Source organism: Salmo salar, chromosome ssa01, assembly GCF_905237065.1.
Source record: "Salmo salar chromosome ssa01, Ssal_v3.1, whole genome shotgun sequence".
Classification (NCBI taxonomy): Eukaryota; Metazoa; Chordata; class Actinopteri; order Salmoniformes; family Salmonidae; genus Salmo; species Salmo salar.
The window spans coordinates 25,425,902-25,497,990 of NC_059442.1; the positions used below are offsets into that span (position 1 = coordinate 25,425,902).

General features: G+C 43.3%; 1 protein-coding gene across 1 annotated transcript; it reads left to right on the forward strand.

Annotated features, from left to right (window-relative positions):
• The first annotated feature begins 38,243 nt into the window (after positions 1-38,243).
• On the forward strand, positions 38,244-58,627 carry LOC106583292 (bcl-2-modifying factor). Its single transcript, XM_014167329.2, has 4 exons — positions 38,244-38,363; positions 46,017-46,213; positions 46,632-46,822; positions 58,146-58,627. The coding sequence occupies exons 2-4, from the start codon at positions 46,042-46,044 to the stop codon at positions 58,260-58,262; spliced, it is 480 nt and encodes a 159-aa protein (XP_014022804.1). The 5' UTR covers positions 38,244-38,363; positions 46,017-46,041; the 3' UTR covers positions 58,263-58,627.
• Positions 58,628-72,089: the final 13,462 nt, after the last annotated feature.

Consider the following 72,089-nt stretch of genomic DNA (forward strand, 5'->3'; position numbering starts at 1 on the left):
CCTTTGCCAAATACATTTAAACTCAGTTTTTCACAATTCCTGACATTTAATCCGAATAAAAATTCCCTGTCTTAGGTCACTTAGGATCACCAATTTATTTTAAGAATGTGAAATGTCAGAATAATAGTAGAGAGAATTATGTATTTCAGCTATTATTTCTTTCATCACATTCCCAATGGGTCAGAAGTTTACATACACTCAAATTCGTATTTGGTAGCATTGCCTTTAAATTGTTTAACTTGGGTCAAACATTTTGGATAACCTTCCACAAGCTTCCCACAATAAGTTGGGGGAATTTTGGCCCATTCCTCCTGACAGAGCTGGTGTAACTGAGTCAGGTTTGTAGGCCTCCTTGTTCGTACACGCTTTTTCAGTTCTGCTCACAAATTTTCTATAGGATTAAGGTCAGGGCTTTGTGATGGCCACTCCAATACCTTGACTTTGTTGTCCTTAAGCCATTTTGCCACAACTTTGGAAGTATGCTGGGGGTCATTGTCCATTTGGAAGACCCATTTGTGACCAAGCTTTAACTTCCTGACTGATGTCTTGAGATGTTGCTTCAATATATCCACATAATTGTCCTCCCTCATCATGCCATCTGTTTTGTTAAGTGCACCAGTCCCTCCTGCAGCAAAGCACCCCCACAACATGATGCTGCCAGCCCCGTGCTTCACGGTTGGGATGGTGTTCTTCAGCTTGCAAGCCTCACCCTTTTTCCTCCAAACATAATGATGGTCATTATGGCAAAACAGTTCCATTCTTGTTTTATCAGACCAAAGGACATTTCTCCAAAAAGTGCGATCTTTGTCCCCATGTGCAGTTGCAAACCGTAGTCTGGCTTTTTTATGGCGGTTTAGGAGAAGTGGCTTCTTCCTTGCTGAGCGGCCTTTCAGGTTATGTTGATATAGGACTCGTTTTACTGTGGATATAGATATTTTTGTACCTGTTTCCTCCAGAATCTTCACAAGGTCCTTTGCTGTTGTTCTGGGATTGACTTGCACTTTTCGCACCAAAGTACGTTCATCTCTAGCAGACAGAACACGTCTCCTTCCTGAGTGGTATAACGGCTGCGTGGTCCCATGGTGTTTATACTTGCGTGCTATTGAACGTGGTACCTTCAGGCGTTTGGAAATTGCTCCCAAGGATGAACCAGACTTGTGGAGGTCTAAAAAAATGTTTCTTAGATCTTGGCTGATTTCTTTAGATTTTCCCATGATGACAAACAAAGAGGCACCGAGTTTGAAGGTAGGCCTTGAAATACATCCACAGGTACACCTCCAATTGACTCGAATTATGTCAATTAGCCTATCAGATGCTTCTAAAGCCATGACATCATTTTATGGAATTTTCCAAGCTGTTTATTAAAGGCACAGTCAACTTAGTGTATGTAAACTTCTGACCTACTGGAATTGTGACACGGTAAATTATAAGTGAAATAATCTGTCTGTAAACAATTGTTGGAAAAATTACTTGTGTCATGTACAAAGTAGATGTCCTAACCGACTTGCCCAAAATATAGTTTGTTAACAAGAAATTTGTTGAGTGGTTGAAAAACGAGTTTTAATGACTCTAACCTAAGTGTATGTAAACTTCCGACTTCAACTGTATATACAATACAAAATGTACAATACAAAATGTATAATACCACCATACAACAATATTACAATGTATGCGTATGCGTGTGTCTGTACCTTTGTGTGTGTCTCTCCACAGTCTCGGTTGTTCCAAAAGTAGTATTTTTAACTGTTTTTTAAATCTGATTCTAATGCTTGCATCAGTCACTTGATGTGGAATAGAGTTCCATGTAGTCGTGGCTCCATGTAGTACTGTGCGCCTCCCATAGTCTGTTCTGGACTTGGGGGATTGTGAAGAGACATGGTGGCATGTTTTGTGGGGTATACAAGGGTGTCCGAGCTGTATGCTAGTAGTTTAAAAAGACAGCTCGGTACATTCAGCTTGTCAATACTTCTTACAAAAACAAGGTGTGATGACGTCAGTCTCTCTTCCACTTTGAGCCATGAGAGATTGACATGAAAATAATTAATGTTAGTTCTCCATGTACTTTTAAGGACCAGCCATCCTGCCCTGTTCTGAGCCAACTGCAATTTTCCTAAGTCCCTCTTTGTGGCACCTGACCACACTACTCAACAGTAGTCTAGGTGCGACAAAACTAGGGCCTGTAGGACCTGCCTTGTTGATAGTGTTGTTAAGAAGGCAGAGTAACACTTTATTATGTACAGACTTCTCCCCATCTTAGCTACTGTTGTATCAATATGTTTTAACCATGACAGTTTACAATCCAGGGTTACTGCAAGCAGTTTAGTCACCTCAACTTGCTCAGTTTACACATTACTCATTACTAGATGTAGTTGAGGTTTAGGGTTTAGTGAATGATTTGTCCCAAATACAATGCTTTTAGTTTAGGAAATATTTATGGCTAACTTATTCCTTGCCACCCATTCTGAAACTAACTGCAGCTCTTTGTTAAGTGTTGCAGTCATTTCAGTTGCTGTAGTAGCTGACGTGTATAGTGTTGAGTGATCCGCATACATAGACACACTGGCTTTACTCAAAGTCAGTGGCATGTCTTCAGTAAAAATTGAAAAAAGTAAGGGGCCTAAAGAGCTACCCTGAGAAATTCCTGATTCTACCAGGAATATGTTGGAGAGGCTTCCATTAAAGAACACCCTCTGTGTTCTGTTAGACAAGTAACTCATTATCCACAATATAGCACAGGGTGTAAAGCCAGAACACATATGTTTTTCCAGCAGCAGACTATGATTGATAATGTGAAAAGCCGCACTGAAGTCTAACAAAACAGCACCCAAAATCTTTTTATCATACATTTCAGCCAATCATCAGTCAGTTGTGTAAGTGCTGTGCTTGTTGAAAGTCCTTCCTTATTAGCGTGCTGAAAGTCTTTTGTCTATTTGTTTACTGTAAAATAACATTGTACTGTATCTTGTCAAAAAAAAAAATTCTAGAAGTTTCCAAAGGATTGGTAAAAGGCTGATTTTTCGGCTATTTCAGACAGTACAGGGGGCTTTACTATTCTTGGAATGACTTTTGCTTCCCTCCAGGCCTGAGGGCACAAACATTCTAGTAGGCTCAAATTGAAGATATGGCGAATAGGAGTGGCAATATTGTCAGCTACTATCCTCAGTAATCAAATGGCCACCAGATTATTTACATTGACCCCACCCTGTCACGACTTCCGCCGAAGTCGGTCCCTCTCCTTGTTTGGGCGGTGTTCGGCGGTCGACGTCACCGACCTTCTAGCCATCACTGATCCATTTTTCATTTTCCATTGGTTTTGTCTTGTCTTCCTTCACACCTGGTTCCAATCCCATCAACTACATGTTGTGTATTTAACCCTCTGTTTCCCCTCATGTCCTTGTCGGAGATTGTTTTATTGTATGTTTGTGCAAGTCACGTGTCGGTGCGCGACGGATTTTGTACCCACTTATATGATTTTTTGTATATTTTGGTTTTGGAGTTTTATGAGCACTTATTAAATGACTCTGTTGATATCAAGTTCGTTTTCCTACGTCTGACTTCCCTGCCACCGACACGCACCCATTACAAAATCTCCAACCTTAACTATGGAGTCAGCAGGAGAGGGTACCCCGGCCATTGAGGTGGAGGAGCGCGTCCAGGAGCATGCAGTTATGCTCTACCATCTTGGCGCCGCCATGGATCGCGTTGTCCAGAAAATGGATGGCTGGGAGAGACAGGGAGTTCTTCCAGCGCCTCCACCAGCATAACCGGGGTCTCCCCTGAGCGCCCCTTTCCCGCCTGAACCCAGTGGGATCCGTCTCTCCTTGCCCCAGGAATACGACGGGAGGGCTGCAAACTGCCAGGGGTTCTTGTTGCAGTTAGACCTCTATCTGGCCACCGTCCACCCGGCTCCATTGGACCATGAGAGGGTGTCCGCCCTCGTCTCGTGCCTCACCGGGAGAGCCCTGGAGTGGGCCAACGCCATGTGGAGAGAGGGAGATGCGGCGTTGGACCAGTTTGAGGAGTTCACCCGCCGTTTCTGGGCAGTCTTCGAACACCCGCCCGAGGGTAGAGCGGCGGGTGAGCTCCTCTACCATCTGAGGCAGGAGACGAGGAGCACCCAGGAGTTTGCCCTGGAGTTTAGGACCCTGGCTGCCGGCACGGGATGGAAGAACAGGGCCCTGATCAACCATTACCACTGCAGTCTGCGCGAGGACGTCCATCGGGAGCTGGCCTGCAGAGACACCACCCTCACGTTTGACCAGCATGTAGACCTGTCCATCCGGCTGGACAACCTGCTGGCTACTCGCAGACGTTCAGATCGGGGTCTGTGGTTCCATCCTCCCACACTCCCTCTTCGGTACCTATGGAGCAGGGAGGGGCGGTGCGCAGGGAGACCGGAGGGGTTCACGCTCGTGTACCATCTGTGGCTGCAGAGGTCACACTGCTGGTCGGTGCCGGGTTGGTTCCTCTGGGAAGCGAGACAGCAGGGAGGGCGCTCTGGCGTCACCCCAGGTGAGCCGGCACCACTCTCACCCAGAGTCCTCTGTTGTTCATATGTTTGTGTCTGTCACGTTCCCTGAGTTTTCCCCTCATTCCCAGCATAAGGCGCTTGTCGATTCAGGCGCGGCTGGGAATTTTATTGATAGAGCTTTAGCCTATAGTTTAGAGATCCCCATCGTTCCTGTGGATGTGCCCTTCCCCGTTCATGCCTTAGATAGTCGACCATTAGGGTCAGGGTTGATTAGGGAGGTCACCGCGCCTTTGGGCATGGTGACGCAGGGGGGTCATACGGAGAGAATTAGTCTCTTCCTCATTGACTCTCCTGTGTTTCCCGTGGTGCTGGGCCTACCCTGGTTAGCTTGTCATAACCCCACTGTTTCTTAGCCACAGATGGCTCTCACGGGGTGGTCCCGAGAGTGCTCAGGTAGGTGTTTAGGGGTTTCCGTTGGTGCTACTACGGTGGAAAGTCCAGACCAGGTCTCCACCGTGCGCATTTCCCCTGAATATGCCGATTTGGCTCTCGCCTTCTCCAAAAAGAAGGCGACTCAATTACCACTTCATCGACCGGGCGATTGTGCTATAGACCTCCTGGTAGACGCTGCACTTCCCAGGAGTCACGTGTATCCCCTCTCACAGAATCCCTGCGTCAGGGGTACATTCGGTCCTCCACTTCATCCGCCTCCTCGAGTTTCTTTTTTTGTGAAGAAGAAGGAGGGAGGTCTGCGCCCATGTATTGACTATCGGGGTCTGAATCAGATCACTGTGAGGTATAGTTACCTGCTACTGCTCATAGCCACAGCGATAGAGTCAGTGCACGGGGCACGCTTCTTCACCAAACTAGATCTCTGGAGCGCTTACAACCTGGGGGACACGAGTGGAAGACGGCTTTCAGTACCACCTCTGGGCACTATGAGTACCTCGTCATGCCGTACGGGTTGATGAATGCGCCATCAGTCTTCCAAGCCTTTGTAGACGAGATTTTCAGGGACCTGCACGGGCAGGGTGTAGTGGTGTACATTGATGACATTTTGATATACTCCGCTACACGCGCTGAGCATGTGTTCCTGGTGCGCATCGTGCTTGGTCGCCTGTTGGAGCATGACCTGTACATCAAGGCTGAGAATGCCTGTTCTTCCAACAGTCCGTCTCCTTCCTAGGGTATCGCATTTCCACTTCAGGGGTGGAGATGGAGAGTGACCGCATTGCAGCCGTACATAATTGGCCGACTCCCACCACGGTAAAGGAGGTGCAGTGGTTCTTAGGGTTTGCCAACTACTACCGGAGGTTTATCCGGGGTTTTGGTCAGGTGGCGGCTCCCATTACCTCACTGCTGAAGGGGGGCCTTGCAGTGGTCAGCTGAGGTGGACAGGGCTTTTAGTCACCTGAGGGCTCTGTTTAACTCGGCTCCCGTGTTGGCCCATCCGGATCCCACTTTGGCGTTCATAGTGGAGGTGGACGTGTCCGAGGCTGGGATAGAAGCGGTGCTCTCTCAGCGTTTGGGTACGCCACCGAAGCTCCGCCCCTGTGCCTTTTTCTCTAAGAAGCTCAGCCCGGCGGAGCGAAACTATGATGTGGGGGACCGGGAGCTATTGGCTGTCGTCAAGGCCTTGAAGGCGTGGAGACATTGGCTTGAGGGGGCTAAAAACCCTTTTCTGATCTGGACTGACCACCGCAATCTGGAATACATCCAGGTGGCGAGGAGACTGAACCCTCGCCAGGCAAGGTGGGCCATGTTTTTCACCCGTTTTGTATTTACCCTTTGCTACAGACCAGGCTCTCAGAACGTTAAGGCAGACGCATTGTCCCGGCTGTAAGACAGAGGAACGGCCCATGGATCCCACCCCATACTCCCAGTCTCTTGCCTGGTGGCACTGGTAGTATGGGAGCTGGACGTGGACATTGAGCAGGCGTTGCGTACAGAGCCCGCTCCCTTTCAGTGTCCGGCTGGGCGTCTGTACGTTCCGTCTGCTGTCCGCGACCGGCTAATCTATTGGGCCCACACGTCACCCTCCTCTGGTCATCCTGATATTGGTCGGACGGTACGCTATCCTAGTGGGAAGTATTGGTGGCCCACTTTAGCTAAGGACGTGAGGGTTTATGTTACCTCATGCTCGGTGAGCGCCCGGTGCAAGGCTGCTAGACACCTGCCCAGAGGTAAGTTACAACCCTTACCCGTTCCACAACGGCCATGGTCGCACCTGTCGGTGGATTTCCTGACTGATCTTCCTCCTTCACAGGGTAACACCACGATCCAAGTCCTGTCGTCTCCTCCTTTTGTCCGGTCTCCCTATGGCCCTACAGACTGCGGAGGCTCTGTTTACACACGTCTTCCGGCATTACGAGGTGCCGGAAGACACCAAGATATAGTGTCTGATCGGGGTCCCCAATTTACGTCGAGGGTCTGGAGGGCGTTCATGGAACCTCTGGGGGTCTCGGTCAGCCTTACCTTAGGTTTTCACCCCAAGAGTAATGGGCAGGTGGAGAGAGTTAACCAGGATGTGGGTAGGTTTCTGAGGTCTTATTGCCAGGACCGGCCGGGGGAGTGGGCAGTGTTCGTGCCCTGGGCAGAGATGGCCCAGAACTCGCTCCGCCACTCCTCCACTAACCTTTCTCCCTTCCAGTGTGTATTGGGGTATCAACCGGTTCTGGCTCCTTGGCATCAGAGTCAGACCGAGGCTCCTGTGGTGGACGACTGGTTCCGGCGCGTGGAGGAAACATGGGACGCCACCCATGCCGTACTGCGCCAGAAAGTTGGCGCAGACCGTCACCGCAGTGAGGCCCCGGTGTTCGCACCGGGGGACCGGGTCTGGCTCTCGACCCGAAACCTTCCCCGAAACCTGCCCTGTCGGAAGCTGGGTCCTCGGTTTGTGGGGCCATTTAAAGTCCTGAGGAGAGTGAATGAGGTATGTTACAGGTTACAGCTTCCCCCGATTACCGCGTTAACGCCTCGTTCCATGTGTCTCTCCTCAGGCCGGTGATGGCTGGCCCTCTCCAGGAGTCTGAGGTGCGGGAGGTTCCTCTGCCCTCTCTGGACATCGAGGGGGCCCCGGCGTACTCCGTTCGTTCCATACTGGATTCGAGACATCGGGCGAGGGGCCTTCAGTTCCTTGTGGACTGGGAGGGGTATGGTCCGGAGGAGAGATGCTGGGTTCCGGTGGAGGACGTGTTGGATCCTTCTATGCTGCGAGATTTCCACCGTCTCCATCCGGATCACCCTGCGCCTCGCGCTCCGGGTCATCCCCGAGGTTGGTGCTGACGCGCTACTGTACTGTCATGACTTCCGCCGAAGTCGGTATTGTATGTTTGTGCAAGTCATTTGTCGGTGCACGACGGGTTTTGTATGTATTTTTTGTATGTAATTTTCTTAAAACTGCTTTGTTGGTTAAGGGCTTGTAAGTAAGCATTTCACGGTAAGGTCTACACCTGTTGTGTTCGGCGCATGTGACAAATAACATTTGATTTGATATGGTTAAATTCCTTTGAAGGATGGGGATAAATTTTTTGAAGGGAAAGGTCACGGCGATAATGTTGGGATCCTCACAGAAGGTAAGAAAACAAAGGTTTTAGATTCTAATTGATCTGACCAGTTAGATGAAAACAAAGAAACGTGACCCCCGCTGAGCCTGTCCAGCACACAGCGCTCAGAGCTAGCTGAGGTGGGGGGTAGTGGTGGTGGGAGTAGAGACACAAGAACCCTTCAGAGCATATTTGCCTGGTTTGATAAATCAATAAAGCTGCTTTCATTTGAACTTCTCAAGGAAGAGTGACCCAGAAACGGTGTCTAGCTCATTAGCAGCAGATCTGCTATGCCTGTGTTCATGTGTTCCCTGCTATAGCTACAGTGGAGAGCTATTGCCTATGGGAAAAGTGAAAGGGCAAATTGAGAGGATTGGAGTGACGTTATTATTGTGAAGGTAATTGGCACAGTAAAGAGAAGTTAGTTTGCCATATGGCCTCCCATCATCAAATATTTAGGTTAATCCATATGTTGTAGAGGTTTAACGCATTAATATTTAACATTCCAGCAGCAGAGATGCATATGATGTGAACTCCATACATTCTCTGACTGACACCCATGCTCATGAGAGGTTGTAAGTGCACTCTTTTCTGCTTGATTATAGCATACATTGATATTAATAAATTATGTTTTGAGAAGATAAATCGAAATTCATAGATTTCAAAACTGAGCAGCACTACAGAAATCAAAACTATTAAACATAACTTTGTTGGCCACCTGACACAATGCAATCCAAGCATCAAAGGCAAAGCTGGTTGTCTATGGGGAAAGGTCTACAGTTCAGGTACACAGTGGGGGATCCATATATACATCCACAGCTGTATGTGACAGATGTGGGGAGCATCCAGGGGTGCGCTTCACAGGTTCAACCCCAAGGCTACCATGAACGTAGGTTGTATGACGGTTATGTATATTGGCCTTTCCACAGAATTGTTACAGATCCTACAGTGCTTATTACATCTGCTGCTTACTGTATTAGGTTTGTCTGTAAAGTAATATAGAGCATATCACTACAATTTATGTGCACAAAAGATAAAATGTGCAACTGTGTCTATAGGAGATTAATTGTGTTGGTTCAATGTTCTCAACTAAATGTTGTCCTACTTTCTCTGAGAGGAGCGACTGTCCCTCTCTATTAATAATAGACATGTACTACTGATTCAACTCATCAGGCAGCACTATCATGCTTTGATGTTTTTTTTAACAACCTACCGGCACTATTGATCGTAGAGCACATAGAACTGTCATCAAAGGGATTCCTCTCAGGGCGGTCGACACCAGGTCACTTCATACACCAGGAATGTGGTAAAGCACTGGTCAAATATTCTCTTTCTATCTTATTTATCAATCTAGCTCTTCTGTCTTTGGTCCATCCTGTTTTACAATGCTGCTGGTATGGGTGAAAAGTTCAGAAGGATAAACAAAGAACCCACAGGCATGGAAATGACATCACCTGACCTCCAGGCATAGGATGAGTTAAACAGCAAGGCATGCTGCTGAAGGGGATTCCACCAAAATAAGTAATTACTTGTGGAGCTTTTCTAAAGTAAACATGGCATTTTCCCTGTTATGTGCATGATCACATACCCTAACTGCACATGGCACTGGATGATGACTTCATTAAAACGCTCATTATGGCTCGCCTAGTTAAATAAAGGTTAAATAAAAATATGGTTCACTTTTTTTCCCGCAAACAAACAAAACATATCCATTAAGTAATGTTTTTCCTTCCTGGTAGTTGTTCATTTTATGTATGGCCTTGATCCATGTGCCAAACAATTATGGACATATATACAGTATACAGTATTAGTGCAGTAATGTACTTTGTCATCAAAGGATTATGCACAATACATACCATAACATCACAAACCTTCAATGATGCCCAGAGGTTATTGTATAGCCTTATAGCAGAGATCAACTAGATTCAGCTGCGGGCCGATTTTATCAAGAGCGGCTGGTCAGGGGCCGGAACATAATTACAAAGAATTTGTAGACTGCAAATTGGCCGCAAGAAGCCCGAACAGATATAATATTTGACTAAAACATAATTTCTAATCTTGATTACATTTGTATACGATCACGTGTCTCTATATTATGCGTGGGAATAGTTTGGAACAGATTTCCAAAAATAAAAAAACTTGGGCCAAATAAAACTGCCAACGGGCCGCCAGTTGGGGAACCATGCTATACAGGTTACCATACACATGAGGAGTGGGAAATAGTTAAGGCTATTTCTATAATCCATATTGATATTCAAGACGTCACACACGTTCCATAACCAACGTGGAATAGACGTTGAATTGACGTCTGTGCACAGTGGGTCCATATATTAGTACATTCATCTCATGAAAATGTCATAAGTAGTTCTTGATTTGATTTTCAGGATTTTTCTTTAATTGTGATACAGCAAAACTTCCAATTGATGAAAGCACTTGCAGTGTGTTGACAAGAATTATGATGTGCATATCCAATTAACTGAAGACATAATGGTATCTAAGTACCTGTGTAAAAACACACATGGCAATATACAGTGCATTTTCCTTCGACAACACTTAAAGTCACAAGCATTACTGTAAAAGCCATGCATTTTTCCATTATCAATATCACATGAGTGCAGACTTGGGGCCATGTGCTCAGAGCCTGCCTGGCCAAGTGGAATTCTCCTGTGTTGCTGTTGCTGATGTCCAGTCCAGAATGACTGACAGCACTTTTGTTTTCCGTCTATTAGTGAATCTGACTTCATCATTATCCACGAGGGGGTTCACGTAACCCAGGTTAGAGGTCACTACACCCTCCCTCCCATCTACCATGCCAACAGTCTGCTGGGCGGGCCTCTAAACCCAGTGGACGGAGTGACCCCACCCCTGCAACCACACACACATACATACACACACACAGGCACGCGCAGAAACACACACACACACACACACACACACACACACACACACACACACACACACACACACACACACACACACACACACACACACACACACACACACACACACACACACACACACACACACACACACACACAGCAGACCTAGTGTATGAGGTCAATGCACCCGGAGAACTGTACATCTCGGGACTGTCTGGGGACCTAGGGGTGGTGGGGAGCTCTTCTTGGCGTTGGTGTACATTTTTAATGGAATATACATTAAAAGCATTCATGGACTAATATATGATGTTGTCCACCAGCTAATATTTCAGTTGGCAGTGTATCAGATCAGGCTTGATTTTCTATCTCTGGTGCTCCTCTTCAATGAATAATTCAGCTTTAAACCTTGTGACAACTCAAGCGTATTCCATTACAGTATCTCACCATGTTTTCATCACCGGCTCATTTAGATTTTGGCCACGATAATGATAACCATTATTTGAAACTGATAGAGATTAATAATGAAGAGGCTAAGATCACATTGAAGATGACAAGGTATTTTCTATCATTGTGTGTATGTGCCTGCATGTGTGTCTGTGTGTGTGTTTATGAGATCTTGGTGAAGACTTTCTCTGTTGGTGTGACTGTTGCCTGTTTGTGGCGATGAGGAGAAATGGGAGCTGGCTGTGTCTGAGGTCACTCTCTGATTACCTGTCCCTACTCAGGGTCAAATTACTCTTAAATGTGTTGTTTACACTTCTACTGCTATGTTTGGGCTGATACCAACTTCAGATGACAGATCTTAATTTGACCAGTTTCTCACAGCAGGAAAATAATCCTGCAGCAACAGTAAATGTGAATTATAAATAATGGACATGTTTTTTTTGTTTTTATTTTTTTACTTTTACCCCTTTTTCATGGTATCCAATTGGAAATTACAGTCTTGTCTCATCGCTGCAACACCCGTACGGACTGGGGAGAGGCGAAGGTCGAGAGCCGTGCGTCCACACCGCACTGACATTTCCTGCAACAACAGGGTGATCAAATTAAGATCCTACACTTGTATGCTGAGCCTAAAAGACGACATAAAGCAGTAGACAACGACTACGCAGATTTCATTATGTTTTATAATAGATGGCACCAATGTGACCGGGACAACATTCAATGACTGGAAAAACTGGTAAAATTGGTAAAAGTGAAAACTGTATTAGGGCATTACCTCAAACAATATATATATTGTCTATGTGTTTTTCTATTAAACTATTTCAATTGACACACAGGAAATGATTGAAATATCCATGTCATATCCATGACATCATCCTTGTGCATTACAGGGGCTGAGTATGCCAGCCGTTTGGGTGATTGAAAATATAAGCCATTCTATGAATAGCTCAACAAGCATATTTAGATAATCCACTCTTATTCAATCAATTATTTCTCCTGAGTGAACTGATTTACCTCATAAACAGAGAAATCAGCCTAATAAGATCATGTCTAATTGTTGAGTCACAGCTTGAAGAAAGGAGATATTGGAGTTTTTTGTTAATACTGTATCTCCTGCACCTTTCAGGAGTGGCTAAAGTTACTGCTGGCTGGAGTCCTAGAGCTGGAATGACAAGCGGAGGATAATTATCCAGGCCGGTGTAAGTACAAATTGCTGGGACCGGGGCTTGAAAGGGCCTGCTGAAGCATGTCACTGAGGTTTTGGCAGAGTACTGGAGCTCTCCAGGTGGCCCTCAGCTAACTCTCACTGATCACCCTGTATGTGTGCACCAACACTTACACACATTTACACAAAAGCCCACAAGAGTGCAGACGTGCACACACACATGCAGATGCTCTTATACACAAACAAGACCCATTTAATCATCCTATTGTTTTGTGATGGTAAAATAAGTCTCGCCAGCTTGTAGTCCTAAAAAACTGAAGATTAAATGGGATTTAAATCCTTTGCACTGGCATATTTTGCCAGATACTCTACTTATAATAGGGCCCATCAAGCCCAAGGTGGCCTGACCAAAATCATATTTCATGTTCAATATTAGACTACTTACCCTGAGAGTGAATGACATCATGCTGACTCTAACCTGATAACCAACCAACAACAAAACCTGCCGCTGTTGTTGTGTGGATAAAAGATTAAGCAAGTTTATATTCTTCTGCTCTTTGAACCAGAAACTCTGAGGCCAGGGTATCTGGGATAAAATAACTAATTTGCTGAGAAAGCAAAAACTTTGTGGACTTCTACACATCAAAGGCTTGAGTCACTTTTGGCTGTACTTTTGAGTTTTCTGTCTGGTGGAATAGTAAAAAAGTGTGTGTGTGTGTGTGTGTGTCTTTGTGCTATTTCTGTTGGCAGGGGATGGTGTGATTTTCTTTTTCAGTGTGGGTGTTGACCATGTCTGGTGTCAGGTAAGGGTCTGTCTGCTTCCTACATTGTGTGAGATAATAAAGTGTGATTAAATATGAATCCTAGGTGTTTAGTAGCAGAAACTGGATCCACACAGCCCAGGCGGTAGAATTAGGAACTGATGACAGATGCCATCAACGATCCTTTTCCATACAGAGGCTCTTTACTTTACCTGGACCTCCACATGGGCCCACTTTCAGACAGACACAGGTAATTAACCTCCTATAAACAAACACTGATCTACTTACAGGACCATGGTGTTGGTCTGTCTCTGTCTCTACTGTAAATTCAAATGGACATATTTTGTATATAGTAGGTCTGTACTGCCCATTGACTGTCAAATCATATTTGAGATGTTTTGTTTGATCATTAACAGATTTTAGTAACTGCCTCTGGCAACTGATGTTATGAGTGAGATTTGTAAAATAAAAAAAAATAAAAAAGACAAAAAAAGTTATAATAACAAAATAAAAAAAACTGGAGAGAAATATCAGCATATCTAAAGGTTCCTAAGAGCAGTATGATGCCTTATTATTGGTGGAGATGTGTGAGAGAACAGCCCTTTGTGTAAAAGTCTGTGGCTCAGTTTCTGTGGCTCAGTTGGTAGAGCATGGTGTTTGCAATGGTGTTTGCAACGCCAGGGTTGTGGGTTCGATTCCCACGGGGGGCCAGTACGGAAGAAAAAAAATGTATGAAATGAATTGAAATGTATGCATTCGCTACTGTAAGTTGCTCTGGATAAGAGCGTCTGCTAAATGACTAAAATGTAAAAATAAGTGCTTTGTTGGTTTGAGGGCTCATTGTATTGTCATAAGCCTAGTGTCAGATTGACTCATTCACAGGGAGTGGTCTCCATGCTGTTCATCCTCTGTTCCATCCTCTCCTCCACCACAGCCACCACTGGGCTGTCTTCCCTCTACTCCCTCACTTCAGAGAGACAGTCATGTCCACAGCTGTTTGGACATGCCGCCTTGTGGGGGAATTACTTTAATGTGTGCCTCACATCGGACAGGGTGTCTTTGTTAAGGCAGGGTAACAGGTCAGCTCTCCCACAGTCATCCTCTGTGTGTGTGTGTGTGTGTGTGTGTGTGTGCCGATGCCAGATGACTATGTGTGTGTATGTCTCAGATCTTCACAGGACTAAGCAGATCACAACAGCTCCCCACACCACTCAGGGTCTCACTAAGCCATTATTCAATCACTCTCCACACACTGGGTAACCAATGGCCCCAATATCCGAAAACTCTATCAACTGTTTGGGAGATAGAGAAGGCATTCCAATTGATTCTGGCATCACCCGAGTTAGGAGAATCTTTGGATTTGACGTGGGTCGAACAGGGTCTGGCATTGACCCTTTAGGGGACAAGACTCAAACTGGGAAAGAATGACCTCCAAAACAGAACAAGGCCCTTTGTATAAAACAACTGCTGCGAAGAGCTAGGGATGGATGTATGTTTACCAGACAGAGTGAAAAGCTGTCCTATTTGTGTCTGGCCTCTCAGTTACCTGGCCAGATCATGTGTCATTGCTTCATAACCAGGCAGTCCGTCCTCCTCACCTTCATGATTTCTCTTTCGCTCTGTCTGAAGAGGCTGGGGTCATACACACATTACCCCCTACCCCCCACTGCCTGTTACATTATTCAACCTGTCTTCACCTGAGAACACCTGCAAAGGGTTGCAGTGCAGACAGACAAGCACCTTGTCATTTCTGTCTCCAGCTAAAGAAAACCAACCTGGAAATAAATACCATGACTATAGGCTAACAATAGTTTTGCTGGGCTGTAACATTTGATATCCGGTTTCTGATACAGTATGTCTGATATGATGCCATGGGCCTAACTAAAAGCAGCAGTGAGTTGGAATAATAATAGTGGTGCATTACAAAGCAATATGATCTTTGAAAATCCTTATCACAGGTTTTTATTAAACCTTTGGCATGTGAAATCACAGTAACTGCAGTAAAGCTTTAGATGTTGCATTTAAATGTCTCCCGGTCATTCAGCTCTCAACAAAAACAACAGATCACTTTGATGGTATGACCACAGAGTGATCCAGCAGAAGGCTTATTCAGTCAGAGCAGTGTGTGTGTGTGTGTGTGTGTGTGTGTGTGTGTGTGTGTGTGTGTGTGTGTGTGTGTGTGTGTGTGTGTGTGTGTGTGTGTGTGTGTGTGCGTGTGCGTGCGTGTGCGTGCGCGTGCGTGTGCGTGCGTGTGCGTGTGTGTGCGTGTGTGTGTGTGTGTTTGTGTTTGCATGTGCTTTTGCACCATACTGCTCTATCTTGTTGTGTTATCCCTGATTCTGCTCCAGGTCCTTCAAGCTTGAGCCTCCGGTCCTTCACACCTGATCTTAAATTGTCGACATTGAGTGTTCTTGACCCTGTCACGCAGTCGTGAGACACCCCTCAGCACAAACCCTACCTGTTTTGATGAATTCTGGAGGAATCCTGAAATAAGGGGGATGGCAGTACACTTAGAGAAAGGACAGAGTGCTCTGGGTGTTTCCTAGAGCCAATGACACAAGGGCAAGTCACTGGGGGAACAGCCTCTGAGGACAAGTTTAAAGCCCCCTCGGTTACCGGGGCTTCTTGAATGTGATCTCTGCCATTGGGTCAGTTTACCTTACTTGCCTCTTCTAACTGGCTGGCCATGCAGATGCAGTTGCTATGGAACATGTCCAGTTTCTGGGCAGGATGCACATGCTGGAGATGTTTTGGTGAGCAACGGAATCTGTGTGTGAGAAAGAGTGAGATAGATAGATAGATAGATAGATAGATAGATAGATAGATAGATAGATAGATAGATAGATAGATAGATAGATAGATAGATAGATAGATAGATAGATAGATAGATAGATAGATAGATAGATAGATAGATAGATAGATAGATAGATAGATAGATAGATAGATAGATAGATAGATAGATAGATAGATAGATAGATAGATAGATAGATAGATAGATAGATAGATAGATAGATAGATAGATAGATAGATAGATAGATAGGGACGAGGAAGTGGAGCATTTGATTTTACAGCACACACAGTGTGTGTGTGTGTCTGCCTTTATGCAACATAGCTTGTATCAATAAACAGACAAAATAAAGATTGTGAAGGAAATATGCCCATAAACAGGTGCCACTAGTGATTTAAAATGTTTTGTTGAATGCAATATTTATGCTCCTAGATAGCGTAGCCGGAGAGATGCAGCTCTATTAAAGCAAAATGCCTATATTTATGCCTGTTGGGAGTAGCTTGGTGACAAAATGAACCTCTGATGGCTCTTCATGTCTGATACATCACACTGAACAACCCCTATTATCATTCATTACTGCTTGTTTAATCATTCAACATTTTATTTTATTTTTCTCCATTGAACTGGTTAACAGGGGACTTAAACCATGAGATTAACCATTAATGTGAAGGCAGATATTTATCCATCACCTCAGTGAGGAGATACATATTGGTGGCTGCCTCGTGAGCCTGGTGATAGCTTGATGAATTGGCAGAGGGCCAGCAAACTCAGCATTAACTCTGGATGGAGTTGTCCCTGCCTCTGGGGTTCAAGACAGAGAGCACGACTCTGGGTTCAGCTCAGGCCTTCTGTGGACCATCATAATCATACATCAGCTTTAGAAAATAAATCAAATTAATCCCAGGCAAAAATATAAACACTTCATCTGGCAACAAAAGTATAAACACAGGCTATAAAATGTAATGGCAGACTAAGCCACACTGCTTCCTAAAATTACATGGTGTTGTAGACAAAAACAGGAGGCTATTTAAGGATCTGACAAAATACAGTACTGTTGTCAAAGCTGTCAAATAGTGTGCTGTTTGGTTTCCAGAGAACAAGACATTTAAATAAATGAAATTAACCGTTTGCAAGGCATGACTCATTTCCCTCAAAGAGAGTTTGCTGACTCAATTAGAAAGGTGCCGGTATAAACACCTCTCATGACAGCTGCACTGTCAAAAGGTTACTTCTCAAATGACAACGGGCAGGCAAGAATAAAAAGACAGTTTTAAACCCCTGTGTGTTTATGTTTTCTTATGGCACAATATTCTACTTCCACTGGTTTTGTCACGACTTCCGCCAAAGTCGGTCCCTCTCCTTGTTCGGGCGGCGTTCGGCGGTCAACGTCACCGGTCTTCTAGCCATCGCCGATCCACTTTTCATTTTCCATTTGTTTTGTCTTGTCTTCCCACACACCTGGTTTCAATTCCATCATTACATGTTGTGTATTTAACCCTCTGTTCCCCCCATGTCCTTGTCCAGAATTGTTTATTGTATTGCTTGTGCACGTTATGCTGGTGTGTGACGGGTTTTGTTACCCATTGATTTATTGTACTGTTAACGGTGGTTTTATTTATTAAACTGCACCATTGTTAATCAGTTTTTGCTCTCCTGCGCCTGACTTCTCTGTCGCCAGTACGCACCCCTTACAGGTTTGGCAGGGGCCAATGATGACCTATTATGTCATAATTACTACGTGTATGTACTAGATTCTTTTTGCTCTCCAACAAACTTGAAAGTGATTAATTGAAAGCTCCTGTTTTGTTTTGTTGATGCACAAAGCATGTTGCCATCATCAAAGCTTCATCTCCTCTCAGCTTTGTTAGTTTCAGTGGTCGCTCATGCAAGAGTGATCAAATTTTCATTATAAACTGGGTGGTTTGAGCCCTGAATGCTGATTGGATGAAAGCCGTGGTGTATCAGACCGTATACCATGGGTATGACAAAACATTTATTTTTACTGCTCTAATTGCGTTGGTAACCAGTTTATAATAGCAATAAGGCACCTCAGGGGTTTGTGATATATGGCCAATATACCACAGCTAAGGGCTGTATCCAGGCACTCGACGTTGCGTTGTGTTTAAGAACAGTCCTTAGCCATGGTGTATTGGCCATATACCACACCCTCCCAAGCCTTATTGCTTGAATATCACACTGGGAAAAAAGCCAACTTCTTTTCCACGGAACATCTCCACCTCCCTGAATACACTGCAGGTGGGACAAAGACCAGGCAGAAAGTCCAACTCATTCGAAGTGGACAGAGCGAACCGCGACTTCTCACACAGCCCCCTTCCTGGGACATCACAGTTGATAGAGTTGGGAGCTAGAGGAGTTGGGGGCAGGGTGATTGTCTTGTTCTGTGAGAGAATTCTGGGTCACGCTCTGCCCCAGCTGTCCAAGTGTTTATTGATCAGTGATACCTCTGAGGGGAGGAGGGGAAGCAGATCATAACAACCAGCACCTGCCCTGGTCAGCTCTGCCCTGGTCAGCCCTGCCCTGGTCAGCCCTACAAACTGAGCTGAGCCCAGGACTCAATGCTCACTGCATCCAAATTGGCCATAATAGTGGATGTCAAATAAAGGTAACATGACAGGCTGGGCTGATATGTTTTGTCAGGATCCCAGTCCCAGCGAGTTCTGTTAGAGAGATGAGGACTCTAAAATCATTGCCAAATTCAATGGCAGGCTTTTGGGTAAAATGATAATCGCAAACAACCATAGTTTATGTGTGAAACAAATTAAAGAAGACATTATTATCTCTATGCTGGTTTCATAAGGGATGGAGGCAGTGCCATCTCTGCCTATACGCAGAATGGTGCTGCATGTAGGGCCCTGGCCACTAAAGGCGTCCGCATGCTTCCCAGACGAAAACAATACGGAAGAGTTTCTGTATATATTATGACAGCATTTCATTATGTTTTTGTTCGTTTTGGACTTTTGGACTGTCTGGGCACACAATATTTTTTATGGAGGCAAGCCCGAAGTTGGTAGCTGAAGTCTACACCACTTCGCCAGTGATTGGTCAACAGTAGGGAGTCTTCAATAAAGTCTTTGTTGTCATTCAACAAGAGACAACAAATTTTCATGCACATTTTTTCATTGAGAAATACTGCACCAAACATCTTAGTTAGATGTAAAATTGCTCAACTAAGATGTGCTCTGCAAAAACGTAAAAATTAATTATAGATTTTGTAATATTATTATATTTTTTACCCCTTTGTCATGATATCCAATTGGTAGTTACAGTCTTATCCCATCGCTGCAACTCCCGTACGGACTCAGGAAAGGTGAGGGTCGAGAGCCATGCATCCTCCGAAACATGACCCTGCCAAGCCACACTGCTTCTTGACACACTGCTTGCTTAACCCAGAAGCCAATGTGTCGGAGGAAACACCGTACAACTGGCGACCGAAGTCAGCGTGCATGTGCCCAGCCTGCCACAAGGAGTTGCTAGAGCGCGATGGGACAAGGACATCCCGGCCGGCCAAACCCTCCCCTAACCCGGACGACGCTGGGCCAGTTGTGTGCCGCCTCATTTTTCAAGCGATCTGCCAACTCTCACGCATTGGATGTGAGACATACGCATTTGACCCTCTTCTGACACTCTCACAGCACATCTCTTATATCTCACGCATTGAAAAGTACTGCTTTATTTTTCTAATTAGTCCATTGTATAGTCAGCACATTGACCTTTCAACTGTGCTCCAAATCATATTGAAATCGGAGCATCTCTGCCTTCAATTTAACATCATCACGAGCAGAACTTCTATCATTGTCCTGTCTTGACACAGCACTGTGAACTGCGGCACATTGAAGAATATGATTGGTTTAGTTATATAAGGCATCAAGGGGACTAGACGCATGTTTTATAGAAACTCCCCTCAAGATTAGAGTAAAAAGAGCAGCATGGTAGTGCTGTTTTATGTACAATCTGGTCAACAAAATTAGGTTGCTGTTACTCCCGTCCCTATTGCAGAATGCAGCCTTTTGACAGCATGTACTGAAGTCGATTTGATCCACACTTGCATTAGTTCCCTCATTTGGTGATTGGAAATTAGGCTAAAAGCCAATTTATGCTTGATTCAAAATGTGTTCGGAGGCTCCGTATGGAGTGTGTGACACAATTGCGGAGCCTCCAAATTGAGCTCCATACAGCATTGCAATGCTCTTTCCAAATTTTGTAACACTGCAGATGGCTCCTTATACAGTGGCAAGAAAAAGTATGTGAACCCTTTGGAATTACCAGGATTTCTGCTTAACTTGATCAAGAAATGTGATCTGATCTTCCTCTAAGTCACAACAATATACAAACAGTGTGCTTAAACTAACAGCCCACATATTATTGTATTTTTCTTGTCTATATTGAATACATCATTTAAACATTCACAGTGCAGGTTGGATAAAGAATGTGAACCCCTAGGCTAATGACTTCTCCAAAAGCTAATTGGAGTCAGGAGTCAGCTAACCTGGAGTCCAGTCAATGAGACGAGATTGGAGATGTTGTTTAGAGCTGCCCTGCAATATAAAAAACACTCACAAAATTTGAGTTTGCTATTCACATGAAGCATTGCCTGATGTGAACCATGCCTCGAACAAAAGAGATCTTAGAAGACCCAAGATTAAGAATGGTTGACTTTCATAAAACTGGAAAGGGTTACAAAAGTATCTCTAAAAGCCTTGATATTCATCAGTCCATTGTAAGACAAATTGTCTATAAATGGAGAAAGTTCAGCACTGTTGCTACTCTCCCTAGGAGTGGCCGTCCTGCAAAGATGATTGCAAGAGCACAGTGCAGGAAGGCTCAATGAGGTTAAGAAGAATCCTAGAGTGTCAGCTAAAGGCTTACAGAAATCTCTGGAACATGCTAACATCTCTGTTGACAAGTCTAGGATACGTAAAACACTAAACAAGAATGGTGTTCATGGGAGGAAACCACGTAAGAAGTCACTGCTGTCCAACAAGAACTTGCACGTCTGAAGTTCGCAAAAGAGCACCTGGATGTTCCACAGCGCTACTGGCAAAATATTCTGTGGACAGATGAAACTAAAGTTGAGTTGTTTGGAAGGAACACACAACACTATGTCTGGAGAAAAAAAGGCACAGCACACCAACATCAAAACCTCATCCCAACTGTAAAGTATGGTGGAGGAAGCATCATGGTTTAGGCTGCTTTCCTGCCTCAAGGCCTGGACAACTTGCTATCATCGACAAAAAAATGAATTCCCATGTTTATCAAGACATTTTGCTGGAGAATGTAAGGCTATCTGTCTGCCAATTGAAGCTCAACAGAAGTTGGGTGATGCAACAGGATAACAACCCAAAACACAGAAGTAAATCAACAACAGAATGGCTTCAACAGAAGAAAATACGCCTTCTGGAGTGGCTCAGTCAGAGTCCTGAGCTCAACCCGATTGAGATGCTGTGGCATGTCCTCGAGAGCGGTTCACACCAGACATCCCAAGAATATTGTGGAACTGAAACAGTTTTGTAAAGAAGAATGGTCCAAAATTCCTCCTGACCATTGTGCAGGCCTGATCCGCAACTACAGAAAACGTTTGGCTGAGGTTATTGCTGCCAAAGGAGGGTCAACCAATTATTAAATACAAGGGTTCACATACATTTCGCACCCTGCACTGTGAATGTTTACACGGTGTGTTCAATAAAGACAAAAACGTATACTTGTTTGTGTGTTATTAGATTAAGCAGACTGTGTTTGTCTATTGTTGTGACTTAGACGAAGATCAGATCAAATCTGATGACCAATTTATGCAGAAATCCAGGTAATTCCAAAGGGTTCACATACTTTTTCTTGCCACCGTAGCTCAGTATATCACCACATTAACATGATTGGTTGAAGGTAGGTGGGGGCGGGAGGTCCTGTATAAACACAAACTCACTTCCTTGACAACTTCCTTCACAAGAGCTCTGCTCAACAGCTCTGCATGAATGCCCTGATTTCTGCAGAGGCCGTATCACCATAAATGATGAACACGACCAATACAGACGGCAGATTGCCCATGCAGCACCTTTTAGGATGTGACAACGAAAAGGGAGCAGACAGACCTAAACAGTATGTTTTAGTAGGGAAGTTTTGTAGGGTGACCTCATTTGGAACTACGAAAGTAATTTTCTCAAACAGACAAATCAGAATCTGATAGGACAATTTCTGTCTTTTGAAAATTAATTATATGAGGCTATGTATTATTGCAACCAATCATGTACAGTTTTTAATAAATCATACAAATTAGAGTATTGTGTACATGATGGTGGGGTTTAGGCAGAGATGGACTCACAACTCAAATGCATCATATTTTGTCTATGTAGAGTAGAATGATGGCAAGGATCTTCAACTAGTAGTCACAAACCACCTGAATATTGATATTCATTATACAGTGCCTTCGGAAAGTATTCAGACCCCTTGACTTTTTCCACATTTTGTTACTTTACAGCCTTATTCTAAAATGGATTAAATGCATAAAAATCCTCAGCAATCTACACACAATACCCCATAATGACAAAGCGAAAACAGGTTTTTAGACATTTTTGCAAATGTATTACAATTAAAAAACAGAAATACCTTATTTACATAAGTATTCAGACCCTTTGCTATGAGACTCGATATTGAGCTCAGGTGCATCCGGTTTTCATTGATCATCCTTGAGATGTTTCTACAACTAGATTTAAGTCCACCTGTGACAAATTCAATTGTCAGAGCAAAAACCAAGCCATGAGGTCGAAGGAATTGTCTGTAGAACTCCGAGACAAGATTGTGTCGAGGCACAGATCTGGGGAGGGATAGCAAAAAATGTCTGCAGCATTGAAGGACCCCAAGAACATAGTGCCTCCATCACTCTTAAATGGAAGAAGTTTAGAACCACCAAGACTCTTCCTAGAGCTGACCGCCTGGCCAAACTGAGCAATCGGGGGAGAAGGGCCTTTGTCAGGGAGGACAACCATCTCTGTAGCACTCCACCAATCAGGCCATTAAGGTAGAGCGGCCAGATGGGAGCCACTCCTCAGTAAAAGGCACATGACATCCCGTTTGGAGTTTGCCAAAAGGCACCTAAAAGTCTCTCAGACCATAAGAAGCAAGATTCTTTGGTCTGATGAAACCAAGATTAAACTCTTTGGCCTGAATGCCAAGCGTCATGTCTGGAGAAAACCTAGCACCATCCCTACGGTGAAGCATGGTGGTGGTAGCATCATGCTGTGGGGATGTTTTTCAGTGGCAAGGACTGAGAGACTAGTCATGATCGAGGGAAAGATGAACGGAGCAAAGTACTGAGAGATCCTTGATGAAAACCTGCTCCAGAGCACTCAGGACCTCAGACTGGGGCGAAGGTTCACCTTCCAATAGGACAACGACCCTAAGCATACACCCAAGACAAAGCAGGAGTGGCTTCGGGACAAGTCTCTGAATGTCATTTAATGGCCCAGCCAGAGCCCGGACTTGAACCCAATCCAACATCTCTGGAGAGACCTGAAAATAGCTGTGTAGCAACGCTCCCCAGCCAACCTGACAGAGCTCGAGAGGATGTGCAGAGAAGAATGGGAGAAACTCCCCAAATACAGGTGTGCCAAGCTTGTAGCGTCATCCCATCGAAGACTCAAGGCTGTAATTGCTGCCAAAGGTTCTGAATACATATTTAAATGTGATATTTCTGGTTTTTATTTTTAATAATTTTGCTACATTTTCTAAAAACTTGTTTTTGCTTTGTCATGATGGTGTATTGTGTGTAGATTGATGAGGAACATTTTAGAATAAGGCTGTAACCTTACGAAATGTGGAGAAATTCAAGGGGTCTGTGTACTTTCTAAAGGCACTTATTGTTTCTCGAAGGTTGGGTGATTGAGAAATGAATTGTTATAACAACATTTTCAAACACCCAGCACTTGGGAAACATAGACTATGGGTGGCCAACCCTCCTGGAGAGCATGCAGGATTTTCTTCTAGCCCTATTTTAAATGGAGTTCACCCAAATGACAAAATACAAAATGTTTGTGTCCTTACCTTGAAAGCAATCTATGGACAAGGAGACAGCATTCTATGATTTGGTTACCCACTGCAATCAACCATTAATATTAACATTACCTGTGCAGAGTCTTGGTGTAGTGGTAACACTTCAACGTTCCACCTGAGAACGGGAGAGCAATCCCTTCTTCCAACCTTCCCACTGTTTATCCCTAAGTAATTTTATTACTGTCTGAATAAAGTGTCAAACCACCTAAAAAAATATGTTTCAAAAATAATATATTTATTTATTATTTATTTTAAAAAAACACAAGGAAGGGGTAACATTAAAGTATTAGAACATGAAGGACAAGCAATACAGCATCAAGACACTATCAAACATGTATCAGTCTTTCCACAACAGAGCCATCCTTATGTGTGAGGGTGCGTGTGTGTGTGCATGATAGTGATATAAAATATGTCATAGTTTCCTTTTTCATGATCACAGTCTTGTGAAGCCCGAACCCTCCAAGATCCCCCCCACAGTTCCCCAATAGCTGTCCCTCAACCAGTCCCCCCCCAACCCAGAAGAAAAAGAAAATACAATTATTTCCATTCCCCATCCCCAAGAACCCCCCAATGCACCAACAACCAAGAGAATGAACTAAAGAGAAAAAAAGAAAAGACAGAAGAAAACAGCAAACAAATATGCAATTTTTTTTTTAAACATAATAAATTTAAAACAAAGGACATCAAGGACAACTGAAATCATAACAGCAATGCCTACTTTATATGTTTGTGTGCATCACATTTTTTTTAACATTTTCGTCATTTAGCAGACGCTCTTATCCAGAGCGACTTACAGTAGTGAATGCATACATTTCATTTCATTTCATGCATTTTTTTTTTTTGTACTGCATGTCTGGCACTATTACATGTGTTCTTGTATGTGTTTATTTGAATGAGAGTGTGTGTGTATATGCATGTCTACAAACACCTGCACGGTATCGGCATTAGTTGTAAAAACACTGCCACTTAGTGTCATTCAAATGTACTTTTATTATGTTTTATTTTGACTTTTTTTCCCTTTACCTTTTGACCATCATTCTCTCTCACACACAGCAACTCCACTCCCACTTGTCTCCAATTCCACATACCAACCCTCAGCTTCCCTCAGCCCATCCCATCTATCTCTGCTGGCCACCCACTTCGTGTTTCTACGCAACACATATCTTTCAACTATGCTATGATGTTTAACGTACAATTTCAATCTATCTAATCGAATAGAATCTACAGATTGCGTGTTGAAGATAAATACTTTTACTAAGAGTATTAATATATTAGTAATTGACTGACCCAGTCTCTCCAGATCTCCTAACAGTACTTTTTCTAGGGTCCATTTTAGATCAATGCTATGCATTTTCAGCCATTCCTGAACCTGAGACCAGAAACAGGCTACCTGAGGGCAATACCAAAATAAATGGTCTATTGATTCTGTATCCTCACAACAAAATCTGCAGAGATTCGATGATTTTATGCCCCAAATATTCAACATTTTGTTGGTGGCAAGAATTCTATATAATAATTTTAGCTGAAAAGCACGAAGTCTTGAATCTTGCGTTGTTATCTATATCAACACATACACCCTGTACCATGGAATCGGTACATCAAAAATCTCTTCCCAACTATTTTGCAATCTGTATGGCACAGTTGTCAACATCCTGGTCCTCAAAGGAAACTGGTATACTTTCCTATTTATGCTATTTTTATTCCTCCGCCAGTTTGATCCTTTATATTGGGCAGACAGACCAGTTCCCTACCTCCTCAAGTTGCCACCCGCCTCCTCCATTTTTGGGTAAATGCTGTAATCAATTGGTTGTACTCTTGGATTGAGCAGACCTTCCTGTACAATTCTGATAACTCCATGAAGGACATAATTCTACCATTACAATTTACAATATCATTTAAGAACAAAATACCCCTTTCAAACATCTTTCCCATGAATACAGGTATTTTATCAACCAGCACATTTGAGTTCAGCCATAATATTTGTTGTAATATTTGTTCTATCTTTTCAGGGGGATGAAATTGAAATTGTAGCCAGCTCTGCAATGCTTGTTTGAAAAAGGCAGATACATTGAAAAAAGTATAATTTTCAATTAATCGAAAATGAGACATGGCAATCTGCACAAAGGCAAAAAGGCCATTTTTAAACAATGGATGAGCTTTTCTTATTGATCTACTTGAGAACCATTTAGGGTTCAAATAAAACTTTTGAATGAGTGAAGCTTTTAGAGAGAGGTTTAGTGCTTTTATATTTAATCATCTCAACCCACTCAATACATATTCATTATATAGATAGGCTTGTTTTATTTTGTCTGGTTTCCCAAATAAATCGAAATATTTTTTGCTCAAATGATTTGAAAAAACGAATCATCAGGAGTCGGCAGCGCCATAAGTAAGTGACTAAACTGAGATATGACTAAGGAGCTAATCAGGGCAATTTTTCCATAAATAGACAGGTATTTACCTCTCCATGGTTGGAGGATCTTGTCTATTTTTACAGGTTTTCTATTGAAATTCAATGTGGAGAGCTTATTTATATCTTTTGAGATATGAATACCGAGTATGTCTACTTCACCATCAGCCCATTTTATAGGTAAGCTGCAAGGTAATGTAAAAGTTGTATTTTTTAAGGATCCAATACGTAATATTGTACACTTATCATAATTAGGTTTTAGTCCAGAGAGAACAGAAAAGTTATCTAGATCTTTAATGAGACATTGCAGGGATCTAGCTTGCGGACTTAACATAAAACTTGAGTCATCGGCATACTTGGACATCTTTGTTTTTAAGCCTTGGATTTCTAATCCTCTAATGTTGTTATTGGATCTGATTTTAATCACTAGCATTTCGATGGACATAACGAATAGATATGGTGACAGCGGACACCCTTGTTTTACTCCTCTTGACAATTCAAAACTCTTTGAGAAGTAGCTGTTATTTACTATTTTACACCTGGGGTTGCTATACATTATTTTTACCCATTTTATAAGAGAATTACCGAAATTGAAAAAATCCAGGCATTTATAAATAAAATCCTGTCTTACTTTATCAAATGCCTTTTCAAAATCCGTTATAAATACCATTCCTGGCTTCTTATATGTTTCATGATGTTCTATTATTTCTAGTAGTTGTCGTATATTATCTCCAATGTATTGTCCATGTAAAAAACTTGTCTGATCAGGATGAACAATACCTGGTAAAACCCTTTTAATTCTGAGCGCTATGCATTTTGCATCATAACATTGAAGTGTAAGGGGCCTCCAGTTTTTTAGATAGACCGGGTCTTTATATTTGCCATCTGGTTCTTGTTTTAATAATAGAGAAATCAGACCTTCCTGCTGAGTACCTGACAGACTACCATTTCTATAGGAGTAGTTAAAACAATCTAACAATGGAGCTTTTAGAATATCAAAAAATACTTCATATACCTCTACCGGTATGCCATCAAGCCCTGGGGTTTTTCCAGACTGATAGGATTTAATAGCCTCAAAAAGTTCTTCCTCTGTAATTTCTCCTTCGCACTGATCTTTCTGTACATTTGTTAATTTTCCATTTCTTATATTATTTGGAAAGAATTCCTTACCGTAATCATCATTCAATGGGAGAGGATGAGACAGAAAAGAGAACATCTGCCTAAAATAATTAGCTTCCTCTTTTAAAATATCATTCAGAGAATCATAGATCACTCCGTCTTCAGTAACGAGTTTCTGCAATTTCTTTTTGTTAGCATTCCTGTATTGGATATTCAGGAAGAATTTTGTGCATTTTTCTCCATATTCCATCCAGTTTGCTTTATTTTTGTAATAGATTACATTAGATTGTTCTTGAATAAGTTCCTCAAGTTCTTTTTGTTTTTCCTCTAACTTATTTTGTATCTCTGTAGTATCGTTTTTATTGCTATCTACCTGTACTATTAGTTCACGGATTTCCCTTGTTAGTCTTGTTTCTTTAGCCAGAAACTGCTTTTTTATTATTGATGAATATTGAATTGAATGACCCCTGAAGGTAAATTTAAAGGTATCCCAAACAATAGGGGGATTTGCTGAAACTATATTATACTGGAAAAATTCAGTTATAAATTATTTTGTCTTAGTTAAAAAATAAGCTGTCCTCCAGTAAACTTTGATTAAATTTCCAATATCCCCGTCCACGTGGAAAATCTATAAGAGTTATGTGAATGCCAATTAGATGATGATCCGATTGCATTCTGTCTCCTATTAAAACTTTTTTGACCTTTGATGCATGAGAGAAAGAGACAAGAAAGTAGTCAAGATGACTAGCTTGATTAAGTCTCCTCCATGTATATCTCACTAGGTAGGGGTTTTTTAGTCTCCAAATATCCACTATTTCTAATGTGTCCATAATATTTGTGATTTCCTTAAGGGCACGGTGATGATAGTTTGTAGAGTGATTACCTTTACGGTCCATTGAGGTACTTAACACTGTGTTATAGTCTCCTACCATAATGATTAGATCATTTGTTGCCTGTAAGTTCAATAAATTGGTATAAATGTTTTCGAAGAAGTGTTGATCATCCTGATTTGGACCATATAGATTAATGAGCCAAATCTCTTTTTCATCCACTTTCATATTCAAAAGGATCCAGCTTCCTTGCGAATCATTCCTGATTATTTGCGCCTTCAGATCAAATTTTTTGTTAATTAATATCATCACACCCTTTGAGTTCCTTTGTCCATGACAGAAAATAATTTCACCACCCCATTCCTTTTTCCACGCAACTTCATCTAAGGATGTAGAGTGAGTTTCCTGTAAACAGTATATGTTATATTCCTTTTCTTTTAGCCATGTAAAGACTGATCTTTTTTTATAATCTGCCAAACCGTTACAATTATAACTAGCTATACTTATTTCACCTCTTACCATAACTAGATACTATTCTCAGGCTAAATTGACCATAATTAGTGCTTGTAAAGTTACTGCCATCAGAGGTATTATGAAGGTCAAAACTAGAGCTTTCAAATGTCTGATATTTAGAATTCAAGAAATAGGTTCTAGCAATATTTTTTTATTCCCTTGCCTGTTTGCCTGTGAGCCAATGCCACAGATGTAAGAAAATTGAGACAATGATGTGTGTAACAAATCTGAGTAAGTTGATGTGTATGATATTGGATATGATATAATGAGAGTGTGTATGATGTCTGTATAAGAGTAAGACTATAATGTGTGATGTCCAAATAAATAATAACTGCCAATTTGCATGTTTGAGTGTCTATGTGTGTTACATGTAGTGCGTATAGCCTTAATAGTCATAATTGTAATCCATATTGTATCACCATCATAGTTGCATCAAAATTACCTTTAACATAATTGAAAAACACATCCCAGCATTTCCATAGCAATTGACGTTTCACATGATCATGAAAGAGACCTTGCATTACTGTAGAGACGGCTTCACTACAGTACAGATGTATTCCGTACAATATGTTATTATTCCCCTATTTTGATATCTTCCCCTTGCTTGTTGTAAACATATAAAAACTTGTAGACAAATACATAAAAAAGATAGACAAACAATAAACACATTAAATTATAAAACAGTTCTCGACAATAGAGAGAGAGGGAGAGAAAAGAGAGAGAGAGTGAGAGAAGAGAGCGAGATCGGGTGTGTGTGTGTATGTATAAGTCCGTATGTCTAAGCAAGCATGTAGTTGAGTACGTGTGTGTTCATATCCACTTCATAATGTTCAGATATTTTAAACAGTTCCCATATCTTCTTTTTTTCGTAACCTGAAGTCCCTGTAGAATTTAGTACAGCCACGGTGTTATGGAGCTGTCTCGGAATAGCTGTCCATCTATAAAGAGTTTGTCCATAATGATAAAGGCACGCCTACCATCCATCCTTTGTTGTCTTTGTACCGGATACAGTCTCTTACGACGTTCGTTTATCTCCTTTGGAAATTGGTCATTGAGACCGAATTTGGTCCCTTTAAGCTCCCTTCCTCTGCTTTTGATCAGCTACTTTTGTTGGTAGTGTTCAAATTTTGTGATGATCGGTCGGGGACCATTGGTCTTGTCGCTCCGAGCTCCAAGTCTGTGTACTCGGTGGAAAGCCACCTTGTTTACAGTCTCTATAGGAAGTTTCAATGCGGATTTCATGAATTCTCTGATGGCGCCCTCCGGATTATTGGATGCGTCCTCAGGAATACCAGAAAAAATGTGATTTTCACACATGCTGCGACTTTGTATGTCTAGTAGCGTCTCCTTCATCACCCTGTTTTCCCTGAGTAGACAATCCATGTTGGAATCGTGTATTTTTACCTTGGCTGTGAGTGTCTTGTTTTCTCTTTGGAGCTTGAGAATTTCACTCTGGCTGAACTCCAAACTCCCCCTCAGCCCTGCTACCTCCTCACACAACTTTTCCATTGTTGCATGGATTCCAGCCAGAGCACTAGCCTCTACCTCAATGGTAAGTAAATCGTCCGTGTCTGTAGATTAATCTGTTTTTCTTTTTTTTTGTCAGGTAAAGGTATTTTGTGAGGTGGTCGGATCTTTCCACGAAGGAGTATGTTGTTCCTCCATAGCGTAAAGCTGTTGGTACTCGTCGATTTCCCTCAGGATCTGCTTGGTATCCTGATTGGCTCTATACTGCAACCAGTTGTTTTACGAAAAGATAACAATGAGTCTTTCCCACGACGACGACAGGTGTCTGTAGTACAGCCAGCTAGCACTCACGGAATCCACGCAAAAAAAAGGAATACAAGCTTGCAGTCCCAGCCGTAAAGGCTAACCGCGTTGTGGAATCCTTAGTAACAAAACTTTAGTTCGGATTAAAATCGATTTAACCTCTCTGGGATTTCAGCCAGGGGCGGCAGGGTAACGTAGTGGTTAGAGCATTGGCCTAGTAACCGAAAGGTTGCAAGTTCGAATCCCCGAGCTGACAAGGTACAAATCTGTCGTTCTACCCATGAACAAGGAAATTAACCCACTGTTCCTAGGCCGTCATTGAAAATAAGAATTTGTTCTTAACTTCTCTGGGCTAGGTGGGACGCTACCGTCCCACCTGCGGGACACTATTCAACAGCCAGTGAAATAACATGGCACGAAATAAAAAAAAGCAAAAATCTCATCATTTAATTTTCTCAAACAATCAACTATTTTACAGCATTTTAAAGATAAGACTCTCATTAATCTAACCACATTGTCCGATTTCAAAAAGGCTTTACGGCGAAAGCATAAAATTAGATTATGTTAGGACATAAACTTCACAAGAAAAACCACACAGCCATTTTCCAAGCAAGGACATGCATCACAAAAACCAAAAGTACAGCTAAAATATTCACTAACCTTTGATGATCTTCATCAGATGGCACTCATAGGACTTCATGTTATACAATACATGTATGTTTTACTCGATAAAGTTCATATTTATATCCAAAAACAGCATTTTACATTGGCGCATGATGTTCAGAAAATGTATTCCCACCAAAACGTCCGGTGAATGTGCACATCAATTTACAAAAATACTCATCATAAACGTTGATAAAATTTACAACAGTTATTGAAAGAATTTGAGATACACTACTCCTTGACGCAACCGCTTTGTCAGATTTCAAAATAACTTTACGGAGAAAGCACATTGTTCAATATTCTGAGTACATACAGTGGGGGAAAAAGGTATTTGATCCCCTGCTGAGTTTGTACGTTTGCCCACTTACAAAGAAATGATCAGTCTATCATTTTAATGGTAGGTTTATTTGAACAGTGAGAGACAGAATAACAACAACAAAAATCCAGAAAAACGCATGTCAAAAATGTTATAAAATGATTTGCATTTTAACTTCTCTAGGGCCAGTGGGACAATTTCGTCCCACCTACGTAACAGCCAGTGGAATCCTGTGGCGCGTTATTCAAATACCTTAGAAATGCTATTACTTCAATTTCTCAAACATATGACTAGTTTACACCATTTTAAAGACAAGACTCTCGTTAATCTAACCACACTGTCCGATTTCAAAAAGGCTTTACAACGAAAGCAAAACATTAGATTATGTCAGCAGAGTACCCAGCCAGAAATAATCAGACACCCATTTTTCAAGCTAGCATATAATGTCACATAAACCCAAACCACAGCTAAATGCAGCACTAACCTTTGATGATCTTCATCAGATGACAATCTTAGGACATTATGTTATACAATACATGCATGTTTTGTTCAATCAAGTTCATATTTATATCAAAAACCAGCTTTTTACATTAGCATGTGACATTCAGAACTAGCATACCACCCGCAAACTTCCGGTGAATTTACTAAATTACTCACGATAAACGTTCACAAAAAATTAAGAATTATAGATACAGAACTCCTCTATGCACTCGCTATGTCCGATTTTAAAATAGCTTTTCAGTGAAAGCACATTTTGCAATATTCTAAGTAGATAGCCCGGCATCACAGGGCTAGCTATTTAGACACCCAGCAAGTTTAGCCCTCACCAAAGTCAGATTTACTATAAGAAAAATGTTATTACCTTTGCTGTTCTTCGTCAGAATGCACTCCCAGGACTTCTACTTCAATAACAAATGTTGGTTTGGTCCCAAATAATCCATAGTTATATCCAAATAGCGGCGTTTTGTTCGTGCGTTCAAGACACTATCCGAAAGGGTAAATAAGGGTTATGCGCCCGACGCGTTTCGTGACAAAAAATAACTAAATATTCCATTACCGTACTTCGAAGCATGTCAACCGCTGTTTAAAATCAATTTTTATGCCATTTTTCTCATAAAAAAGACATTATATTCCGACCGGGAAAGCGTGTTTACGTTCAAAGAGAGAGAAAATAAAAACATGGGATCCCCTCGTGCACGAGGCTCAGTCTGATGGTCCTCTGATCGGCCACTATCCAAAGGCGCTAAAGTTTTTCAGGCAGCGGCTGGAATTACATCATTCAGCATTTTCCCGGGTTCTGAGAGCCTATGGGAGCCGTAGGAAGTGTCACGTTACAGCAAAGATCCTAAATGTTCAATAAACAGAGCCAAGAAGCCCAAGGAATGGTCAGAGAGGGTACTCCCTGTTCAGAATCTTCTCAGGTTTTTGCCTGCCATATGAGTTCTGTTATTCTCACAGACACCATTCAAACAGTTTTAGAAACTTTAGGGTGTTTTCTATCCAAAGCCAATAATTATATGCATATTCTAGTTTCTGGGCAGTAGTAATAACCAGATTAAATCGGGTACGTTTTTTATCCGGCCGTGTAAATACTGCCCCCTAGCCCTAACAGGTTAATGAGGGAAATAAGTATTTGACCCCTCTGCAAAACATGACTTAGTACTTGGTGGCAAAACCCTTGTTGGCAATCACAGAGGTCAGACGTTTCTTGTCACCAGGTTTGCACACAACTCAGGAGGGATTTTGTCCCAATCCTCTTTGCAGATCTTCTCCAAGTCATTAACCTCTATGGGACCGGCGGGACGAATTCGTCCCACCTACGTAACATCCACTGCCAGCCTGTGGCGCGATTTTCAAAATCTTCAAAATCCTATTACTTCAATTTCTCAAACATATGACTATTTTACAGCCATTTAAAGATAAGACTCTCGTTAATCTAACCACACTGTCCGATTTCAAAAAGGCTTTACAACGAAAGCAAAACATTAGATTATGTCAGCAGAGTACCAAGCCAGAAATAATCAGACACCCATTTTTCAAGCCAGCATATAATGTCACCAAAACCCAGAAGACAGCTAAATGCAGCACTCACCTTTGATGATCTTCATCAGATGACAACCCTAGGACATTATGTTATACAATACATGCATGTTTTGTTCAATCAAGTTCATATTTATATCAAAAACCAGCTTTTTACATTAGCATGTGACGTTCAGAACTAGCATACCCCCGCAAACTTACGGGGAATTCGCTAACATTTTACTAAATTACTCACGATAAACGTTCACAAAAAGCATAACAATTATTTTAAGAATTATAGATACAGACCTCCTCTATGCACTCGATATGTCCGATTTTAAAATAGCTTTTGGTGAAAGCACATTTTGCAATATTCTAAGTACATAGCCCAGGCATCACGGGCTCGCTATTTAGACACCCGGCAAGTTTAGCACTCACCATAATCATATTTACTATTATAAAAATGTCATTACCTTTTGTTGTCTTCGTCAGAATGCACACCCAGGACGTCTACTTCAATAACAAATGTTGGTTTGGTCCAAAATAATCCATCGTTATATCCGAATAGCGGCGTTTTGTTCGTGCGTTCCAGACACTATCCGAAATAGTAAAGAAGTGTCGCGCGCTTGGCGCAATTCCTGACAATAAAATTCAAAGTATTCCATTGCCGTAAGTCGAAGCATGTCAACCGCTGTTTAAAATCAATTTTTACGTCATTTTTCTCGTAGAAAAGCGATAATATTCCGACAGGGAATCTCCTTTTCGGCAAACAGAGGAAAAAATCCCAAAGGCGGGGGCGGTCGGGGTCACGCGCATAAGCTAGTGTCTCTTGATGGGCCACTTGAGAAAGGCGATAATGTGTTTCAGCCTGGGGCTGGGATGACGACATTCTCTTTTTTCCCGGGCTATGAGAGCCTATGGAAGACGTGGGAAGTGTCACGTTAGAGCAGAGATCCTTAGTAAATGATAGAGATGGCAAAGAAGTTCCAGAAATGGTCAGACAGGCCACTTCCTGTAAAGGAATCTCTCAGGTTTTGACCTGCCATTTGAGTTCTGTTATACTCACAGACACCATTCAAACAGTTTTAGAAAATTTAGGGTGTTTTCTATCCATATGTAATAAGTATATGCATATTCTAGTTACTGAGTAGGAGTGGTAACCAGATTAAATCGGGTATGTTTTTTATCCAGCCGTGTCAATGCTGCCCCCTAGCCCTAACAGGTTAAGGTTTTGAGGCTGACGTTTGGCAACTCGAACCTTCAGCTCTCTCCACAGATTTTCTATGGGATTAAGGTCTGGAGACTGGCTAGGCCACTCCAGGACCTTAATGTGCTTTTTCTTGAGCCACTCCTTTGTTGCCTTGGCCGTGTGTTTTGGGTCATTGTCATGCTGGAATACCCATCCACGACCCATTTTCAATGCCCTGGCTGAGGGAAGGAGGTTCTCACCCAAGATTTGACAGTACATGGCCCCGTCAAATGATGCGGTGAAGTTGTCCTGTCCCCTTAGCAGAAAAAAACCCCAAAGCATAATGTTTCCACCTCCATGTTTGACTGTGGAGATGGTGTTCTTGGGGTCATAGGCAGCATTCCTTCTCCTCCAAACACGGCGAGTTGAGTTGATGCCAAAGAGCTCCATTTTGGTCTCATCTGACCACAACACTTTCACCAGTTGTCCTCTGAATCATTCAGATGTTCATTGGCAAACTTATGATGGGCATGTATATGTATTCTTGAGCAGGGGGACCTTGCGGGCGCTGCAGGATATCAGTCCTTCACGGCGTAGTGTGTTACCAATTGTTTTCTTGGTGACAATGGTCCCAGCTGCCTTGAGATCATTGACAAGATCCTCCCGTGTAGTTCTGGGCTGATTCCTCACCATTCTCATGATCATTGCAACTCCACGAGGTGAGATCTTGCATGGAGCCCCAGGCCGAGGGATATTGACAGTTCTTTTGTGTTTCTTCCATTTGCGAATAATCGCACCAAATGTTGTCACCTCACCAAGCTGCTTGGCGATGGTCTTGTAGCCCATTCCAGCCTTGTGTAGGTCTACAATCTTGTCCCTAACATCCTTGGTGAGCTCTTTGGTCTTGGCCATGGTGGAGAGTTTGGAATCTGATTGATTGATTGCTTCTGTGGACAGGTGTCTTTTTTACAGGTAACAAGCTGCGGTTAGGAGCACTCCCTTTAAGAGTGTGCTCCTAATCTCAGCTCGTTACCTGTATAAAAGACACCTGAGAGCCAGAAATCTTTCTGATTGAGAGGGGGTCAAATACTTATTTCCCTCATTAAAATGCAAATCAATTCATAACATTTTTTACATGTGTTTTTCTGGATATTTTTGTTGTTATTCTGTCTCTCACTGTTCTGAGTCTGTAATACCTACATGTTTCAAGCAGACCACCATAGTCCCTGTGCCCAAGGAAGCGAAGGTAACCTGCCTAAATGATTACCACCCGTAGCGCTCATGTCTGTAGCCATGAAATGCTTTGAAAGGCTGGTTATGGCTAACATCAACAGCATCCTCCCGGATACCCTAGACCCACTCTAATTCGCATACTGCCCAACAGATCCACAGATGACACAATCTCAATCACACTCCACACTTCCCTTTCCCACCTAGACAACAGGAACACCTATGTGAGAATGCTGTTCATTGACTACAGCTCAGCGTTCAACACCATAGTGCCCACAAAGCTCCCAAAGCTAAGGACCCTGGGACTAAACAGCTCCCTCTGCAACTGGATCCTGGACTTCCTGACGGGCCACCCCCAGGTGGTAAGGGTAGGCAACAACACGTCTGCTGTGCTGATCCTCAACACTGGGGCCCCTCAGGGGTGTTTGCGTAGTCCCCTCTTGTACTCCCTGTTCACCCACGACTGCGTGACCAAACACGACTCCAACACCACCATTAAGTTTGCTGATGACACAACAGCGACAACAATGAGACAGCCTATAGGGAGGAGGTCAGAGACCTTGTAGTGTGGTGTGAGGACAACAACTTTTCCCTCAATGTGAGCAAGATAAAGGAGCTGATCGAGGACTATAGGAAAAGGTAGGCCGAACAGGCCCCCATTAACATCGACAGGGCTGTAGTGGAGTGGGTCGAGAGTTTCAAGTTTTTTGGTGTCCACATCACCAACGAACTATCATGGTCCAAACACACCAAGACAGTCGTGAAGAGGGCACGACAACACCTTTTCCCCCTCAGGAGACGGAAAAGATTTGGCATGGGTCCCCAGATCCTCAAAAGGTTCTACAACTGCACCATCGAGAGCATCCTGACTAGTTGCATCACTGCCTGGTACGGTAACTGCTTGGCATCTGACTGTAAGGCGCTACTGAGGGTAGTGCGTACGGCCCAGTACATCACTGGGGCCAAGCTTCCTGTCTTCCAGGACCTATATACTAGGCGGTGTCAGAGGAAAGCCCAAAAAATGATCAGAGACTCCAATCCAATCTCTGCTATCGTTCAGCAAGAGCGCCACGGAGCGCCACGTCTACCGGAGCGCCACGTCTAGGACCAAAAGGCTCCTTAACAGCTTCTACCCCCAAGCCTTAAGACTGCTGAACAATCAATCAAATGGCCACTGGATTATTTACATTGACACCCCCTCCATTTGTTTTTTACACTTCTTCTACTCGCTGTTTATTATGTATTCATAGTCACTTCACCCCCACCTGCATGTAAAAATTACCTCGACTAACCTGTACCCCCGCACATTGATTTAGTACCGGTACCCCATGTATATAGCCTCGTTATTGTTATTTTATTGTGTTAGTTTTTATAGTTTTTTACTTTAGTTTATTTGATAAATATTTTCTTAACTCTTTCTTGAACTGCACTGTTGGTTAAGGGCTTATAAGTAAGCATTTCAAGGTAAGGTCTACACATGTTGTATTCGGGGAGGACAGCCAGTCCCAGTCTAAGGGTTGTGCCAGGGGGCAATGAAATTCACATAGAAAATATCACTCCAAGCTTTCAAAAGTTGGCTGGACTCTGGTCATTGCAAAAATATTGAGTGGGCATAGTGTAACCTATAACATTCAATGTTTTTTGTCACCCATAATACTACTGACATTACTCTTTTTATACAGATTATACAGTAATACAGTAGTAGTATATAAACCCTTTGTGCTCACTTGTTCTTACTTTCATTGATAGCAGCTCAATCAGCTAAGAATAATCAACAAACCGAAACTGTTTCGTGCACGAGGGAATTTCCCGTCCACGTGTCTGAATACACTATTTTGAAGGCGGGATCAAAACAAACACTCTGATTGGTTATGAGAACAAAACGCGAAAAATATCTTAAAGGGCCATACACGAGTCACGTTATAAAACAATAAAAAATGGCCTAACATACAGCTGCTTCTTTAAGACCACTTCAATTTAGCCCATTTTTTTCTGTGTTCACGCCCTGTTGGTGAGGGCGGGGTTATTTTCTAGCTGACGTCTGTGAAATGAAATCAGCTTGTTGCTATTTGTCTCACACAGAATAAAAATTTGCGGGGAGTGATACTGAGTACGGACTAAATCCACTTGGGTTTACAGTGAAAATATACGCGTTTACATTTTTCTATACACTAAGGATTTTATCTTGTGGTGAGTTCCGAGTCCTAATGTATCAAATAAGATTGAACACTGTCATTAACCTGTTGTTTTTTACATTGTTGTTTTGCTGGTTTGCATAGTTTGAAAGACCTGCCTGTGCTGTAAAATCTTGGACATTGTGTGTCATCATTGAGTCGCTACATCCCCGGTATAGCCGCTGGGATAAAGTGAATTTACCGACCAATTATGTGGCTATTTCTCACCGATATATGTCATTGGATGAATATTTTACTAACTTTTGTCTTGACAGTAGTTGTGGGGTGTTGTATTATGACAACATTCGTAGCAAACCTTGTAGGCTGTTTTATTTTGCGCGCTTCGGTCTCTGTAGAGCTACGTTCTGTCGGCACGGTGTCAGCATGTCCAGCTTCTGGTAGGTTTACTTAAACTCTAAACAAGCAAGCAATTTAACCAGGGACTCACATTGGAAAATAGCACATCTATATTGTCGACTATGTAATTCGTTCAACTTTGATTATTAACGTGCATGGTTTATAAACAAAGGAATAAGCAAGTGTAATAAGACAGCTATTACAGGTTGTTCTGAAATAATCAGAGCGCGTTACGATAAAGAAGAGGATAAAGATTATCTGCGGCCGCATAATAAATTATGCAATAGCCTTGGCTTGACAGTTGAGAGAGACAGTTGTCATTGTCATATCTCACAGTTCAGTGTCTGAGGTAGTATGGCCCATATCATGTCAGTTGCCTGAATGGTTTTAGTGTATAATGCTCGACCCACCCGTCTTGACCACACTCCTTATCCATAACCTCACTTTCCCCAATAACTATATGCAGGTACACAGATAAAGAATTAGTTGTCACTGTCAGATTTCCAAATAGTGGGATGTAGTGTGATGGGGTAGATAATTATTACAGGGTGCTGCGTATGTGTCTCTGTGAGTGTGTATGTACACTGTAAGTGTGTAGTGTTTTTTTTGTTGTTGCAGTGAGGGTCTTTGTGGTGTAGGGTCATCTTTGTGATGGAGAGTCTTCTTTGTGGTGTGTACATGACTGTGAGTATAAAGTTGAACTATGTGTTGTTTATGACATTAGTGCTGTACTCTAGAGGTGTATGGGTGTGAATGTTAAGCTGAGCTGATGTGAGTGTGTTGTCAGTATGTGTGAAGGTGATGTTTAGAGTTGTATTAAGTGATAGTAGACTATTTGTGAATCCATGAACCCAATGCAGTAGGGGGAGCCACTGGCTGACACACTCTTAAAAGAGCAGACTTTGGTCTGTGGCAGAGAACTGAATGGAAGTCGTAAGAAAAATAACCTAAGTATTCCGACACCTTCCCATTTTCCACATTTTGTTATGTTACAGCCTTGTTTTAAAATTTATAAAATATATTTTTTCTCTCATCAATCTACACACAATACCCCATAATGACAAAGCAAAACAGGTTTTCATTTTTGTTTGCAAATGTATTACAAACAAAAAACAGAAATACCTTATTTACATAAGTATTCAGACCCTTTGCTATGAGAGACTCGAAATTGAGCTCAAGTGCATCCTGTTTCCATTGATCATCCTTGAGATGTTTCTACAACTTGGAGTCCACCTGTGGTAAATTCAATTGACTGGACATGATTTGGAAAGGTACACACCTGTCTATATAAGGCCCCACAGTTGACAGTGCATGTCAGAACAAAAACCAAGCCATGAAGTCGAAGGAATTGTCTGTAGAACTCAGAGACAGGATTGTGTCGAGGCACAGATCTGGGGAGGGGTACCAAAAAATGTCTGCTGCATTGAAGGTTCCCAAGAACACAGTGGTCTCCATCATTCTTAAATGGAAGAATTTTGGAACCACCAAGACTCTTCCTAGAGCTGGCGGCCCGGCCAAACTGAACAATTGGGGAGAAGGCCCTTGGTCAGGGAGGTGACCAAGAACCCGATGGTCACTCTGACAGAGCTCCAGAGTTCCTCTGTGGAGATGGGAGAACCTACCAGAAGGACAACCATCTCTGCAGCACTCCACCAATCAGGCCTTTATGGTAGAGTGGCCAGATGGAAGCCACTCCTCAGTAAAAGGCACATGACAGCCCGCTTGGAGTTTGCCAAAAGGCACCTGGAGGAATCTCAGACCATGAGAAACAAGATTCTCTGGTCTAATGAAACCAAGATGGAACTCTTTGGCCTGAATGCGTCTGGAGGAAACCTGGCACCATTCCTACGGTAAAGCATGGTGGTGGCAGAATCATGCTGTTGGGATGTTTTTCAACGGCAGGGACTGGGAGACTAGTCAGGATCGAGGGAAAGATGAACGGAGCAAAATACGGAGAGATCCTTGATGAAAACATGCTCCAAAATGCTTATGACCTCAGGCTAGCGAGAAGATTCACCTTCCAACAGGACAATGACCCTAAGCACACAGCCAAGACAAAGCAGAAGTGGCTTTGGGACAAGTCTCTGAATGTCCTTGAGTGGCCCAGCCAGAGCCCGGACTTGAACCTGATCAAACATCTCTGGAGAGACCTGAAAATAGCTGTGCAGCGACGCTCCCCATCCAACCTGATAGAGCTTGATAGCATCTGCAGAGAGAATGGGAGAAACTCCTCAAATACAGGTGTGCAAAGCTTGTAGCATCATACCCAATAAGACTCAAGGCTGTAATTGCTGCCAAATATACTTTAACAAAGTACTGAGTAAAGGGTCTGAATTCTTATGTAAATGTGATATTTCAGTTGTTTGTTTTTTTTATACATTTTCAAAATTTCTGAAAACCTGTATTTGCTTTTTCATTATGGAGTATTGTGTGTAGATTGATGAAATGTGGAAAAAGTCAAGGGGTCTGAATACTTTCTGAATACATTGTATTTTCTTGCAACTTCCATGTTCTTGTCTTGTTTGTCAGAACAAAGCACTAAGTGGTTTTCCACATAGGGCTTATTGTGAATGCATACAGCGTGGCATAGCAAACCCCAGAATAATAGGCACTAAAGAGACTGAGGCAAATCTCTTTGGGTGAATAAATTAAAAAGTGTCCTCAGAAGCTGGCATGTTGACAAATCCAAGGAGAGAAGAGGAGAGTGGCTCTGTCTCTCTTCCTCCAAGGCTGTCATTACCCATTTGTTGCACTCTCATTTGGAAGTGGTGTGTTAGTAGCCTAACTCTGCATTAAAGGCTTGATGAAGAGTTCTGAAAGGGTTCACAAGGTTACTTACATTTCAGAAGTATTTTCATTTTCATTTCATTTTCGTTTGACCCCCATATTGCTGAAGGTTGCGATGCTGTGAATTAACCAAGCAGGGAGATTGTTGTCTGCTAATCTCTTGTGGACAGACTACGTAAGCATAAATGGTACTGTAGAGCAGTCATGCGTGGAGCATATCAAATCCAATTTTATTGGCCACATACACATGGTTAGCAGATGTTAATGCAAGTGTAGTGAAATGCTTGTGCTTCTAGTTCCGGCTATGCAGTAAAATCTAACAAGTAGTCCAACAAATTCACAACAACTACCTTATACACACAAATGTAAAGGGATGGGCAAGAATATGTACAGATAAATATATGGATGAGCGATGGCGTGTGGCATAGGCAAGATGCAGTAGATGGTGTAGAATACAGTACATACATATGAGATGAGTAATGTAGGATATGTAAACATTCTTAAAGTGGCGTTATTTAAAGTGACTAGTGATATTTTATTAATTCAGTTTATTTAAGTGGCCAGAGATTTGAGTCTGTATGTTGGCAGCAGCCTCTCTATGTTAGTGATGGCTGTATAACAGTCTGATGGCCTTGAGATAGAAGCTGTTTTTCAGTCTCTCGCTCCCAGCTTTGATGCACCTGTACTGACCTCGCCTTCTGGATGATAGTGGGGTGAACAGGCAGTGGCTCGGGTGGTTGTTGTCCTTGATGATCTTTTTGGCCTTCCTGTGACATCGGGTGCTGTTGGTGTCCTGGAGGGCAGGTAGTTTGCCCCCACGGTGATGCGTTGTGCAGACCGCACCACCCTCTGGAGAGCCTTGCGGTTGAGGGCGGTGCAATTGCCGCTGTAGTGTCGTCTGCAAACTTGATGATAGAGTTGGAAGCGTGCATGGCCACACAGTCATGGGTGAACAGGGAGTACAGGAGAAGGCTGAGAACTCACCCTTGTGGGGCCCCAGTGTTGAGGATCAGCGGGGTGGAGATGTTGTTTCCTACCTTCATCACCTGGGGGCGGCCCGTCGGAAAGTCCAGGACCCAGTTGCACAGGGCGGGGTCGAGATCCAGGGTCTCAAGCTTAATGATGAGTTTGGAGGGTACTATGGTGTTAAATGCTGAGCTGTAGTCAATGAACAGCATTCTCACATAGGTATTCCTCTTGTCCAGATGGGATAGGGCAGTGTGCAGTGTGATGGCGATTGCATCGTCAGTGGACCTATTGGGGCGGTAAGCAAATTGGAGTTGGTCTAGGGTATCAGGTAGGGTGGAGGTGATATGGTCCTTGACTAGTCTCTCAAAGCACTTCAGGATGACAGAAGTGAGTGCTACGGGGCGATAGTCATTTAGTTCAGTTACCTTAGCTTTCTTGGGAACAGGAACAATGGTGGCCATTTTGAAGCATGGGGACAACAGACTGGGATAGGGATTGGTTGAATATGTCCGTAAACACACCAGCCAGCTGGTCAGCGCATGCTCTGAGGACGCGGCTAGGGATGCCGTCTGGGCCAGCAGCCTTGCGAGGATTAACACGTGTAAATGTTTTACTCACGTTGGCCATGGAGAAGGAGAGCCCGTAGGCTTTGGTAGCGGGCCGTGTCAGTGGCACTGTATTGTCCTCAAAGCGAGCAAAGAAGCTATTTAATGTGTCTGAGAGACGTCGGTGTCCGTGACGGGGCTGGTTTTCTTTTTGTAATCCGTGATTGACTGTAGACCCTGCCTTTACGTTTCGTGTTTGAGCCGTTGAATTGCGACTCTACTTTGTCTCAATACTGAAGCTTTGCTTGTTTGATTATCTTGCAGAGGGAATAGCTGCACGGTTTGTATTCAGTGGTGTTTTCGGTCACCTTGACATGATTAAAAGTAGTGGTTCGCGCTTTCAGTTTCGTATGAATGCTGCCATCAATCCACGGTTTCTGGTTAGGAAAGGTTTTAATGGTCACAGAATGAATGACATCTCCGATGCACTTGCTAATAAACTCGCTCATCAATGTTATTGTCTGAGGCTATCCGGAACCTATCCCAGTCCACGTGATCGAAGCAATCTTGAAGCCTGGAATCTGATTGGTCAGACCAGCGTTGTATTGACCTGAGCACGGGCGTTTCCTGTTTTAGTTACTGTCTATAGTCTGGGAGCAACAAAATGGAGTCATGGTCAGATTTGCCGAAGGCAGAGCGGGGGAGGGCTTTGTATGCATCGCGGAAGTTCAAGTAGCAATGATCCAGAAAGCTACCAGCTCTTGGCGCGCATTCGATAGAATTTAGGAAGTATGGTTCTTAGGTTAGCTTTGTTAAAATCCCCAGCTACAATAAATGCAGCCTCAGGATGTATGGTTTCCAGTTTACATAGAGTCCAGTGAAGTTCTTTCAGGGACGATGAGGGATCTGCTTTGGGGGGGGATATACACGGCTGTGACTATAATCGAAGAGAATTCTCTTGGAAGATAATGCAGTCAGCATTTGATTGTAAGGAATTCTAGGTTGGGTGAACAAAAGGACTTGAGTTCCTGTATGTTGTTTTGATTACACCATGAGTCGTTAATCATAAGGCATACACCCCGCCCTTCTTCTTACCAGAGAGATGTTTGTTTCTGTCGGTGCAATGCGTGTAGAAACCGGGTGGCTGTACCGACTCTGACAACATATCCCAAGTGAGCCATGTTTCCGTGAAACAGAGAATGTTACAATCGCTGATGTCTCTCTGGAAGGCAACTCGTGCCCTAATTTCGTCCACCTTGTTATCTAGAGATTGGACAGTATTCGTTACGGTGCTTTGGACAAATCACATTTTCGCAAGTGTTAGCATCTTTTGAATTTCGGAAGAGGAAGGGATATTTGGCCACTAGTCTAGTTTCCGATCTCTTCTCAACACATATGGACCCAGAACTTAATCGAGCATCTGACCGATTACACAAGACTTTAGTTCTGGGTTAACCAAGATTATTTTCTCTGCTAGCCTAGGGCCTGAAACACTGCGAGTACTGGAGGGATCCTTAAGTGTGATCTTGAAGCAATGTTGTAGAGAATCTTTTAACTTTTTTGTTGTTTTTTACAACTGTCATGAACTATTTATTATAAGCAAGTCTTTAGAGACCAAGCTTCAGTTTTTCCATATAAACCCATTAGTCAGATTTGCAAATAATTTGTTGTCTAGGCTACTCTGCATCTTGTAGTCTCAATTCTTTGGACTGTATGAGGGACCAAGCTAGCCACAGGTCTGCTGGGTTGAGATCGGAGAGAGATGGAGACTGCCTCTCGCTCAACCAAACCCCCGATTTAGGTACATTTAGCCAACAAGTCTCTTAGCCGCAGCCAATTGTGTGGTTTGATGACTGTGACGAGCTGAGCTATTTGTCGAAATCAGCACTGTGCTTCACAACCATAGACTGAGCAGATCTCTGCTAGTTTTCTGTTCCACATAGATATCCTCCAATGACTTGGGTCTGCTCTGTCTGGATCAGCCAGACAGAGGGTTTTATTTATGGAAGGGTAGTTATTATGGATTAGAAAGTTGTCTTTAATGAAAATGAAATGGTAAATGTACTCTGTGGTCCTGCCTGAGGTCATCTCATTAGTACAGAGACAGACATGTTTAGAATCCACATTGATTTGCATATTCAACAACTTACAAAAAAATTGAAGCTGAAACTGGGATTTTATTTTAGGAATAAGGCCTGTTTTTCGTTTGAAGCCAGAAGGAGGCTAGTATCGGCTACATTTATGCCTTTACTAGACTATGGGGATATTTTATATATGAATGCTTCCGCTCAGTGTTTGAGATCAATTGACACCCTTTCCCATGGCACTTTGAGATTTATTTTAAACTGCAAAACCCTTACACACCACTGCACTTTGTATACTAGGGTTGGTTGGCCTTCTCTAGTCACTTATAGGCTCAGTCACTGGTATACTTTTATTTACAAAGCCATTTTGGGTTTACTACCTTAAGATTTGGCCATTTTTATTGTTCAGAAATGTGGTGGGTACTCTCTTCGTTCGCTGGACTTTATCCTGCTAACTGTTCCAAATGTCCGAACTGAATTTGGTAAAAGAGCTTTTATGTACTCTGCGCCATCGTCTTGGAACACCTTACAAAATACTTTTAAACTGGAAGAACTTGTCCCGATTGGTATTTTTAAATCACTGATGAATGATCTTGAGACTGATTCCCTGACCTGGCAATGTTTTTCATTTGCTGTTTTTGATTTTGTTATACTCTTGTGAATTCTATGGTTTTTACTAGATTACTTGTAGTTTTTCATGTTGTTTGTCTGTAATTTTTTGTAATGACTTGGTGCTGCCTATCTTGGCCAGGACGCTCTTGAAAAAGAGATTTTAAATCTCAATGAGCCCTTCCTGGTTAAATAAAGGTTAAATAAAATAAAATTTGAAGGTAAAGATCTCAATTTATCAAAACAGTAGTCAAAGGAAGTCTTAGCAGAGCAATAGGCCCAACTCCCTCTCAATTTCTCTCTCTCTTCTCCCCCTAGGCAGATCTTGGCAGATCGCCGCCGTATGGACGATGAGGAGGATGATGTGTTTGAACCAGACTCCCACTGCTGGCGCACAGCCTTCAGGGAGATAAAGTACGAGGACAGGGGAACCCAGACACCCAGCCCTGTCCTGCCACTGCCCAATAATATGCTGCCCTGCGGGGTGGCCCAGGAGCCCAGACCACTCTTCTACGGTACGGCCACACACACTATGTTAACACACACCCACACAAACACAGTGTGAGGAATAGATAAGAGTGGAGCTCTGCTGTACTCCTCTCTTGGTGCCTGATAGTCCCAGCCACAGCAGCTTTTATGACCTGTGTGTAGTGTACCCAGCTGCTTTCCCATTCAGATGGCACCATTAGGTGATTTAGCCTGGCCCTGACGTGACAACAGGCCATACCTGTATAACTGACCCTTTACTAGAATACCAAGGATAGCCTTCTGTCAGTGATGCCCTCTCTGTCCTGTCACACTACAGATAGCACTGGTAATGGAAAAGATTACTGTATCTGAACTTTGGCGTTGTTATGAGTTGCGGAGCATATGGCACTCTCAATGAACATTAAGATATTGACATGACCAGTATCTATGGATTTTTTCCCACAGGCAACGCAGGCTTTCGATTGCACTTCCCAGCGCAGTTTGAGCGTGTTGGAGACCAGGGGCCTCTGGGAGAGCGAGGGGGGATGGAGAGGCTCAATCAGCAGCCCCAGCAGCCAGCACGCAGCATAGAGATCTGCATTGGACAGAAACTCCAACTCATCGGAGACCAGTTCCACCAAGAACATGTTCAAGTGGTGAGAATACCCAACGTGACTGACTGCACAGCACAGCTAAAGCCCACTGAACAGGCCTACTGTACTCAGAGGTCTGCTGAGAGAGAGACTGAGCAGCAGAAGTGGCTTCTTTACGGGCATCCATTGTGTTCACGTCTCAGTGTCCCTTGTTTGTTTTGGCTAGTCAGTGAGCATGCATTAGCCCAGTGTTCTGACCTCTCATTCTACCCCCCCAAGACGTAGCTTAACCAGGGCAGCCTTTTCCCACACTCACCCCTTCCCTCCCGGCCTCAGCTTCCTGTTTATTTCTCTCTGCCTCTCTCACCCCATTTCCTCCCTATGCTGCCATGGCGCCACAGGGGGCATGGAGGAGTCCACACCAAACACTGTATACTATGGTCGGGGTGACACTGCTAGTTTCTGTACTGGCTGCATTGAAGTAGTCATACTGTTCTCTCTTGACATTCTAAAAGTTAGGTTGTATTGGTGTTAGAACCGTGGATCATTGAGAGTTTCTTTCTGCAGAGCACCAATGGCACATTTAGAGGAAAAGGAAAACACAGAATCAAAGACACACACTCACACACACTCTTACATGTATTAACACACTCAACACACTCTCATACAGAGACAAAGCTGAAGTGACCGGACTAGGTAAACTTGTTGCTACGATTATGATATGTGATTGTCTCACCCAGCTATCTTAAGATGAATGCACCAATTGTAAGTCGCTCTGGATAAGAGCGTCTGCTAAATAACTAAAATGCAAAAACTAATGTTGTACCCGAAGCTTGGTGCGTGAGCCCAGGTGAACAGCTGTGGTTAGGGAGTCTGACCAACTAAAGACAACCGTCTTGCATTTCCTTAAAATCTCTTTCATGAATTGCATGGACCTCTTGAGTCTTAAGCATGAAACACACAGAGAATCTCACTGCCGATAGACTGCTGACTAGGTACTTACCACAGTGGGAGGTCATTCCTTCACTTGCTAGAACAAAAGCGGTACCTGCTGCATTCTGCCCCAGAAGCGACGAACCTGCCGTTTCTATTTGTAGAATTACAATGCTCGTCAGTGGCCAACAACTTGACTTTGAGCGAATCAGAGAGCACGAACCCCCACGTGGGGGAGCCATCATGAGTGACAACAAAAAGGAAAAAAGAAAGCATTTTCTCTGTACATTCATGGTTAAATGTCATGAGCCAGTCACACTTCATATGCAATGTAGGCTATGGGATAGTAACTAGCTAAGTACACAGACGCAATGCACACAACACTAAATACTTCCTCCAAGCTATCTATCACTGTAGTTAGTATTGACATAATTAAAGCTGCAATATGTAACTTTTTGGGGGACCCAACCAAATTCACATAGAAATGTAAGTTATAGATCTGTCATTTTTATTGAAAACAAGTCTAAGGGGTAGATCGGTTCTATGTGCACTATGTCTATGCTTCCCTGTCTTGTACACCACCACAAGTTTTGTACACCAGCTTCAAACAGCTGAAAATACAACATCTTTGGTTATGGTAAATATATTTCACAGCGGTTTAGATGGCACAATGATCTCTACACTATACTTGCTTGTTTTGTCACATAACTGAAATTAGGCGAAATATTCAAATTTTAGCAACCAGGAAATGGCTGAGCGATTTCTCTGTAGTGCATCTTTAAATCACAATGGATTAGTGTCTGTCAAACAGCTGCCTGTGTTAGCTGCCGAGTTAGTGCAGTGTCCTTAGCTAGCTAGAAAGCTATGTTGTGCTAGCTAGTGAATATGCTAACATTAGGTAGCTAGCAAAAAAAAGGATTTCTCTGTACTTTGCTCCGTTCATCTTTCCCTCGATCTTGACTAGTCTCCCAGTCACTGCCGCTGAAAAACATCCCCACAGCATGATCCTGCCACCACCATGCTTCACCGTAGGGATGGTGCCAGGTTTCCTCCAGACATGGCGCTTCGCATTCAGGCCAAAGAGTTCAATCTTGGTTTCATCAGACCAAAGAATCTTGTGTCTCATCGTCTGAGAGTCTTTTAGATGCCTTTTGGCAAACTCCAAGTGGGCTGTCATGTGCCTTTTACTGAGGAGTGGCTTCCATCTGGCCACTCTACCATAAAGGCATGATTGGTGGAGTGCTGCAGAGATGGTTGTCCTTCTGGAAGGTTCTCCCATCTCCACAGAGGAACGGTGGAGCTCTGTCAGAGTGAATATCGGCCAAGGCCCTTTTCTACCGGTTGCTCAGTTTGGCTGGGCGGCCAGCTCTAGGAAGAATCTTGGTGGTTCCAAAATGCTTCCATTTTAGAATGAAGAATGTCACTGTGTTCTTGGGGACCTTCAGTGCTGCAGGCATTTTTTGGTACCCTCCCCTAGATCTGTGCTGCGACACAATTCTGTCTCTGAGCTCTACGGCCAATTCCTTCTACCTCATGGCTTGGTTTGTGTTCTGACATGCACTGTCAACTGTGGGATTTTATATAGACAGGTGTGTGCCTTTCCAAATCATGTCCAAACAATTTGAATTTGACCACAGGTAGACTCCAATAAAGTTGTAGAAACATCTCAAGGATGATTCATGGAAACAGAATGCATTTTTTTCTCCCACACTCATGCTGAGATTTTATTAATACCACAGACTTCTGTCCTGCAGCCACAGTGCACTGTGACTCATCTGATATGACACAGGACATTGCAGGCAGGCGTTATTACACTAGGGCTATGTTACACTGACTGGCGCACAGCAGAGCCTCAGCAGAGACAGGCCAGGGCAGGGGATAAGGGAAGAGTCTCTCTCTCTCGTTTCTCACTGGGTAAACACAACAAGTAACATCAGGATGAGTGAGAACATTGTGATGTCATATCCTGAAGCGACAGAGCGATAGGGCTCACACACTTACACGCTGTTAACCTCAGCAATTAACCTCTCTCGGGCAGGCCAACATCCGGTGAAATTACAGAGCGCCAAATTCAAAATACAAAATTGCTAATATTAAAAATTCATGAAAATACAAGTCTCATACATGATTCTTTAGCTTAGAATCTTGGTAATTGAACCGCGTGGTCCAATTTACAATAGGCTTTACGGCGAAAGCATAGCATTTGATTGTCTGAGGACAGCGCCTCACATACTTCCTGCATTAACATAAATTCATAACCTGCAAAGGTGTCACAAGACTCAAAAATAGCGATAAAATAAATAACTTACCTTTGAAGATCTTCATCTTTTTGCAATCCAAAGGTCCCCAGTTACACAAGAATGGTTGTTTTTTTCGATAAAGTCCCTCTTTGTATCCCAAAAACTCAGTTTGGTTGGCGGGTTTTGTTCAGTAATCCACTGGCTCAAAGGCGGTCAAAACATGCAGACGAATACATCCTAATAGTACCGGTAAAGTTCGTCAAAACATGTCAAACGATGTTTATAATTAATCTTCAGGTTGTCAATTATCTAAATAATCTATAATATTTCAACCGGACAATAGCGTATTCAATAGAAAGGAAAAACAACGAATGGCCATAGAAAACCATAGGAAAGTCCAATGACCTCAACAAACAATTCCTGGATGGATTGTCCTCGGGGTTTCGCCTGCAAAATCAGTTCCGTTATACCCACAGACAATATTTTAACAGTTTTAGAAACTGAGTGTTTTCTATCCAATACTACCAATTATATGCATATCCTAGCTTCTGGGCCTGAGTAACAGGCAGTTTACTTTGGGCACGTTTGTCATCCAAACTTCAAAATACTGCCCCCTGCCCCAGAGAGGCTAAGGAAAAAAATAACCGCGTGAGGAATTGTTTTTTAGATTTCCGATGCCCAGAGAATAGTGGATCTGGAATATTGACTTTGATTACCTACATAGTAACCAACAATTAGGTGTTATTTCAGTTCTTGATTTACTCTCTTGTCATTCGAGTGGGCAGAATTACTGTTATTGTGTGCAGAGCCCACTCAGCCCAGGGAGTTATACAAGCCTGAGTCTCTGAGAGTTTCTCTCTGCCTGTCTGGCTGCTGTTGAGTGATGCTTGGACAGACGAACCCCAAACAGATCAGTGTGGTTTGTATGCGTGATCTCAAGTTTAGCCCATGGCTGCTATTCCTGGCTGTGTGGTTTTGTTGTGTATTTAAGTCTTCAGCAGTGAGGTAGGTACACTCATTTCCATGCTGCATGTATGCACACACCCACATAAACTCAACAAAAAAAGAAACATCCCTTTTTCAGGACCCTGTCTTTCAAAGATAATTCATACAATTTCAAATAACTTCACAGATCTTCATTGTAAAGTGTTTAAACACTGTTTCCCATGCTTGTTCAATGAACCATAAACAATTAATGAACATGCACCTGTGGAACGGTCGTTAAGACACTAACAGCTTACAGACGGTAGGCAATTAAGGTCACAGTTATAAAAACTTAGGACACTAAAGAGGTCTTTCTACTGACTCTGAAAAACTCAAAAAAAAAGATGCCCAGGGTCCCTGCTCATCTGCGGGAACGTGCCTTAGGCATGCTGCAAGGAGGCATGAGGACTGCAGATGTGGCCAGGGCAATAAATTGCAATGTCCGTACTGTGAGACGCCTAAGACAGCGCTACAGGGAGACAGGACGGACAGCTGATTGTCCTCGCAGTGGCAGACCACGTGTAACAACACCTGCACAGGATCGGTACATCCAAACATCACACCTGCGGGACAGGTACAGGATAGCAACAACAACTGCCCGAGTTATACTAGGAACGCACAATCCCTCCTTCAGTGCTCAGACTGTCCACAACAGACTGAGAGAGGCTGGACTGAGGGCTTGTAGGCCTGTTGTAAGGCGGGTCCTCACCAGACATCACCGGCAACAACGTCACCTATGGACACAAACCCACCGTCTCTGGTGCTCTTCACTGACGTGCTCTTCACTGACGAGCCGCGGTTTTGTCTCACCAGGGGTGATGGTCGGATGCGCGTCTATCGTCTAAGGAATGAGCGTTACACCAAGGCCTGTACTCTGGAGTGGGATCGATTTGGAGGTGGAGTGTCCGTCATGGTCTGGGGTGGTGTGTCACAGCATCATTGGACTGAGCTTGTTGTCATTGCAGGCAATCTCAACGCTGTGTGTTACAGGGAAGACATCCTCCACCCTCATGTGGTACACTTCCTGCAGGCTCATCCTGACATGACCCTCCAGCATGACAATGCCACCAGCCATACTGCTCGTTCTGGATCTAAATCCCATTGAGCACGTCTGGGACCTGTTGGATCGGAGGGTGAGGGCTAGGGCCATTCCCCCCCCCCCCCCCCCCCCAGAAATGTCCCGGAACTTGCAGGTGAATTGGTGGAAGAGTGCGGTAACATCTCACAGCAAGAACTGGCAAATCTGGTGCAGTCCATGAGGAGGAGATGCACTGCAGTACTTAATGCAGCTGGTGGCCACATACTGACTGTTACTTTTGATTTTGACCCCCCTTTTGTTCAGGGACACAATATTCCATTTCTGTTAGTGGCATGTCTGTGGAACTTGTTCAGTTTATGTCTCAGTTGTTGAATCTTATGTTCATACAAATATTTACACGTTACATTTGCTGAAAATAAACACAGTTGACAGTGAGAGGACGCTGTGTGCGTGTGTGTGAGTGAGTGTGTGTGCGTGCATGCATGAGACTGAGTGTGATCTCGTCTTTCAGTCTCACTTGGACTGCCACTTTTCAATGTTGATATGTCTCTCTCTCTCTCGCCATCCCTCTATTTCTCCCTCTTCTTGGATTATTGCAATTATGTAGTGCATCAGCAGGCTTTCAAACACAGTTTGACGTTCATCTCTTTGATTGACTCATAAATGAAGAGACATGGCATACTGTGTATTATGGCTCAACCCCCTCCTATTTCCATATCATCCTCCCATCATGGCAGGGGAAGGGCTTAAGGTGCTTAAGAGTATAAGAGGAGCATTGGTGCTGACAGATAAATTGCTCCTCAGTATGAGAAGGCTGGAGGGGACAGAGCAGAGGTCCCTAGAGCAGAGCAGGACTGACATGACAGTAATGACAGTCACAATGACAGGAAGACTGCCACAGTCTGCATGGGGGCGAGGAGCAGAGTTGAGTTACAATAGTGTGTTTTTCTAAAGACTCCTCCTGGTGCTTTCGATGAGAGTGTTGAAAGCGCAAGCATTGAATGTCCCTAGGGTGTGTGTGTGTGTGTGTGTGTGTGTGTGTGTGTGTGTGTGTGTGTGTGTGTGTGTGTGTGTGTGTGTGTGTGTGTGTGTGTGTGTGTGTGTGTGTGTGTGTGTGTGTGTTTCCTTTCCTTTTCTTCTCACTGTTCTATAAGGGCACTCTATTTTCTTTACAGCACAGAGGAGGGGGTGGGGAATAATGCTTGTGGTTGTTGTTGAGATGTGCATGTCTATATTCCTGTCCACTCCTGCCTCTTGGCTGCACTCCTGTCCTAAGCTGTGAGTCTCTGGCCACTGGTCGCTGCCTGTCTGTGTAGCTGATAAGCCAATGCTTGTCTGAGCCATTGGGCCGACAGACAGACAGGTTGCCTGCATTATGAGGCTCTGACAAACACATCAGGCTTGTGTTAAAGTGATGATGCTCGGCACACGCATACTCAGGCTGACTGGCTCTCATTCAGGCAAATGAGAAATAAGAGCACTCAGGCTATCCGGAAGGCCAAAGTTAGTTACTTTAAGGAGAAGTTCTCTCACTGTGGGTCTAACCCCAAGAAGTTCTGGAAAATGGTTAAAGACCTGGAGAATAAACCCTCCTCCTCACAGCTGCCCATGTCCCTTAATGTTGATGATGAGGTTGTTACTGACAAGGAGCACATGGCTGAGCTCTTTAATCACCACTTCATTAAGTCAGGATTCCTATTTGACTCTGCCATGCCTCCTTGCCCGTCCAACATTTCCTCATCTCCCACCCCTTCTAATGCGACTAGCCCCGATGCTCCTCCCTCTTTTCCCCTGCCCCGCTACAAAGTTTCTCCCTGCTGAGTCAGAGGTGCTAAAGGAGCTCCTTAAACTTGACCCCAAAAACCATCTGTGTCAGATGGTTTAGACCCTTTCTTCTTTAAGGTTGCTGCCCCTATCAGCGCCAAGCCTATCTTTGACCTTTTTAACCTGTCTCTCCTCTCTGGGGAAGTTCCCATTACTTGGAAGGCAACCACGGTGTGTCCTTTATTTAAAAGGGGATATCAAGCTGATCCTAACTGTTATAGGCCTATTTCTATGTTGCCCTGTTTATCAGAAGTGTTGGACAAACTGACTGGCTTTCTTGATGTCTATAGTAATCTCTCTGGTATGTGGTTTCCGCTCAGGTCATGGATGTGTCACTGCAACCTTAATGGTCCTCAATGATGTCACCATTGCCCTTGATTCTAAGCAATGTTGTGCTGCTATTTTTATTGACTTGGCCAAAGCTTTTGATACGGCAGACCATTCCATTATTGTGGGCCGGCTAAGGAGTATTGGTGTCGCTGAGGGGTCTTTGGCCTGGTTTGCTAACTACCTCTCTCAAAGAGTGCAGTGTCTCAACAAGGGAGTACCCCAAGGCTCGATCCTAGGCCCCACGCTCTTCTCAATTTACATCAACAACATAACTCAGGCAGTAGGAAGCTCTCTCATCCATTTATATGCAGATGATTCAGTCTTATACTCAGCTGGCCCCTCTCTGGATTTTGTGTTCAACACTCTACAACAAAGCTTTCTTAGTGTCCAACAAGCTTTCTTTGCCCCTAACCTTGTTCTGAACACCTCCAAAACAAAGGTCATGTTATTTGGTAAGAAGAATGCTCCTCTCCCCACAGGTGTGATTACTACCTCTGAGGGTTTAGAGCTTGAGATAGTCACCTCATACAAGTAATTGGGAGTATGGCTAGATGGTACATTGTCCTTCTCTCAGCACAAGCTGCAGGCTAAGGTTAAATCTAGACTTGGTTTCCTCTATCGTAATCGCTCCTCTTTCACCCCAGCTGCCAAACTAACCCTGATTCAGATATCCATCCTACCCATGGTAGATTACGTAGACATAATTTATAGTTTGGCAGGTAAGGGTGCTCTCCAGCGGCTGGATGTTCTTTACCATTCGGCTATCAGATTTGCCACCAATGCTCCTTATAGGACTCATCACTGCACTCAATACTCCTCTGTAAACTGGTCATCTCCGTATACCCGTCGTAAGACCCACTGCTTGATGCTTATTTATAAAAACCCTCTTAGGCCTCACTCCCCCCTATCTGAGATACCTACTGCAGCCCTCATCCTCCACAAACAACACCCGTTCTGCCAGTCACATTCTGTTAAAGGTCCCCAAAGCACACACATCCCTGGGTCACTCCTCTTTTCAGTTCGCTGTAGCTAGCGACTGGAATGAGCTGCAACAAACACTTAAACTGGACAGTTTTATCTCCATCTCTTCATTCAAAGACTCAATCATGGACACTTACTGACAGTTGTGTCTACTTCGCGTGATGTATTGTTGTCTCTACCTTCTTGCCCTTTGTGCTGTTGTCTGTGCCCAATAATGTTTGTACCATGTTTTGTGCTGCTACCATGTTGTGCTGCTGCCATGTTATGTTGCTACCATGTTGTTGTCATGTTGTGTTGCTACCATGCTGTGTTGTCATGTGTTGCTGCCATTCTATGTTGTTGTCTTAGGTCTCTCTTTATGTCGTTTTGTGGTGTCTCTCTTGTCGTGATGTGTGTTTTGTCCTATATTTTATTGTATTTTTAATCCCAGCCCCCATCCCCGCAGGAGGCCTTTTGCCTTCTTGTAGGCCGTCATTGTAAAGAAGAATTTGTTCTTAACTGACTAGCCTAGTTAAATAAAGGTTAAAAAAATGTGTAAATAAAAGTCTGGCAAGTGTCTATACCCTTCAGGCACCATGTTTTGCAGAGATACGCAATGTGTCTCCAGTGCGCATCCACAGCCCGGTGCGTTCTGTGCCAGCTCCTCGCACTTGCCGTGCTAAAGTGAGCATCCAGCCAGGACGGGTTGTGCCGGCTCAGCGCTCCTGGTCTTCAGTACGCCTCCTTGGTCCAGGATATCCTGCGCCGGCTCTACGCACTGTGTCGCCAGTGAGCCTTCACAGCCCAGTGCGTCCTGTGCCAGCGTCCCGCACTTGCCGGGCTAAAGTGAGCATCCAGACAGGACGGGTTGTGCCAGCTCTACGCTTCAGACCTCCAGTGCGCCTCCATGGCCCAGTATATCCTGTGCCAGCTCCGCGCACCCGGTCTTCAGTGTGTCTCCCCAGCCCGGTACGACCTGTGCCTGCTCCACGCACCCGGCCTCCAGTGCGTCTCTCCACCCTGGTACGCACTGTGCCTGTTCCACGCACCCGGCCTTCAGTGCGTCTCTCCAGCCTGGTACGCCCTGTGCCTGCTCCACGCACCCAGTCTCCAGTGCGTCTCCCCAGCCTGGTACGCCCTGTGCTGGCTCCACGCACCAAGCCTCCAGTGGTGATCCATGGCCCGAAGCCTCCAGTGATGATCCATGGCCTGAAGCCTCCAGTGGTGATCCTTGGCCTGAAGCCTGCAGTGATGATCCATGGCACGAAGTCTCCAGTGATGATCCATGGCACGAAGCCTCCAGTGATGATCCATGGCATGAAGCCTCCAGTGATGATCCATGGCACGAAGCCTCCAGTGATGATCCATGGCCCGAAGCCTCCAGTGATGATCCATGGCACGAAGCCTGCAGTGAAGATCCATGGCCCGAATCCTCCAGTGACGCTCCATGGCACGAAGCCTCCAGCGACGATCCATGGCCCGGAGCCTCCAGCGACGATCCATGGCCCGGAGCCTCCAGCGACGATCCATGGCCCGGAGCCTCCAGCGACGATCCATGGCCCGGAGCCTCCAGCGACGAGCCAAGGTCCGGAGCCTCCAGCGACGAGCCAAGGTCTGGAGCCTCCAGCGACGAGCCAAGGTCCGGAGTCTCCAGCGGGGGTTCCCAGTCCAGAGCCGCCTGCGAGGGTCCACAGTCCAAAGCCTCCAGCGACGGTCCCCGGTCCGGTCGTAACCGTGGATGGATTATCTTGTCAAAGAGAAACGCTCACTAACAGGGATGTAAACAAATTTGTGCACAGCATTTGAGAGAAATACGCTTTGTGTACGAATGGAACATTTTAGGGATCTTTTACTTCAGCTCATGAAACATGGGACCAAGACTTTACATGTTACGTTTATATTTTTGTTCAATATAGTTCAATTTGTGCTTTGGATAATGTATATTTATGACGCAGACTTCATCGTTATTATGCAATTATCAAAATATCCCCAGGTTAACTTTTGATAAATGCTATATCACAAAACTAGTGCTATCAAGATTCCCAGTAGTACCTCAAATAGCCGATGGCTATACAATAATGTATTTCTTCCTTTTCTACCTTTTACAAAAACGTGTGTGTGTGGGTGTGGACAGTGCATGAGCCTGTTTGAAACTGGCACCAGCTTATGCAACGCTCTGCAAAGTTCATCTCACTGTATGGGGGCTAGTGAAAACCTGGGTCTTATCACATTGCAAAGTGCAGGCTAGTTGTAAACAGGTTGATTTCTGGGCTTGCACACAGATGCTGCCTCAGCTGTCATGTTAAGAAACAAGTCAACTCGGCAGTCACGCTTTGGTGGAATTGGTTTACAACGGGAGAATGTTGTCTGACACTGGCAATGTGCTAAAAGTGTATTGTCAAAGCTTTTTATTAAGCCTATTGTTGCTCTTTGTTAATGTGTGACGTGTATCTGAAATAGCTGTGGTGTTATCAGGTCCGGTAGTGTCTGTGTTTCGTCTGTGGACCTAAGCTCAGCTCTCATACTGAGATGTGTTCCTGTGGATCCACGCCCCTCCTCAAGTGCTCTCTAGTCCTATATAGTGCAATTATCTTATCTCCTCCTCTATGGCAGAGATAGCATTATCCTCCTAATCACACAGCATCCAGTTGGCTCTCCAGCCAGAGAGGGAGAGGGAGGCTGCTCCTGATGTGCTGTTGGATTCTGTTTCCATAGACTTGCTGTGCAATGAATGTGTCTGTGGCATGGGGTGATAGTTAGTGTTACATTGGCTGTATAGGGTTTTCAATCCTGCACACAAAGAAACTGCATTAATAAGTAGTGCTGGACACACACACAGACTGTTGTGAGAATATCAGAGCCGTTCCGGTGTCTGGTTATGACCTATCCCTCCTCAATTCACCATGTTGATCCCTCTCAATCACTATCACCACCCATCACACACCAACACACACCCACAGCTCCAACTGAAAACCCTGGTAAAGGAATGATGACATATATTATTTCATTGACTATGCCAGTTCCCTGTCCACATGCTGCTCTGACTCGCTTGTTTTTCTCCCTTGTTTTGTTGCAGTATCACCGAAACCAAAGAAACATGAGGCCCTTGTGGAGGCGCCTGGCCTCGGCTCTGCTCACCCTGCTGTTTGAGCAGGAGGCCATCGCTGGAGGGGAGAGAGCAGGGTGGAGGTGATGGAGAGGACCAGCCCAGACTACCCCTCTCCCACAAGGACTGGACTCCTAATGGCACTGTCAAATCTAACACGGGTCTGTTGGGGAAAAATAACAAAAGAGAAAAGGTCCCCGCGGGACGGAGACAACCATTTTTTACGAGGTCGTTTTTTCCCAAGAAGATGCCATGTTGTTTCACGAGATTCCTCTACTGGACGATGTCCTTATTTTGGTAATTGTTTGATGTAGTATTTTGTACAGTACATTATTCCTGTTGAATTTGTTTGCACTTCCGTATGTGTACATCTTGAATGGCCTCCATGGTCCCGGGAATGCCTTGTCAATGTCTTCTACCACAACCCAATGACTGTTGACAAGAACCAAGCAGAAGAAAGAAAGAGATGGAGGTATCTGAAGAAGGGAAAGAAGAGTGGTTCATGGGGGTTTTTTTTCTGAGGTTTCCAGGAAATAATTGGTCAAATTTGATAACTTACTAATTTCCAAAGATGCAGTCTCTCAGAACAAAGCATTTTTTCACCTCAACCTTCTCCTCAATGGGGTTGTGTATACTGTTATATTACATGTTGATTATTCTTTGCTCTTCCAGTCACTTTTATTGTTTTGATTTCAATAATTGTTGTTTTTCCCATTGTCACCAAAAATAATCAAACATCCAGTGGCTTCTGATGTGGTAAATCCCACTTTGTGGTGTGAAGGTAGATACAGTACATAGCCGCGGGAAATAGCTGCAGCACCTCCTGATGAAAAAAATTATATATATATATATATAATAAAAAATATATATAAAAAACATTTTCTCATATAATTTGTGAACTAGGCCTTTATTACTGCTGTATTAGCAGAGAAAAATCCTTCTTAGGACCCCCACCCCACCCCCCATCAACAGCACTCCCAACCCAAAACATCTACCCGCAGCCATGATACATGATACAACTTCCAAAAGGAAGTGGATCCCACGAGTTACTCAGAGAGAACACCAGATTTTCAATCATAGTTTATTTCAGATTTATCTTTTACTTATTTCATAAATCCCCAAACTGGACCCCAGTCATTGTAAGAGAGAGTGTGCTGATAATTTTTGTGTCTTAAGACTAACAGGCCCTTCAAGTGGAGCTATGTATCCACACTGTTTGCACTATAGTACATCAGTCAGGACTAGATTAGGTTACAAAGCCAACCTCTGTCATTTAATGAAGGTTTTTAACTGTATCTGACTTGTCATGGTAACATTACGATGTTTTCATTCACATGACCAAGACATATCATCCCAGGAAGTGACTGAATATGGCCTGTTATTATTAGAAAAACATCTGAGGTACAAGTGATGCTGGTTAACTGAATGCCTCATTGAAATTAAAATGTTTTTTAGCCCTCCAATTGATGTGCTCTCTAACCCACTGTCAGAGATGCACTTGTATTCTGGACACCAAAACAAACATGTGAAACAACAACATCTTCTCTCCTCTCAGGATTCTTGCATGGGCTTTTATATATATATTTTTTTAACCTGTGGAGTGATCTTGTATTAGTTCTTTGTCCTCAGATCCTGTGGTGTAACTTTTTAATAGAAATCACCACTGCTAATCCAATTGACAAGAGAACGTGTCTGAGATTAGAAATTAACTGGTAGTATGCAAGACTGTAATTACTATTGAAATATGAATCTTTTTGAAGACACTGATGTATTCTTGAAGATGCTGTTTGTTGTACATTTTATTGCCTTTTTACTTCACTTTTTGTCCATTTTGAAGTAGCAGTATATATCATGAGGCTGTAATTTTAGACACAACTCCTGTTAATACGGTTATGTTTGGTTTTACAGTACTTTACTTTTTGTCCATTTTGAAGGAGCAGTATACATCATGAGGCTGTAATTTCAGACACAACTCTTTGTAATTTAGTCCTACAGTCATCTTCTGTGTTATCTTCTGTCTGTATAATCAGTGCTTTCTTTCAACCCTTAATTTAGAATGCTGGAGAAACAGGTAACTGCCAAAATCAAGGAAACACCCATATAAAGTGTCTTCATAGGGTGGCGTTGGGCCACCACGAGCCAGAACAGCTTCAATGCACCTTGGCATAGATTCTACAAGTGCTTGGAATAATTTGGTGTTTTGTTGATGGTGGTGGAAAACGCTGTCTCAGGCTCCGCTCCAGAATCTCCCATAAGTGTTCGATTGGGTTGAGAATTGGTGACTGAGACGGCCATGGCATATGGTTTACAGCGTTTTCATGCTCATCAAACCATTCAGTGACCACTCGTGTCCTGTGGATGGGGACATTGTCATCCTATGGGGGCATAGCCATGGTAGCCAAAATAATGGCCTGCCCAACATTTTTAAACATGACCCTAAGCATGATGGGATGTTAATTCCTTTATTAACTCAGGAACCACACCTGTGTGGAAATACCTGCTTTAATATATACTTTGCATCCCTCATTTACTCAAGTGTTGCCATTAGTTTGTCAGTTACCTGTATGTTTCAGGGCCACGGAAAATACTAATAACAGTTTCCCATGTAGAGTAGGACGACAAAGGAATGGAGTGGTTCAGTCCCATTCTGTTGTCTGCATCAGTTGAAATATATTAGATACATAACCATAGATATAAAGGTATACTTTAGACAGACTGGTCAGATGATGACGCTTGCTCTGTCTCTGTTGAGGCAGGGACTAATTTAGAACCATATGGGGCAGTGAGAGATGAGCTGAACATCGCTGTTGTTGTTTGTTGTTGTTTCCTGCAGATCCTGAATGCTGAGCCAGTCACTGTAGCTTCCTGTCTCACTGTAGCCCTTAAACCGTCCCTAAACTCGCTTCTCTCGCTCTACTGTAGCCTACATCTATGTTTACTGCTCATCCATTTCCTTTAGGACTTTTAGCGTTGTTTTCCGTTTTTTATTTATTTTATTTTTTATTTATTTTTTGTATATTCGCCCTTTTCTACTGTATAGATTTTGTGTGCAATTTCTCTTCCTTTTGGGGCTTTTAAATGTGTATATAATTCATTTGTTTGACTGTATAGAGCGATGGTTATCTGCGCTGTGTCTGGTTTTCCCTGAGGGTAATAATCTCCAGAAATGGGCCCAATCGGTTAAGGCATTTATCTGAATCAGCCACGTCACGTCATCCATTCAGCAGATAGCAGTAGAATCTCAGTGTTCGTTCTGGAAAAATCACAGGTCAGTTTAGCTACAGTTGAAGTCGGAGGTTTACATGCACATAGGTTGGAGTCATTGAAACTCATTTTTCAACCACTCCACAAATGTCTTGTTAACAAACTGTAGTTTTGGCAAGTCGGTTAGGACATCTACTTTGTGCATGACACAAGTAATTTTTCCAACAATTGTTTACAGACAGATTATTTCACTTATAATTTACTGTATCACAATTTCAGTGGGTCAGAAGTTTACATACACTACGTTGACTGTGCCTTTAAACAGCTTGGAAAATTCCAGAAAATGTAATGCTGTAGAAGCTTCTGATAGGCTAATTGACATCATTTGAGTCAATTGGAGGTGTACCTGTGGATGTATTTCAAGGCCTACCTTCAAACTTAGTGCCTCTTTGCCATCATGGGAAAATCAAAAGAAATCAGCCAAGACCTCAGAAAAATATTGTAGACCTCCACAAGTCTGGTTCATCCTTGGGAGCAATTTCCAAATGCCTGAAGGTAATACGTTCATCTGTACAAACAATATTAAATGTATTTGGCTAAGGTGTATGTAAACTTCCAACTTCAACTGTACATAACTACAGTATGACCATTTTCTGGTCAATGGTTTGGAGCTGGATCAGTACCCTGCAGATAATTTGCCACATTTCTTTTAGTCACTGGGCATTGGTTATGGGTTCAATCCTTTTTGTCTACTTTAGCATTCTTTTGTAAACAACATGCACTGGAAAGTACTTTGTGTCTGTAGATCTGATGCGTCCCTGAGCAATCCCTGTGATATTGTACAGTGTACTCTGGTTCGTTCTTTCAAATCTGTCGTGTGCTCAACTAGCTGTGTGTCTGTAGTATAGCAGACCATTGACGATGCGATAACCTGCATAGAACAGTCTTTGATTACTTTGAAAGAGAAACAAGCCACCATGGTGCCCAGAAATAATTTTTCAGAGGGGGTTCTGAAGCTGTGTACTGGAGATAGACATATATTTGCCATATCTCAGCACTGTGCAAAGCTACAGGAACTCGATACCGTGAGTTTTGTATATTATGGAAAAACCGTCAGTGTCTTGATTTTTTTTGTCCGTTTCCTTTAATGTATATTTTTATGAGACCATTTCTTACTCATTGTCTTTCCTAACTTTTTTAATGTCTTTTCATATGAAGGGTCAGTTTTTATAGGGACAGTTTTGAGGCTTTTAAATCATGTTTAATACCTGTTAGATCTTTTTAACAAGTCCAATGAGATCAAAGGCTTTTTTGTATAAAAATGAGCTTAAAACATTTCTTTTGTGACTGGTTCTGGTGTAAACATGTTTTCAATGATACTGTCAAAACTGAAACATTTATTTCAATGTTGTGCTCCATATGATCTCTGAGGTTAAATCATCACCAAGAAACATTGTCCTTTTTTAGGAACCGATGAACTGTACATGTATTACTGACACCTGGAAAATGCCTTTAACTGCTCAGTTTCAACTAAGTCTTGATTATCACACACTCTCTGTACTCCCAAGAAAAGAGACCCAGCGAAAATGTAGCATTTTTGTGAACATTGACTGTGTGTTTTCAAGACTGTACTGTGCACTCATTTATTTTTTTGTGTTTTATTTTCGTTGATACATTATGGAAGTAAGGACAATTTGTTATGTAGTGCAATATGCTGTACATATAAGAGCTTTGCTCAACAAATCTTTTTCTGAATTACTTGTTTTGTTTTATTGGTACTTTTTTTCAATAAAATTATATTGAAAGTGTAAAAGGTTTCATTTGTTTTCTCCCAAAAAAGGTCCCCTGATAAAAGTACATGTTACAGTTGAAGTCGGAAGTTTACATACACTTACAGTTGAAGTCGGAAGTTTACATACACCTTAGACAAATACATTTAAACTCAGTTTTTCACAATTCCTGACATTTAATCAGAGTAAAAAATCCCTGTCTTAGGTCAGTTAGGATCACCACTTTATTTAAAAAATGTGAAATGTCAGAATAATAGTAGAGAGAATGATTTATTTCAGCTTTTATTTCTCTAATCACATTCCCAGTGGGTCAAAAGTTTACATACACTCAATTAGTATTTGGTAGCATTGCCTTTAAATTGTTTAACTTGGGTCAAACATTTCGGGTAGCCTTCCACAAGCTTCCCACAATAAGTTGGGTGAATTTTGGCCCATTCCTCCTGACAGAGCTGGTGTAACTGAGTCAGGTTTGTAGGCCTCCTTGCTCGCACACACTTTTTTCAGTTCTGCCCACAAATTGTCTATGGGATTGAGGTCAGGGCTTTGTGATGGCCACTCCAATACCTTGACTTTGTTGTCCTTAGGCCATTTTGCCACAACTTTGGAAGTATGCTTGGGGTCATTGTTCATTTGGAAGACCCATTTGCGACCAAGCTTTAACTTCCTGACTGATGTCTTGAGATGTTGCTTCAATATATCCACATAATTTTCCTCTTCATGATGCCATCTATTTTGTGAAGTGCACCAGTCCCTCCTGCAGCAAAGCACCCCCCAACATGATGCTGCCACCCCCGTGCTTCATGTTGGGATGGTGTTCTTCAGCTTGCAAGCCTCCCCAAGTCGGTTAGGACATCTACTTTGTGCATGACACAAGTAATTTTTCCAACAATTGCTTACAGACAGATTATTTCACTTATAATTCACTGCATCACAATTCCATGGGTCAGAAGTTTACATACAGTGTGTGCAAATGAGGTAGGATAAGAGAGGTAAGGCAATAAATAGGCCATCACGTCAAAGTAATTACAATATAGCAATTAAACACTGGAATGGTAGATGTGCAGAAGATGAATGTGCAAGAAGAGATACTGGGGTGCAAAGGAGCAAGATAAAAAATAAGTACAGTATGGAGATGAATTAGTTGGATGGGCAATTTACAGATGGGCTATGTACAGGTGCAGTGATCTGTGAGCTGCTCTGACAGCTGGTGCTTAAAGCTAGTGAGGGAGATATGAGTCTCCAGCTTCAGTAATTTTTGCAGTTCGTTCCAGTCATTGGCAGCAGAGAACTGGAAGGAAAGGCGGCCAAAATAAGAATTGGCTTTGGGGGTGACCAGTGAGATAGGTATTTGGCTAAGGTGTATGTGAACTTCTGACTTCAACTGTACTTAACTACAGTATGACCATGTTCTGGCCAATGGTTTGGAGCTGGATCAGTACCCTGCAGATAATTTGCCACATTTCTTTTCGTCACTGGGCATTGGTTATGGGTTCAATCCTTTTTGTCTACTTTAGCATTCTTTTGTAATCAACATGCACTGGAAAGTACTTTGTGTCTGTAGATCTGATGCGTCCCTGAGCAATCCCTGTGATATTGTACAGTATACTCTGGTTCGTTCTTTCAAATCTGTCGTGTGCAGAACTAGCTGTGTGTCTGTAGTATAGCAGACCATTGACGATGCGATAACCTGCATAGAACAGTCTTTGATTACTTTGAAAGAGAAACAAGACACCTTGGAAACCCAGAAATTATTTTTTAAAGTGGTGATCCTATCTGAGGTAAGACGGGGAATTTTTACTTCGATTAAATGTCAGGAATTGTGAAAAACGGAGTTAAAATGTATTTGGCTAAGGTGTTTGTAAACTTCCGACTTCAGCTATATGGTTACTTGATAAATTCTTTGCTTCGATGCAAGTACTGTAGTGCTAAGGTGGAAGTCATTATTCTCTTCCCGCCAACATCCAACATCAAGTTGTCCATTTGTTATAAGCCTCATTGTGAAATGAAGCCACTTAAAACTAGCCAAGCATCTGAGGATAGCCAGCCAGCCATTAGAAGTTAGCCAGGTGTTTGGCAGTGGGAGTGCCCGTCACATCCCTCCTGCTGAGTGCTCATTAATTTAGTGGGAGTGATGGGGCCTTCAGCCTACACTCATATGACTGCCTAACTAGCAGTACTGTATACACACACACACACACACTCACGCACACACACGCACACACGCACACACACGCACACACACACACACACACACACACACACACACACACACACACACACACACACACACACACACACACACACACACACACACACACACACACACACACACACACACACACACACACACACACAGGCCTGTCTAGCAGGGCAACGGTAACACTGAAGATGAGTAGCTACTACAGACGACCTGTGCCCTGGTCTCCAGCAGAGCCTTGGTTAGGAGGATGTGTCCATGAAGTCCCCTCACTCTGCATTACTGTCACTTCTACAAAGGTCAGAGCCATGGCTGCTGTGCCTGCAGATGACTTACAGTACTACTGGGACTCTCAGACCAGGGGGCTTGATATACTGCTGATGACAAATATACGCATGAATGTTCCTCATGCATAAAAGTGGTGGAATATCAGTGTGTGGTTCCTAACATGGTGTTTATAATGACTATATAATCACTTGTGAATGTTCTTGTGAGATAAAGGTGTTGTTTTTGTAGATACATGACCTACACAAGTACCACAACATAATATAAACCTCACATTCAATATTACCTCCTAGTTTATGTCATTTTCTTTGCACCATATCTTACAAGGGATCATCATTACAACAAATTGCAGTAAAACCCAGTGTTATTTTGCTCTTCAGCTCAGGCTGAGTTGAATAGACTAGTCAACGCTGTGTGCTGTGTGTAAAGTCACCTCCCCCAAGGGTGACGTGTGGCAATCCTATTGTCATGGCTGCCAGGTAGAATTTCACACCTCACTGACACCTGGCTCACCTGTTTGGCCACTTCCAGCAGGAGAACTCCCTGGCCTGTGTGCATCAGAGGATGTGGTGGCTTCTCACTTCTAGCTGTTATAGGTTTGTCATTTAAAGTATCTCTTCAAATCCTCCAAAAAGCAACAAGAGACTAAGAAAAGATAAAAGTGATAAAAGATGTGTGACCAAAACAAGTGAAGCAGCCAGACCAGGTGTTATCAGTGCAATGATTGCTTTGTTAGCATGGCTCTGCTCTGAGGGGGTAGGTGGCAATCCTCTCCTGGGTTAACTCTCCCTCGGGAGTAGAAGGCTGAGGCTCTGCCTTGCAGCAGGAGGAGGAGGAAGGGCCCATAGTTCCCTGGCTCTCTAGCCTGCTCCTCTTGGCTCAGCACTTTTGTGGGCTTGAGTCTTGGCTGTTCCTGGCACAAACAATGGCTTCTCTGTTCCCTGGACCGCCCGCTGAAAGAGACACCCATTAGAGGGAGCGTCTATCTCTGGGGTCAGGCCCAGGGGTCACTTGCAAGTGCAGCTCTTGTTTATGTCTGCAAAGCCAATCGATGCAGTGCAGCCTCCGTGACTGGAGCCTTTGGCTGAGTGGGGCGGCTCACAAGAGAACTGAGAAAAGAAGACTGATTGTGCTCAGCTGATGAACACAACAAAACCAGCACAGAGTCATTCTCTACCTTTCATTCGGTCTGGCCTCTGTTTAGTACTGTTGAGTTCTGTTTTCTCTCGGTAGAGGCTGACTTTTGTGCTAAAGGCATCAGATAGGCACGGTATCATTAAGTGAATAAAGTAGCTGTGAGCTGGCGAATAACAGCAAATTAGCGCTGACAGGCACCTCATCACCCCCTGTGTCCCACCCAGCCACAGAATCCCCCCAGGACTGTACTCTCACCCAACACCATCTCATCTCACACCATCTCACCCAAACACAAAGGTAATTACTAAATTATCACCTATGAGCAGCACACTCATTTCATGAACCTATAATTTCAGACAGACATTTACTGGGGGAGCAACTAGTGACTACAGCTCATTTTAATGTGTCTACTATGACATGAATTACTCCTTGACAATAGTAATTTTACCCTATTATCAGGGACAAAGCAGACCATACAGAGCTGGATAGGCTACATGGATAGGTCGGTTTGTTAGTACATCAATTGTTTGTATTCTCTGCTAGGAACTGAGGCACCCTGTCTGGCTGTTGTGAGTCATTTCCACAAGTCAATAACAAATAATGATCTCTGTAGCTCTAGTAAAAAAAGGCCCGTTTTCTGTAAATGTATATGTTTCACGTTTATGTGTAACATTTTCCAGTTTTTCTTTGTTCTGTTTCTTGATATTGTGCGTCTGTAAAGACATCCCTCCTGGTCTGAAAGGCTCTGCAAAGTGGGCTGTAAAGTGGGGGGCTAGGATGAGTACAAGGGGGGGTTGGGAGGCACCTCCTGATTGAGTGACAGCACCAAAACAACTCTGTGGCTCTCCTGATTGCATGCCAGATGAAGTTGATGGCAGGGGACTGGTGCTGTCTGGGAAGACATATTAAAATGGAGATAAACTAACCTCATGATTACAGCACTTTTCTCTTTTGTTTAAGATTGTTCTTTAGATAGCATTGTGTATTTTGCCATTGTTTGTTTTTGCCTTTAATTGTCTTGTCTGTGCTTTGGCTAAAATAATACTGGAGGTGCCCATGGCTTCTGACTCACTACCTGAAGTACTGTTGTGTTGTTTGTTGTTTGAGTAAGGCAGTGATCCAACAAATTAACATTATTACTAAGAGTTTATAATAGTCCATTGACAGTGAATAATAACACCATCCTGTCTTACTTGACACCGTATGCCAGAGTTATTTCCATGCTACTTCTGCAGAAAGGCAATAGTCTACATATCAAATAACAACCTCAGCCATGTCATAGCGAACACAAACACTGAAGTATCCTCACTTTCTCTACTCTTCTCTGTACACATCTGGCTCCAGGAAAGTCTACAGTTGTCATGGGAACACCGGCTAAGTCAACAAAGCCAGAGTGCATAGGCTGAGCTAATTTGGACTGTGCATGCTGGGGGCAACAGAGCCTCCTCCAACACAGCTAACCTCCCAGTCGGCACAGACTCATTGCTGGGCGATATGAACAAAAATCCATATCACGATAAATGTAATGAATTATCACAAAATGATAAATAGAACAATATGTTTATTTAAGTGATAATGCCTGAAAATCCATACCAATATATCCTCAAAACACCGGCTTCAAGGGCATTATCACTTTTACACAACGGGTGACGAACATATTCAAATAATGACTTACATACAGTGCCTTGCAAAAGTATTCCTCCCCCTTGGCGTTTTTCCTATTTCGTTGATTTACAAACTGTAATTTAAATTGATTTTTATTAGGATTTCATGTGATGGACATACAAAAAAATTGTCCAAATTGGTGAAGTGAAATTAAAAAAATAACTTGTTTAAATTATTATTTTTTTAAACGGAAAAGTGGTGTGTGCATATGTTTTCACCCCCTTTGCTTTGAAGCCCCTAAATAAGATCTGGTGCAACCAATTACATTCAGAAGTCACATAATTAGTTAAATAAAGTCCACCTGTGTGAAATCTAAGTGTCACATGATCTGTCACATGATCTCAGTATATATACACCTGTTCTGAAAGGCCCCAGAGTCTGCAACACCACTAAGCAAGCGACACCATGAAGACCAAGGAGCTCTCCAAACAGGTCAGGGACAAAGTTGTGGAGAAGTACAGATCAGGGTTGGGTTATAAAAAAATACCCGAAACTTTGAAGATCCCATTGAGCACCATTAAATCCATTATTAAAAAATGGAAAGAATATGGCACCACAACAAACCTGCCAAGAAAGGGCCGCCCACCAAAACTCATGGACCAGGCAAGGAGGGCATTAATCAGAGAGTCAACAAAGAGACCAAAGATAATCCTGAAGGAGCTGCAAAGCTCCACAGCGGAGATTGGAGTATCTGTCCATAGGACCACTTTAAGCCGTACACTCCACAGAGCTGGGCTTTACAGAAGAGTGGCCAGAAAAAAAGCCATTGCTTAAAGAAAAAAATAACAAACACGTTTGGTGTTTGCCAAAAGGCATGTGGGAGACTCCCCAAACATATGGAAGAAGGGACTCTGGTCAGATGAGACTAAAATGTAGCTTTTTGGCCATCAAGGAAAACGCTATGTCTGGCACAAACCCAACACCTCTCATCACCCCGAGAAAACCATCTCCACAGTGAAGCATGGCGGTGGTAGCATCATGCTGTAATGGATGTTTTTCATCGGCAGGGTCTGGGAAACTGGCCAGAATTGAAGGAATGATGGATGGCGCTAAATACAGGGAAATTCTCGAGGGAAACCTGTTTCAGTCTTCCAGAGATTTGAGATTGGGACAGAGGTTCACCTTCCAGCAGGACAATGACCCTAAGCATACTGCTAAAGCATCACTTGAGCGGTTTAAGGGGAAACAGTTAAATGTCTTGGAATGGCCTAATCAGAGCCCAGACCTCAATCCAATTGAGAATCTGTGGTATGACTTAAAGATTGCTGTACACCAGTGGAACCCATCTGACTTGAAGAAGCTGGAGCAGTTTTGCCTTGAAGAATGGGCAAAAATCCCAGTGGCTAGATGTACCAAGCTTATAGAGACATGCCCCATGAGACTTGCAGCTGTAATTGCTGCCAAAGGTGGCTCTACAAAGTATTGACTTTGGGGGGGTGAATAGTTATGCACGCTCAAGTTTTCAGTTTTTGTGTGTTATTTCTTGTTTGTTTCACAAGAAAAAATATTTTGCATCTTCAAAGTGGTAGGCATGTTGTGTAAATCAAATGAAACAAACCCCCGAAAATCTATTTTAATTCCAGGTTGTAAGGCAACAAAATAGGAAACATGTCAAGGGGGTGAATACTTTTGCAAGTCACTGTATTTTCATAAAAAATATATTTGTATTCATTTATTCATACTATTTCATCCTTCCACAATAAATAGTCCGGACACAAATCAAGGGTTGCTACCCAAGCCGGCTGGTCATTCGTTCTATCAGTTCGGTTGCCAGAGACGCGACCCAGTTGTTCAGTCCTTTGGTTCTGTATCTTTGGACCCAGTGGTTCTTTCTAAATGTTCGATTGCCATACTGGATGGTAACTTTCTTGTCCCTTTTCTTGCTATCTAGCCAACTACGGCTAAATTACAGTAACATCAAACAGTGCAGCCAGAATAACAGCAAAGTAGCTGCATTTAATTTAGTTTTTGCTGTTTTGTAGTGACTATTTGGATACATCCATAACAATGACCTAATAATGCACAATTTCACCTGGCGTAGAAAATGTGTCCCTGAACAAAGGGGGGGTCAAAATCAAAAGTAACAGTCAGTATCTGGTGTGGCCACCAGCTGCATTAGGTACTGCAGTGCATCTCCTCCTCATGGACTGCACCAGATTTGCCAGTTCTTGCTGTGAGATGTTACCCCACTCTTCCACCAAGGCACCTGCAAGTTCCTGGACATTTCTGGGGGAATGGCCCTAGCCCTCACCCTCCAATCCAACAGGTCCCAGACATGCTCAATGGGATTGAGAGCCGAGCTCTTCGCTTGCCTCTTCGCTGGCCACACTGACATTCCTGTCTTGCAGGAAATCATGCACAGAACGAGCAGTATGGCTGGTGGCATTGTCATGCTGGAGGGTCATGTCAGGATGAGCCTGCAGGAAGGGTACCAAATGAGGGAGGAGAATGTCTTCCCTGTAACGCACAGCGTTGAGATTGCCTGCAATGACAACAAGCTCAGTCTGATGATGCTGTGACACACTGCTCCAGACCATGACAGACCCTCCCCCTCCAAATCAATCCCGCTCCAGAGTACAGGCCTCGGTGTAACACTCATTCCTTAGACATAAACGCGAATCCGACCATCACCCCTGGTGAGACAAAACCACGACTCGTCAGCACTTTTTACCAGTCCTGTCTGGTCCAGTGACGGTGGGTTTGTGTCCATAGGTGACGTTGTTGCCGGTGATGTCTGGTGAGGACCCACCTTACAACAGGCCTACAAGCCCTCAGTCCAGCCTCTCTCAGCCTACTGCGGACAGTCTGAGCACTGATGGAGGGATTGTGCGTTCCTGGTATAACTCGGGCAGTTGTTGTTGCAATCCTGTACCTGTCCATGCAGGTGTGATGTTTGAATGTACCAATACTGTGCAGGTGTTGTTACACGTGGTCTGCCACTGCGTGGATGATCAGCTGTCCGTCCTGTCTCCCTGTAGCGCTGTCTAAAGCGTCTCACAGTACGGACATTGCAATTTATTGCAGGTTTCATGCCTCCTTGCAGCATGCCTAAGGCACGTTCACGCAGATGAGCAGGGACCCTGGGCATCTTTCTTTTGGTGTTTTTCAGTCAGTAGAAAGGCCTCTTTAGTGTCCTAAGTTTTCATCACTGTGACCTTAATTGCTTACCATCTATAAGCTGTTAGGGTCTTAACGACCGTTCCACAGGTGCATGTTCATTAATTGTTTATGGTTCTTTGAACAAGCATGGAAACAGTGTTTGAACACTTTACAATGAAGATCTGTGAAGTTATTTGGATATTTACAAACTATCTTTGAAAGACAGGGTCCTGAAAAGGGCCGTTACTTTTTTCTGAGTTTACATGAAGGTAGAGCTATTAAAGTGACTATGCATAGATGATAACAACAGAGAGTATCAGCGGTGTAAGGGGGGGGGGCAACGCAAATAGTCTGGGAAGCCATTTGATTAGGTGTTCAGGAGTCTTATGGCTTGGGGGTAGAAGCTGTTTAGAAGCCTCTTGGACCTAGACTTGGTGCTCGGGTACCGCTTGCCATGCGGTAGAAGAGAGAACAGTCTTTGACTAGGGTGGCTGGAGTCGTTGACAATTTTTAGGGCCTTCCCCTGCCACCGCCTGG

Bases quoted from the DNA above. Each gene is read 5' to 3' on its own strand.
- LOC106583292 (XM_014167329.2), top strand. From the start codon at position 46,042: ATGGACGATGAGGAGGATGATGTGTTTGAACCAGACTCCCACTGCTGG. The intron at 46,214-46,631 runs GTACGGCCACAC...TTTTTCCCACAG, and splicing joins GCCCAGACCACTCTTCTACG to GCAACGCAGGCTTTCGATTG. The intron at 46,823-58,145 runs GTGAGAATACCC...GTTTTGTTGCAG, and splicing joins ACCAAGAACATGTTCAAGTG to TATCACCGAAACCAAAGAAA.